The sequence below is a fragment of the Aptenodytes forsteri genome, unplaced genomic scaffold (genome assembly GCF_000699145.1).
Source record: "Aptenodytes forsteri isolate BGI_AS27 unplaced genomic scaffold, ASM69914v1 Scaffold408, whole genome shotgun sequence".
Classification (NCBI taxonomy): domain Eukaryota; kingdom Metazoa; phylum Chordata; class Aves; order Sphenisciformes; family Spheniscidae; genus Aptenodytes; species Aptenodytes forsteri.
In genome coordinates, this window is record NW_008796048.1 from 97,957 (window position 1) to 169,663 (window position 71,707).

Consider the following 71,707-nt stretch of genomic DNA (forward strand, 5'->3'; position numbering starts at 1 on the left):
GCAGGGCAGCCCTCGGGTGTTGGGTGGGACGAAGAAAGGCCCTATCGTTGAGACTCAAATAAAAGTGCGTTTTTGAAGGGTGTAAGAGCTGTACTGCAAAAGGGTCTGCTGTCAACGCGTGGATTAAGGTCGTTGCTAGGCTGAATGCAGCGAGCAGCGTTAGGCTAGTGAGTAACAGGAGCAGGCTTACGTTATACGCTTGTGCAAGGCACTTTAGAATGCCAGAAAACAAACAGCTAGATTTAGTACCAGATTTTCACATGCATAAGAGTATTATTTTAGTCTGTGATAACAAAAAAGAAAAGTTCAAGAGATCACAGTGTAGTTTCTTGCATCTTTTGAAGCATCTTGTTCTAGCTACCATTGGCCAGGGTGCGCTAGGCTGTATGGAATATTTGGTGTGTCCATGCCCAGGTTTCAACTGGCTGAATGTTGCAGAGACAATTCCCTATGGGGTAACAGTTGTAGGTGGAAAAAAATGTCACAAACACCTGAATTGGAAATATGATGAAAAATATGTATTTTTGGCTTCACCTAAAGTTTTTTTCCACTTTGTTTCAAATAGACCAAATATTTAGAAGATTTTAGGGAAAATATGTTGCTAAGGGTTAAGCGTGTTACCACTTATGTATAAACCAGGGAGAAGCACAACTGCTGCAGCAGGGCATCTCCTCAGCTGCGTACTCATGAGGATGGAAAAACATGTCTGCTTTGGTAGCATTAGTTTACTAGTAATCATGCAGTGTGTTTTTTCCATCTTTTATGAGACTCTTGTCCATAGTTATGGACAGCACATTGTATTGCAGAAATCATTAGCTTTGGCCCATAAATTTTTATATTTCTATGCTATTATGTTATTGTCTTATCAGATGTTAAAAATAAGTAAATAAATAAAAAAAAACTAGTCCTTTTTCCCCCTTAAAAATTTTGTGTGTACTATCTCTATATATACCCTATTTATATGTGAGGATTGTAATGGATCCTGAAGCTCTTTCAGTCAAGAGGTTATTGTTATCAACCATTCATAGCTTTCTTTGTCTAAGTTTGCAGTTAGTTTCATCATTAATTACTTAATCATGATTGTTTTCAAAATATGTTTGCTTCATCCTTTCAGCTTTTTGTGCTATGGACTGTACAAATGTGGGTTTGTTGTGGTTTGGGGTTTTTTTTTCTGAATTGTAACCAAGACATTTTTTTAAGGTTACTTTTTACTCATGATTTGATATTTCTGTGATAATAAAATGTCTTTCACTTAAGACACAAAAATTAAGACAACAAAATTCATGAAGGCTATTAAGCATTATTAGTTATTAAGCAGTATTTTAGGGACTTGAAGGGCTACAGATGTGTACAAAGAGCACATTCAAAGAATACGTTGGACTCGTAATTCACTAGAGTTCATAATAAAACACCTCGTGCACTTACTTGTTCCTGTGCTAAAAATGCGTGCATATTTAAGTGTCCTTACTTGTAGAGGCCAACAGTGCTTTTGGGGGTTGGTTTGCCAGATGTCTTGTTTCTATTCAGATACAAGGCAGTGTGTATATCTTCATTGGTTTTTTTTAGTTAAAACTTAAATGTTAACGTATTAAAAGTTTTCTTCATTATGTCGTCTGGGAAACACTGCAGAAATTGCTTTAAACTAAGACCACCTTGTTATCACTTTCAGGATTTTCATTGACTTGTTAGGCCCTTTACCTTACACTTAGTTAGGATAGCATGACTTATTGTTTGTTCTGATATACTTTGTTTTATCTGAATAACATGGCTTCCCTTCATTTTTTAAAAGACATTTAAATTGTGTTTCTTCTTAGTCTCCTACTATTTAGTGTTCCTACTATGCTATTGGGAAGCCTGTCTTGCATCTGAGGCGAACTCATTTTGAAGTAGCTAGCTTCCTTCAGTACATACTTTCAAGTTCTCTTTAGAAAGTTTTTTCCTTGAAATTTGGCAGATAACAATGAGCACACCAAATAAAGCGCTAGAACTACAGCTGCAAATGAAGCAAAATGCTGAAGAGCTGCAGGATTTTATGAGAGAGTTGGAGAGCTGGGAAAAAGATATCAAAGAAGTGGATTCTGAACTAAGGAAACAGAGTGGTGTCCCAGAAGAGGTAAAAATCACAAGTCCGGTGTCAATATTAACTCAGCTATTCATAATGTTTTATAGTGTTTATAATAATTGCTTTTTGCTTCAGCAAAATTGCATGTGTTGACTTAAAAGATCTGAATAGAAGGTATGAGCTAACCCAGCTGACTTGTTCCTCATCTGAAGTAGACCAAAGATTCCTCTGTAAACTGTTTCACCAGCAGACTTACGGGGCAGTAGCCTCTGGAGGTGATGGGGCCAGTAAAGTTTTACTTGGTTCCAGGTAGATCGAGGAGAATATTTCTGTCTGCAGTGCCAGTATGTCTTATTTATTGCTCACTTTTAATGGATTGATGTTATTCTTCAGTGATGCTCTGCAGAGAGTTGTCTTTTGAAACTTAACTTTGTATCATACATGTAATATCTGCTATTATTATGTATTGGAAGATTTATACTTGCTGTCCTTAGTGGTTTTGTAGAGTTCCTAAGAACAGCTTCCTTGAGGAATTTCTAAAATAAAACTAGCCAGTAGATAGTACCTATATCTAGATATAGTATCTATAGATTCTTCAATACAAGTGACTTTCAGGCATTCATTTTATAATAAGTTACTTATTTCAATTTAGAATTTGCCACCAATTCGAAACAAGGCTTTTAAGAAAAAGAAGAAAAGCAAAAATAAAGTCCCTTCAAAGATAACCACTGAGGAAAACAAGAAAAACAAGATCAAGTCTTACGATTATGAAGCATGGGGGAAGCTTGATGTGGTGAGTCAGAATACTTGCTTGTTAACTTAGTCTTGTCCCCAGTTGATTCTGCTTTTAAATAAGATTTTGTCATAGTGCTGAGAGTTCAGTTTACAAGTCAGTATCTTACTGTGCTGGGTACTGTGTGAACACAGAAAGTAGCTTTCTCCCAGAAAGGTTGTGTTTAAAATTTGGATTATTGAGAAATGCTTGTGTTTTCTATTGACTGTGCTCTCATCCAGCAGATTGAAATATGACTTTAAGGAAGAAAAAGTGGTTTAACGATAGGTCTAATAAAAGGCCACAATTCTTGTAGAATATAAGACTAAATACAGCTGGCAGTATTAGAGGATAGATCTCTCACTTCTGAAGTATGGAATACTCCTTAGTAAAGAGGACTTAAGCAGTAGAGATTTTTAAAAACACACTACTAATTCTTCTAAGGTCTTAACTTGATTTGGTTTGTATTGTTAAATTATAATGAAGATAATAGTTTATTTTTATCTGATTTCAGGATAAAATACTTGAAGAACTTGATAAAGAAGATAGTACTCATGATTCTGTATCTCCAGAATCAGACTCTGAAGAAGATGGAATTCGTATAGATGCAGAAAAGGCTCTTGCAGAGAAGGAGAAGGTTATAGCATAAATGTTTGTTATTTGCAAAGTAGCAATTTAGGCATAGGAGCATTTGTAGTTTCTTTGAAAAGATTGTCCACGGAGACTGGTGGAAGAAGTGCCTGTTTGGAACTTACATCTGTTTTCCTGCCTGTTATTCCAACATACAAAATTCTTAATGCATTTCTGTTTCTTCTCATCACTGATTGCAGCAAAGCCTGTCAGACTCTGCTTAATGTACACTTACGATGATTAATGTATTGGTGGCTTTTTGCTTTGAGAAGTTGGATTGCTGTATAGAATTGTCATACGGATCAAACTGGTGTTTACCTGAACACAAGGTCTGAATGCCCCAAACTAAATCCCCAAGAATTTAAGATTAGTCCCTTTGCGAGGCTGCTACCTCTGGGAATGATGGGCGAACCGATATGTCTTCCCTGCCTTGGTAATGGCAAGTTGGTACCAGTTCAGTTTTACCTTATTTTGCAAGTAGAATACGGCAAGACCTGTCTCATGCTTCGGTGCCGTATGAGATGGATAGGCTAAGTTGTATAGCCCCTTCTGTGGTTCTGAGAAACTTCTTTGTTTACAAACAAATCACCTAACACCATCTCTCAGTTTGTACTTTTCTTCAGTAGAGTTTCTTAGGGGTTTTTTTATTGTCTGTATGGGTGACATCTGCCTTCTTTCCCTGCTGCTGTGGAAATTCCCTGATGTATAATCTGCAGTCTACACTGAGAAATTGACGTGTCTTTGACCATTATCATCTTGGCTGCAGGGAAGCAATTGAGGGCACACGAGATAAAAGTTGTGTGCCAAAGGAGGCAGGAAGGAGAATATTTACCTTGGAAAGCAAAGATGCCAAATGTAGTTACTAAAAACTCAGAAAAAGCTTCAGTAACTCTCTATAGCAATTTAAGCAGCTATGTATGTGCTTGTTATACGTTTCTGGAAATGACCTATAGATATTGAAAATCAGTATATAATAAAACGCTCTTATTGCGTAAATCATGAGAAATATTTAATATGGGATACTTAGAATATTTTGGTTAAATGTTTCACAGTAAAGCAGTACTTTGAGAGATGTTAAACAAAAATGTTTGAGCATTCTAAAATACAAGCTTTGAATTTTTTCACTAATTCAAAAATTAGTAATGTGTCTATCAATGTACAGTACCTTGCTAATAAGACTTTCTTCTATTCACAGGGTAATAACTATTTCAAACAAGGGAACTTTGATGAAGCTATAAAATGCTACACTAGAGGGATGCATTCTGATCCATACAATCCAGTATTGCCCACAAACAGAGCATCGGCTTTCTATAGAATGAAAAAGTAAGACTTGTATTGTTAAATCCTTAATATTTTCTTCTTTGAAATGCTACCTTCAGATTCTTTTTGTTTGGTTTTAAGTCTTGATTATGTTATTTATCATGCTGTAATACAATCTGTGTAAGACCGCTGTTGCAACCTGCTTTGCAGTTCCAAAGTAAAATAGGAATTGCCAGGATAAGGAATCTGGTAGTCTCTCTCATCTTTTTTTCTCTCTGCTTTCATGCTGGAAGTTCACCATCTTCTGTGTTAGTGTAAGACTTCAAAAAAAGGAAAAAGAGAGAGAAAGTTCACTATCTAATTTGCCTTTCAGATTCAGTGAGCTCTATTTCTAGGGCTTTAATTTGTTTTTGGGGAAGAAAGGGTATAGGAGAGTTGGTTATTCTTTCTGTTGCAGTAGAGATTGTTGACCTTTGTTTTCCTTTCCTGTTTTAATGTGTTCTGAATTGAGAGATGTTTAAATACTTGTTCTGTGCCCCTTCTGAAGCACGTAAGATTTCCACTTTAGAGAGAACCTGTAAAGCTTCAGAGTAAGCTAACTTGCTGAAGTTTTGGGTTTTGTTACCTAGATGTGTCCAAACTAACTCATTCATATTTTTGAAAGGTTCTCTGTGGCAGAATCTGACTGCAATTTAGCACTTGCTTTAGACAAAAATTACACAAAGGCTTATGCCAGAAGAGGCGCCGCTCGCTTTGCTTTGAAAAATCTTCAGGGTGCTAAAGAAGGTGGGTCTTTTTAAAATTCTCTCCTTAAAATACATATAAAATGTTCATCTGTCTGCTTGATTAAAGTTTGTGTGATTTGCTTATTTGGTGTAGGAATTTAATTTTCTTTTCCTGTAAACAAAGAAATGAAATGGCACATCGCATATTCTTCTGGCAAGGTGAAATTCAAGCAGCAAGTCTAAATGATTACTGTAGATACTAGTAGTTCTAGAATAATTCAGCTTTAAATGTCTTAGAATAATGTGTTCTTTGTAATATCTCAGGCTTTTTAGGTAACTACAGAAAAGGGTTATCTCAAAAGAATGCTCTTGTTTTATACTCTGGTTACTACCCTGTAGATCCTACCTGAAACATTGTTTTCTGATGTTCTGATAGATTATGAAAAAGTTTTAGAGCTGGATGCAAACAACTTTGAAGCAAAAACTGAACTGAAGAAAATTGATCAGGTAATAAGATTAATAGGCCCTAACATAAATTAATGCACCCTGTTCAGTTTATAGCTGTATCAACTTATATTTATAACAAGAACTGAATTCAACAAAATCTCATGTGCTTTTTCTGGCATTTGAAGTTCACTGAGGTCAAAATTTGTAATTGAGTTTCTTCTGGCTGAGCTAGCATGTATGCAAACATCAGTGTCATGGTGGACTGGTAGACTAAGACTGGGTGTGTGCACCAACAACGGGGGGGAGGGGTGTTTTTTGTTTGTTTGTTTTTTAAATCTGCCCTCAGATGTTTTTTCTACCTCCTGCGTTAATGGTTTTTTCAGTCATGCTTAGTATTTTGGTACAAGGTAGCACTACATATGAGAGAACCTGTGTGTTCTCTTGGACGTAAAGCTGAACTGCTAGCCTGCTTATAGTCCCACTGATTTTTGTGGTCTGCTAAACCAGAAAGTAGGTTTAAGCCTAGCAGAGCATAATACTCTACTGCAAGTCTGATCCCTTTCATGATAGGGAGAGAATGTTGATTATGGTGACCTTAGTAAATATAAGCTCACCTGTCATTACTGTATGAATATGCATATACCTCTTCAACTGTAGTTTTGAAAGTGCTTGAAAAATTTATTTTCAGAATGAAGACCCAAAGTCTCCAGTAATTGAAGAAATAAATGATTTGTGAATTGGAATATATGTAGACAGGTTCCATGGGTCATTTTACATTGTGCTTCAGAAATTACATACTTTTTATTTACCAAGTAATATTTTCACTCGCAGTCCCTCGTAGATATACATTTCCAAGAACAGTTTAGAATGATCTCTTCAATTTACATTCAACTTACAACACAGGCACTTCTGTTAAAATGCTTGGCAGATTTTTGCATCTTAAATTTAGAATTTATCATGATCTGTGTTCTGAAAATGTGTAAATGGGGGAAATACTTCTTGAGGAAAAAAATTACATCTTTGCAGGCTCTGTCATCAAGAGAGAGTTCAGAACAGAAAGAGTTTGAAGATGTGGTCAGACGAGAATTAACAGGTGAAGAGAAGCAGCGCATTGAAGACCAGCAGCTCAAGCAGAAGGCTATTACAGAAAAAGATCTGGTAAGTCACAGGTTCTGGTGGAACAGAAGAGAACTAGTAAAGAAAAGTGTTGTGTTGTGCTATTAGCTATGCAGATGTGTAAATTAAACCTGATGCTGTCTTGAACTTCATAAATACAGTGTCCTTGATAGAACCTTGATTGTTTTCCATTTTGGGCTCTATAGGAAGGGGAGGGGGACAGTGAGTTCTGTTTGGACTCTTCTGGAGGAATAATTATACAAGGTAGCTTTTACAGCCCAAATTGTACATGATAAATTTCAAATATGTAGTAAGATAAGTAAAACTCAAACTGTATTTTACAAAGATCCTGTTTCTCCAGTATTCTATGCATCCTGACCCCTGCTTGTCCAAGTGGAGTTGTGGACTATTTCTTGTGTTTTCAAACCTCTGATTACGTGGTGGAAAGTAGTTACAAAAAGGACTTCAGGGAGTGCAGGCAACAATGACAATAAAAATGTATTTCTGGATACATGGTCTTGACTCACAGTTGGCTTATTGATTCTCCCTCTCCCCACTGTTGCAATTAAGAAATAACACTATCAACTAAAACATATTCTTCTTTCTGTTCTCTTACCTAGCTATTTTACTTCTGACTTTTTATCAATATTCAGCTTTCCTATACTGGTTGTAAGACGTAATTAGTAGGAGACGAATGAAAGCATACATTAAGTAGGTAAAAGGAACAAAAGTTTGAAGAGGCCACAGGAAAAGAAATTTCAGTCTAGTACAGTACTTCATTGGTAGCAGAGGTGACTCACTGTGGGCCTGTTCCTGGCAACATGGATCCTGTCAAGTCTGAACTGTGGCCTTCGCTTTTTTTGCCAGGGTGTATAGTAATAGCAGAGAAGATAACACATGGCTTTTTATTAGTACTGAGAAGCAAAAGATAATTTTAGTCTCTTGGAAACAAACAAAAAAATAATGTAATTTTCTTGTATGGAGCATTAGTTAGAAAATAACAGCAACATTTGGGCCCAAGTAATATTTGAGGATAACTGTTTCATGGATGTAGCAGGATAAAGATAGATTTGTGCAGCGCAGAAAGTTGTCTTGAAAGGGGAATTGTGAAGGTTCAGCTTTGTTCAGTTTGTATTTAAATTCAGGAGGTACAGGGTGGCTTATACTGTACATCAGGAGTAAAGAAAAATCCTAAGTTATGCATAGTTTAAATAAGACTTAAAAGTACGTAGCAAAAAATTTTTTACCCTTGAAGCACTAGAAAAAATTAAGATAACTTCTGTGGTCTGCCTCCAAGCTTAGCTATGAAGAAATATGCCATAAATATATGCCCTGATATGGGTATTCTTTGTGATCCATCTTCTTGATATGGTGACCCTGTCTACTAAAAAGGATAAGAAAAACTCATTGCACTAGATATTTCTCAACGCTATTTTTTTCTAACCTAAATATTACAGGGTAATGGTTATTTCAAAGAAGGAAGGTATGAAGCTGCAATAGAATGTTACACCCGTGGTATAGCAGCAGATGGCACCAATGCGCTTCTGCCAGCTAACAGAGCCATGGCCTATCTAAAGATTGAAAAGTAAGTAAGATTGCATGTGCGATACTGTTTCTTTCTTTGTTGTGAACTAGACGGAAGAATGATCTAATGGATGTTCACTCAAGTTCAGTTAATGTCACTCCTTCTAGTCCTTTCTAGAATTCAATATAGAATAAATCATATTGAAAGCAGTAAGGGAGAGAAAACAACTCAATATGTGTGATCTTACAATGCATTTCATAAGAAAAGTTCTGAGAGAATAAAATAGCATCAGTATGAAATTACAGTGTCTAAAGTTTGATTTTCATTCTTTCATGTGTGTAAAATTCTAGGTATTCACTTTTCTCAAAGGACCTGCCCAAAGCTTTGTGTCTTTTTTTGACTATAAAACTCAGTCAGCTACTAAATGTTGCACTGTAAAAAGAAGTGGATTATAACTTCTGACTTCAAAGGGAATGGATAGCAGCTTTTTCTGGAAATTGTCATCTTTTAAAATATTTTTCTTTAACTCCACTAATGGAGACATGTATGCGTAGTTAGTTTATTTTTAATTAAGCTTTATTCCAATAAACCAGTAACAGTAGGAAATGCATGCTTTCTAGCAAATGAGAGAAATTCCATATGACCATTTTTGAAGTCTGATTGGGTTTTTTGGGGGTTTTTTTGACTCCCTGATGGTATGGTAGTAGACCTTTTAAACTGGTAGCATGAGAAGCAGGGAGCTGAGCATTATGTTGGTCATCTGTTCTAACATGACGTGGCTAGGTATCTGTAGAGACAGTACATTGATCTCAAATTATGAGATCATAAAATAGGTTGCACAGGTAGTATTTCTGACACAACATTTGTAATTTAGTACTGAAGCCATAGAGGACATCATAATGCAAATAATGTTCTCAGAGAATCAGAGGAAGTGATACTTTAATTGAATGACCAAGCAAGAAAATCAATTCTGTATGATAAATCAGTATATCATGGGTCTTTATATTTCAAAGAGGACCCAAACATAAAATGCAACAGAAGCTCATTAGTATTCTTATAAACCTCTAGAACTGGTAAGAGCTGAAAAAAAATTACTGTTTCCATAAATTTAATGATAGATTGAAGGAGGAGAAGAGGAATGAATGAAAATACTTTAATAGGCATATAGTGGAATCATGATCTAATGTAACTAAACAGAACCGGGATGAGGAAATTTGATGTTAGAATGAAGCAAATGACTTTAATGCAAGGATATACTGACTTCTCATTCTGAAATAGTTAAGGACAAGTCATAGAAATTCAGATGTAGAGAAATTTATTCTCAAGCTTTCTTCTCCTTTCTTGTTTGTTTGTAATGGTATTGCTGTTTTTCAGAAGTACAAAGCTATGATGCTGACTTTTATTTTAAGGCTATTTAACGTTTAAAGTGGACTCTGCTCTGGCAGGCTTTAAGCATTTATTTTCACAGAGAAAGTGAATTTCTCTGATAAAAAGAGTCAGCAGTGTGTCATGAGATACCAAAAGATTTGGCTGAAATTTCAAGGTGCTGAGAAATCATATGTTTACTTTTATTTTATGTTTTAGCTCAATGGTCTGTATTTATGTGTATATAGGTTGTTAAAGTCTGTCTTCATATTTTAATTGTTTTGGGTAGCTCTGTCTTTTCAGTTGAAACTGCCTCTTTTGAAACTGATTATTAATTTTGTACTACTCTTTTGCTGAGATATGAAGAGGCAGAAAATGACTGTACACAAGCTCTGCTCTTAGATGCCTCCTATTCTAAAGCCTTTGCCAGAAGAGGAGCTGCTAGAGTTGCTCTTGGAAAGCTAAAAGAAGCTATGCAAGGTACTATTTTGAATTAGTCTAAGTGTGATAGGTAAGAGATGAGTATAAGGACATCCTGATTTTTTTTAATCTTCTAAGAGCAATTAAATAAATTGCTAACTAATTGAAGTTATCTGTGCAAAAGTTAGGAATGGTGGGGTTTTGTTGTGTTTCATTGAATATGTATAAAACCTTTTGTGTTGGTATCCACATGATAGGAAGACAGTTTTGTGTGAAATCACAACTATTGTTGCTTATGATAAGTAGTAAGAAATAGTTTGAAAAATGTGTTTAGAACTAGGTCATGATATAAGCATTAGGATGACTTACCTGCCTTTTAATTATTTTAGAGCTGTGAAAAGAAAACAGAAGGTTTAAAAATTTGCCAGGAGTACTTTGTAATTTGAAATGTCTACAGTTTTTGTATGTTGTTTTTCACTCAGATTTTGAAGCTGTTCTGAAGCTAGAACCTGGAAATAAACAAGCAATAAATGAACTCACTAAAATAAGGAATGTATGTATACTTGTGTTTTTGGGGTTTTTTCTTGTAGGCCTATAGTAATAGAATGTTTTCATTCTTTATTACATAATTTTTAACATATCTTATAATTATTCCTCAAACCTTTGATGTTTTGACAACTTACTATTTTTTTTAGGAATTGGCGGAGAAAGAACAGTGGACTCATCAAGAATATCCTGCAGTATTGATAAAAGAAACGGAAATAAAAAATATAGTGAAAATGATTGATAATCCATTACACCTGAAATCAACAGTAAGTTTTTGAGGGTTTTTTTGAGATGCTTTCTATAATGATAGAAAAAGTAGAGCTTAAAGTTAAAATCCACTTCTTGCTTATTTATGCAGACTAACTCCTGATAGATACATCTTGCCTGTGGAAAGCCCAAAATTTACAGACCTACTCTTTTGATATTTTTCAAGAACATAACTTTGGCATTTCCATGTATGTGTAACAGTAGCTATGGTGTAAGCATTCAACGTACAGTACCACACACAGGAAACATGGTCTATGCATATATCTATAATATGAAATGGGGAGGCAATCCCACAACCCTCTCCTGGGTCCATATCTAATGTTGCGGTTGAGAGTAAAGGGGAGGCAGTTGAGTCTCCATGTTTGATTGCAGACTTGAGAAAGCTCTGGGTAAACTTCCCTTCTTTTCATCTACTGTTTACAGTTTCTATAGCAGCTGTAGTGGTAACAAGACTCGTTGCCTACCCATGTCATGCTGGTGTCACCCAGGGCTTGAGCCCTTGTCACCCAAGAGCCTTGAGCCTGCATCTTCATCCATACAAACTGTAGAATAGCTGGGTATTGGTTTTCAAGAAGCAATATTTTTGGACTGTGAATTATCAGTGGTTCTAGTCAGGTTAATGAGTTACATATGACAAAATATGATAATACAGAGAGAAATATCAGCTTTCTTTATGTATTAGGCTTCCCCTTTTAGTACATTTAATCTTTATACATTCAGCAGTGAGTTGTGTAAATACAAAGCATGCTCACACTTTGTATGGAGTACTGTAGTGTTCTGCTTTTGATGATTTTAAAAATGTTTGTTTTCTTCCATTAAATATATAATTTATATTTATCTTTATTGAAAGTATCTTCCATGTGCACCACCACAGATGAAATTGGTTATCATGAGATTATTTAAAATTAAACACAGCTGTTTATCTGGGGCCTGTATATACACTGATGTTGAGGCTACATGCATGACATGAAGTATGTGTTCTGTTCAGAAGCCTTTGCGAAGAATAGCCATTGAAGAAATTGATGATGACACACCAAACAGTGATTTGCCCAGCACTACTTCTTTAGTCAATAACTGGAGGAATTCAATGAGTGTTGAAACAACAGAGAATCTAGATCAGGATGATCAGTTGACTACAATGGACATTCCAAAAGCAAAGCACTTGAAAATAGAAGAAATCAGTGGTACGTCACCATTACAGTAAGTATAAAAATTCTGATCCTCTTTTTAAAGGGTAAATGTAGTTGAAATGTAATCTTCATTTTCAGATTTCTACATGTGCTGAGGTATCGAACGTATTTTGGAAAATTTGAATTAAAAAGAAAATATTGAAAGAAAATGTGGTTCTTACATGCCTGCCTCTTTGATCATGTACTGGTTGAGACAAGTATGATCTATTTAGTGTCAGATGGAAAACTAGTCTTGTTCTTACATTTCGAATAGAAAGAAATTCATAATATTTTCCTGTATGCCATACTCTCTTGTGCACTCCATCTTCCCTAGCTGTGATTTTTATTTGTAATGTTTTAGAGTAGATTCTGAGCGGAGTTCGAACGTTCTTTGCACACCAGTTGTGCAAGAGAAAAGGAGCAGATGAGAGTGTCAGCACTCTTTCCTCTGCTGAGCAGGCAGCTGATAACTTCAGGCTTGCTCAAAGTTCCCAAGTTCCACTGTGTTAGCTAGGCAAACTCAAGTCTGGCTGGCTGAAACTACGCTGAAGTATAGAAGCCACTATCCTAACTTTATCCCTGCTAAGTGTTGGAATTCTACTTGTTTGCTTAGGAAAGCTCTGTATGCATCGGCATCATCTCATTGTGTTAATAGTAAATACTTTCTATGGAATTCTGACTGAAGAATTTCTACAAGAAACACCATCCCGCACCTACCTTTTCCAGCTCAGTCAGATGGATTTACTGTGAAGTGTTGAAGAAAAAAGTATATTTTTTAGCCATTTTATAACTTCTGAAAAATAAACGGACTTAACTGACAAATTATAGGACAAAAAATAGCTCCACTGTAATCAGTGTTGGTTTGTTCATTTGACATGGTTATTGTTTTGCATCGTGAAATTGCGGAAATGTAATATTTTTTTGCAGCTGTGTACGGTAGAAATCTGTACCATAAAATTCAGTTATTTCCGGAAACAAAGTAGAGAAAAGCTGACTATATTTGTAAGTATTTGCAGATGTGGGGTTTTTGTTTGGGTTGTTTTTTGGTTGTGGTTTTTTTTTTTTTTTTAGAAAAGGTGAATCAAGTATAAAGCTTCCATAATTCCATTTTTTAGATATCCACTTGAACTAAAATACATTATTTTTCAGAATTTTGATAGTATTTTAGATTTTTAAGGAATTAAAAGGTCGCCAGTTAGGTCTCAGTGTAGGATTTCCTTAAATGTTTCCTTGATTATGTGTTTCAAAATCTTTTTGCAGGCTTTCTGCTAGTGTGAAAGGAGTTTCATCAACGTTGCATCCACCTTTCCCTGTGAACAAACAGAGAGAAAAAGAAATCAAAAGGTCATTTAGATCTGCTTCTCCAGTCCCCGCCATTCCTGCAAATGCTTTCCAGCTTGAGTCTGACTTCAGGAAGTTGAAAGACTGCCCAGAAAATATGTACTTGTACCTGAAGGTATGAAACAGTATTGATTGACAGTGCTTGGACAGTTTCTTCAACTGACATTGAAGAAACAGCACAAACTTAGGTGGAAAAGGTAGCTATGTTTAGAGTGTCTTAACCGTGTACAGTAGTCCCTTTCTTTAATTGCCTTCACATAATACTAAGTAGTTTGATCCACATTTGAGTGTTTCTCCTCTTGTGCCTGACTTTTCACTTACTTCACTCTGAGTGCAGTCTCTGCATAATCTGTCTCTTCTTTCAAACATAGGCCCTGATTCTGTGAACACTTAAATACATTAGTAACCATGTTAAATTCTAATTTTTCAAATGAATGCTTCTAGAGTAATTAGACATAGCAGCATTCTTATCTCTTTAAACTGAAGAAATGCTTGAAACACATCAGTCTACTTAATGTGTACTTCTGCTTATTTATATTTCGCAAAAAAATTGCTTAGAATCCTTTTTAAAAAGTTAGCAATCATCACAAAGAAACAAACACAAAAACCCCAAATTCATGTTCAACGTCAAATAGTGCAAGTGATTTGTTTTTCTTTTTTTTTGCTTTCATGCACTTCAGCAGTCCAAGACATCCTAAAAACTCATTTCTAATTCTTATGACTCAACTGTATTTTTTTGCCTAAAAATAACACTTTCTTTTAATTTTTCCAAAGCAAATAGAGCCTTCGCTTTATCCAAAACTGTTCCAGAAATCCTTAGATCCAGACTTGTTTAACCAGATACTGAAAATTCTACATGATTTCTACATCGAGTAAGTTTAACTCCTCCTTTGTTTTACATCGCTTATCGCTATTACGTATTTTGGTTTTGGGGTTTTTTTTCTCCCTAGCCCCACCCTTAGGCTTACAAAATTATTTCCAGTATGCAGCATTACATGAGCATGATGCAATAATTTGATTCAATTGTTCCTTCTTAAGAAATTAAACATATCTTGAAAAATCAGATAGAAATGAGGTAAAGAAATAAATAGCCTTTACTGTATGTTGTTGAATTCAGCTCTGCTAAACAGCATTGGAAACTGAATATTAGACTGTATGAAATAATTTTTGTTCATATTACTGTGTATATTCTGTTATCACATATAATTGCACAATACTAGCTTTCTATATTAACTTTCTAAAGCTGAGAAATACAGAGGGTTTCATTTTTGTGCAATGCTTATGTGATGCGTTCTGACTTTTAATTACATGTCAGAGGCGGTGTGCCGCTTCTCTGAATTAGTCTGCCTGAGAGCACACACTCAGAATGTCTTTAGGGTGGTGTTTTATGGAGTAAATGAATGTTATCCTTTCCCTTGGTTTCTTTAAAAGTAAATATCCATCAGGTGGGTGAAACATGACATCTTAAGAGATACAGTCCTACATTTGGTGGTATAGCATATAAAGGCTAGGAAGTTGAAATTGTTACCAGTAAGGTAAGAGACATTTCTTCTGGAGGGAGACAGGACAAGTTACGAAAGAAAAACACTATTTGTCGTTAGTATTTGTAACAAAGACAGCGCCTGTTTTACTGTTGACCAGAAGAATGTAAAATGAACACAATGTAGGAATTTTCTGCATGGATAAAAATGATGGCAACTGTAATGTGGTGCTTTTTGCTGAGTTTCCTATGACCACAGGTGCTGCTTCCCCTCACATACCCTGATACATATAAAAATGGTGAGGTTTTGGCAAGCCGGCTGAACATGAGCCGGCAGTGTGCGGTGAGGTTTTGGCAAGGTGTAAGCATTAAATCATACAATAGCTATTCTGTACGTGAACAGCAGTCAGTTTGCATCAGTCTAGGTTGTTATATTTATTCACTCTTGCTCTGTATCAGAAGGATACTTGTATAAAGATTTCTGGATATTGACTTCGTGCTTTGTAGGTGGAAGAATGAACAAGAAAGATGAGAAAGGCAGGGAATATGAGAGAAACAGAGAAGGGAGGTTTCCATTGGTCCTTTAATTTCTTGGTCCTGAAGTCTTTAATATTGCTTGCAGCTGCTGAATCTTTCTAATCAACACTAGTTATTTTTATATTTCTAATAATCTTCTTCCGGAAAGAGGAGCCATTGCTCATCCTTGAAATCCTCCAGAGGCTATCTGAATTAAAAAGATTTGATATGGCAGTAATGTTTATGTCAGGCCCAGAGAAAAAAAGTAAGTAATTCACTTTATTTGTCCTACTGTAGACTCTAGCAAAAAATACATAAAATTTAGTGCTATTCTTGTTGTTTATTCCGCGTAATAATCAGTTAAGGTTAGTTAGTTGTCTAGCTTTTTGATTGTTTTAGAAGTTAATATGAATGTCATGTAACTTTTCTTAGTCTTTTGATTCCTTATTAGTTGTTAAGATGTGAAAACTACAGCTAAATCCTTTTGTTTTTATCAGTAATACCACTGCATTTTAGTCTGATAAAGTAAGCTTCACTAGCATTTCAGTTTATAGCTGGTAGTGTTACAAATTTATGAATTTGTATGAAATCTTATATCTGACATGCAAGGTATCCAAATCACACATTTTCCACAATTTACGACCATTTCTTTGCGATCCTGACTTTACTGTTGGCAAAAAGAATGCAAACGTCTCTAAACCACTCAGCCTGTTCGTCTCTGTCCTGTTCTTGAGGCATCACTTAGATTAGTTTGCAATTCAGATTGACGTTGGCTTGAGTTCATGGTTTATAAAAGTGTTTTTTGTCTCAGACACTTTCTTTATTTAGCACACCAGACAGACTATGTAACAGTGAGACACTTAAAGCAAAACATTTTTCTGTGACCAAATAATGTCAAATTTACTATCTACAGCTGAGTTTCACTAATAACCATTATACTTTCAAAATTTTGATATGTGAATCTCCTTAAAATTGCTTGTTTGACTTACTGAAGTGCAGGTAAATACCACTTAAAAATCACATTCACGCCTTTCAACCTGATGTAAGCTTTGTCTGCCATCTGGCATTAACTTTTATCTTCTGCATTTAATGGCATAGTGCCAGGATAGTAAACAAAATAAAAGCTGTCTGTTTATGCTGTCAGGATTATATACCTGTTTAAGGAAATGTTGTTAGGCAGCTCTTAGGCATCAAAACAAAGTGAGAGCTTCCCTTTGCTACTTTTTTCATCCTCTCAGTAGTTCTAAAAATTTACTTGTATTTAGGCTATGTAATCCAACCCTTACTCTCACTGAGGAAGGAGCTGTACTGATTTACCTTAAGAGTGTGAATCATAAAAATAGTTTATGATGGGATTTTCTTTTACAGTTACACAGGTATTGTTCAATCATGTGAACCACATGGGATTGAAAGATGCTTCTGTTGAAGAATTGGAGAAGAAATACGGCATTTTCTCTTAGTGAGATGACTGACATGTAAATTTCTGTTTCCGCACTACTTTCATGTGGAAATCAGCTGAAGAAGCCTATAAAGACTGGAATTTTGTTGCTTTTGTATAAGTGATGAAACTCTTAAACTTGGTTTAGCCAAATGGCAAGTGCCTGAAGAGATAATTATCTAGTTCTGCAGGTACATTTGCTTTCTAGTACCTGAAACAATACAGATCTACATTGTCTTCAGTGGAATCTGTTTGCCTAAAAAACAATTGGGCAGATTGGCATTCAGGATTTGGACTGTAGATAGAGATCTTTATAAAAAGGAAAAAAAAGTATTTATAAACATGTCTTTGGTAAGAATCAAATGATGTATATTACAAATGTGCATGGTTTTTATTTTAGAAAATAAACTGAATGTTGAATTGAAGATACTAAATTTTTAAGGAATTTTTTTTTATTAAGGTGCCTACATCATTCTTCTCTAAGGATACAGCACATCAGAACATGTAATGTGCAAAGCGAACCTGAGGTATGATGGCCAAAAAATTCCAGAATTCTTTTATTTGAGTTTACCCAAAAGCTGAGTTTTAGCATTGACAGCTGATATATTCCTGTGAACCTGAACTGTAATTGCAGAATAGAAGGAAGCCAAATACTGTAGGATTAAACTAAAAGTGTAGGGAAAGACACTTTTTGTCTTCTTTGGAGAGTACTTTTAAAATAATCTGAGGAAATTTATCTTTTGCGTCAGTTGTTCCTAACCAGGTAAAGCCCTTAAGAAGCCTCAGGAAGCTAAGCAGAATACCCTTCCAGTATGAAGAAGACAAAGGCATGAAATCACCTGAATAATCTGAAAATTTATCTTTTGCGTCAGTTGTTCCTAACCAGGTAAAGCCCTTAAGAAGCCTCAGGAAAAGCAGAATACCCTTCCAGTATGAAGAAGAAGAAGGCATGAAATCACCTGAAATTCTTAGATGAGATAAGAAACAGCGTTAGGCATAATAAACTATTCATACTCTTCATATGACCAGAAGAAGGAAATAACAGCACTTGTCAAGTATACTGTAAGATTTAACTGTAGTATCCGAGTAGTGGCGTATAATCTTTTGCGTCAGTTGTTCCTAACCAGGTAAAGCCCTTAAGAAGCCTCAGGAAGCTAAGCAGAATACCCTTCCAGTATGAAGAAGACAAAGGCATGAAATCACCTGAAATTCTTAGATGAGATAAGAAACAGCGTTAGGCATAATAAACTATTCATACTCTTCATATGACCAGAAGAAGGAAATAACAGCACTTGTCAAGTATACTGTAAGATTTAACTGTAGTATCCGAGTAGTGGCGTATAAAATTTGCCTGTGTCTCTAGGCTTGACCGCTATATCTTTCATCCTGCTGATACTGATATTCTGTCAGTTTGCTTTCATCCTGATTCAGCCCTTGTGCTTTACTGATGCTTCTCTGACTATGGAAGCCTTCTGACATTAATGTTTTTGTTTTGGTAGTTGTGCTCTTTTTCAGAGGAATGATTAAACAGCTATAGTGTTCAGAAAGACTTCAAACTTCCAAGATGGATTAATAGGAAAAGGTATGAGTGTTATCTTCTATGTAGTCAATATTAGAAAACTAATTTTAAAACATTTGCAGCTGTGTAATGTCCTAGTTCAGATATAATCCGGTTAAAAGAAAAAAGTAACTGAGCTACTTCCTTGGGCTGGGTAGCAACTGACATGAATGGAGCACTAGATCCCTGAGGTAGCTTCCAATTAGCCCTGGAACTGAGCGCTAGGAGAAGAGCCAGTGTTACTGGGGAAATAGAAAAGCCTTTAACACTGCTTGCAGCTTACCTAAGATATGAACTGTTATTACTAGGTGTGTCCCAAGTTACGTGATAACTTTTCTTCCCCTTGTTGTAAAGCACTTCTGATAACCTATCAGGGATACTGCTGTAACTAAGAGAAGCTGGGGTGGGGCGGGGGGAGTAGTTACTGAAGTAATTTTATACACCTTTGTAGATGCAGCGTAACTTCTTATGCACTGTTATAAGTTGTTCAGTGTAGAGCAGAGGTGTATGCCTGACTAGGTTATACTGATAGAGCATTTGGTACGTTCTCAGAAGCTGCTTTTTGAAGGCTGTTGGATGAAAACAGGTGATTGTAATATGGATCCTTGACAGTAGTAAAAGCAAGACAATAGCACAAAGATTTGAAAACTGTAGGCCAGGAGTCACGTAGAACTCCACTTCGAGTCTGCTATGCTTTTAATGAGAATAAGATGTATATTTGGTTTCTGGTCCCACTGCTGCTTTTATGGAGACTTCTGTTCAGGATTTGTACGTGGTCAGGAGGGCTGGTTGAAGGGAAGCTGTTCAAGCATGTGAATTTGGTGCGGTGGATGGGTGCACCTAATGCATGTTGCTACTGAACTTAGGCTGTCAAGATACATCTTGCAAGTGGTACGCTACTGTAGCCTTTTGCTTGTATTTCTAAATGCGACATCTGATGGTGACTTGCTAAGTCGCTGAGGTTACTTTTCAGTGCTTAGAAAACTGCAAGATGGAGAGCAGAGCACAGGCATTCAGGGAACTGCTAGCTTCACTTGCTCCAGGAGATGGCGGTGGTTTTCCCCTCTAAATTGTTAAAGATTGCCGAATCTCTGAATTGAAGAGTTTAATGAAACATGGAGAAGATTCATAGATCTGAAGTAAGTCAAGAATTCTTTTTGGGCAGAAAAGGGGGATTTTTTTTTTCTTTTTTTCAAATCCAACACCCTCTCAATGGTTCTATCCCTATTGTGTCAGGGAAAAAAAGTCTAAGGTAAATATTGTGAGGCAATTAAACAGTGTGGAATACTTTATAGCCCTTAGCTATGTTATGGCATTCAAGGTGTCAAAAATCTGAGGTCATGTTTGCTGCAGTGACTGATTCAGACTTCAGTTTTTAATGATTCCTTTACTTAATCAGTATTAAATGTTTTATTTTTCTAGACAACTTTTGAACTTGTCAAGATCATTTTTTAAATTGAATATTGTCCTCCAGTAGATCTGGGAGACACTCAAACTCCATATTATCTATTGATTTCATCTAGGTTGTTAGAATATCGATGGAACTGATCCTAGCACATACTTCTGCAGAACATCCTTACAGCTTTGTGTTTTGACAGTAGACTGTGATTTTATTTTGTTCCTTTCTGATAGCTCTAGCTAGGTCTGCATTCATACAGTAATAGTTTCATCTGAGCTGTGTTTGTCTTGCTTATAAGAATGCCCTGTGATGGTCAGATGTCAGGATAAAGATACTTCATCTACTGCTTTTTTATTACACTACGGTGGAAGAAAGGATTTTAACATAACTTGTTCTTGGCCGACTTGTGTTAGTTACTGTGGAAAGCATAAATGAGTATAGTTTGAGTACATGTTCCAAAATATTTTTTAAAATTAAAAATTAATGGTCTTCGCTCTGGTCAAGAAGCTTTTACTGCTTCTCTTCTTCCCTGTCTTTCTGTTTAAAAATAGGCATTTCAGCTTGCCAATTCTCAAATATAACTACTACTACTGTTTTTGAGGCTACTTTTTTAACATATCATATTAATATAAGATTAACGTACCAATTTTTAACATATCTTATAGAGAAGTCTTTGGGGCCCAGAGAACCTGTGAACATTGAACTTCAGGAAACTTATGTTCTAACGCATTCTTTTCTTTTGCTAGGCAGAGATCTTTCTTTGTCGATGATGTGAATACAGTTGCTTGTAGTTGCCATTACTAGGGAATACTGAAGTGAAAACAGCTATCGAACAGTTAATTTCTAATGTCATCAGCTGTCAGTTGTTTTTTTTCCATCTTGCGTAACTAAGGTCCCTTTTTTTTCTTTTAATGCAGGTGCACTTACAGAGCAATCTCTTCTTATTCAGGTCAACTGCCACTTATTTTGTTTTCCTCTTTTGGTTCTGATAATGGTCCTTGTGTTCTCTTGTTGCTCCTACTTAATAATTCTTAAATAATCTGTCCTTGTTTCCATTACTTATGTGCTTTTTTCTTCTGAGATTGTTGAAGAACTCTTTGTTGGTCAGGTTGGTCCCTTTTTACACTTGCTATCCTTTCTTTCCATTGGCATAATTTAAGCTTATTATCTTGATGTCATTTATTTGGGAACTGCCAGGTCTCCTGTACCCTTTTCCGCCCTTAGATTTTCCTCCCATGAAACCTTACTAAGCAGTGTTAGAACAGAGGAAGAAGTAGAGAGAAGACTAAGTGCATGAAGCTTTCAAAGTTGTGTTTAGGTGCTGTGATGTCTAGACAGCTTGAGATTGCTCTACTGTCAGTATTAGAAACTATAAGAATTTGGGGCATTAAATATACATCCTCTTTTCTCTCCTCCAGCTATGTCCCATCTGATGGCAACTGTAAGCCAAAGAGGCTGTGCCACTCTACTGCCAGTAGGTTTTTTGTTTGTTTTTTTTTTTCTTTCAGTAAATTAGTGCTTTTCTAGGAATAGCAAGAAGGGCCTTAATAAAAGCATAGGGCTGCATATTTGTTGACTCTCACTTCTCCCCAGGTAAGATTCACTCTGTAGCTTTTCTTTTGTAGCAGCTGTCAATCACACTATATTTTTCTTTCTCGGATCTTACAGAGCCAATGGTGTCCTGAACTGCGTTGTATCACTGCTGCCTTTGCATGATGCTTTAGTAACTTCCTTAAGGTGTATTTCTAAGGGTTGTGTTAGTCAGAGGACAAAATTACCCTGCAAAATCCTTTGTTATTGATTATCCTTGAGAGAGCAGGAAACTAGCCTCTCAGGAACACATCCTAAGTTTGAATCTAGTTTTCATTTAATATTGGCAGGTACCAGTCTGCCAAATGACCTGGAATTGCATTAGTGATTGATCTGACCTTATCTGCTTTGCTGGTTAGGCTTAGGGAAAATACAACTTTTGGAATAAAAGGTGAAATTGTATTTTTCACTGTTGTCACATCTCAAGTATGCAGTTCAGCCTGATTGCAGCAGTGAAGTTGTGTGGGTTTTATGCATCTGACTGTTCCTTTGTACTACTTCACATGAACTGTTTGTATCAGATCTCTCTCGACATCTGTCACCATGTGCCAATTCCCTCTCTCTGAATTTCAGTCTTCCTTTTCACTGTGCCCTTTCTGTTTTCCATCAGGTTCAAAACATTGTATTCTCCTCTGCCTTCCCTCTCCTGTCATTAGCTGCAAGCAGCTCAGCCTCTAAAAGTGTCATTTAAAGGCTCTTTTTAGTTTTCTAAAAATTTCTGCTCCAGGCTCTTTGTTTCTGAAAGCTCCTTCCAACAGCTCTGTTTCTTCAGGCTCTATTTTGTAGGAATATTCCACTCTAATGTCTGGCTTTATAAACTGAAGCAAGTACAACATAGAAACTAAGGGAATTCCTTTTTTTTTCTTTTTTTTTCCCTCCTTGCTTCCTATTCAAGTGGTTGCTGAGTTCAGTTGTGGTTGGTTACACTGGAATCTTTTGCTTTCTTAATAGTAGCAGAAAGTAGTGTTTGCTTTCCAGACTTCATCTTCAAACTTCAGACCTTCCAGTCTCTCTTCCGACAGTTGTTGCATTAATAAAGTTTAAGGTGACAGGGTAAAAAATAAATTTGATTCCTTGTTCCTTCATACCAAATAAGTCTACCTGGGTTTTAAAGCAAGAAATGTACCATTAGGCACTAATACCAATTACGTTAACCAACAATGGAGTATACAAAAGTCTTCCTTGTCCTGATTCCTGATGAGATAGGACAGATTAATGTTCTGTATAAACTATTAATTTAAAGTCCTGTTTCGTGGCTACATACTTGGACAGGTCTGCCACAATGAGCTGAGCAGCAGATCGGAGTCTGTGAGGAAATGCCCAAAAAACCCCAAATAAACCAAAACCAAACAAAAAAATCCAGATTTTTTGCTTTTATATGTATTACAGGAATGACTACTTGTACTTCAGGTTGTAAGGGCATATGCTCAGGTGCAGCTTCCTCCCTAAAGAATCAGCAGTCTGTATGAATATCACCAAAAAGCAGAGAAGGATTAAATGGTTGATTTGCCCAGCTGTGATTATGATGGGAGAATAGTATCTGACTCCTCAAGTTGAAATCTGGTGTCTTTCTGGCTACACCAGGCTGAGTAATCAGTTTGACAAGTGGTGCTTGGACTTGGTTTGTAATGAGTTACTATCACCTTTGGAAAAATCAGGAACACTTTGCTGACTTCAGAAAAGTGTACTCCAGAGTCTTTGTTGGGAAGTGGAAATGCTGCCAACTTCTTCTAAAATAGCCTGAAGTTCAGATTGTTGAAATAAGAGGTAATGAGCTACTGCTGTACGCTGAAGCCTCTGTGTAACACCACGTAGCACATGAGCCTTGAGGATTCCAATTCTGTCCTTGGTGTTATGATTTCTTTGCATTTTGTGATTGGATTCTGGTGGTTGTGAAAATTAGCAAGGCTATTACAGGGCTACATCTTATTAAATGCAGTATTTAAGTGAAAATGTGTGTGTTTCCAACAGATGGGTAAAAACATTTTGGGGAATATTTTCCGTACAATCTGTAACAAAGAAAGGACATGAAATAAATATTTAAGAATTTGCCAGATCTCTGAGATTTTCTTCTGCTTCATGTTTCATTCTTCTGTCGACAAGCTTGTCTGATTGATTGGTAAAGCTGGCATCTCTCACCCAAAAATCCGAAAGCATTAATTGAGCTTAAGGAGAACATCATCTTTGTTTAAATTTTTATCATCCCTAGACTTTAAAGCAAGAGAAAGAAGTAGATTCACTCCTTGCACTGGTTTGCAACTGTCGAGCTTTGGCTTGATCTTCTGACCTTGAGAGAGCCCTTGTCCTGCGTCCCACCCCCAGTTGCACTTGAAATACTCCTGCGAGTGACTCGATGCTGCCTGAGAATGGGTACAGACCACAGCAAGTGGGGTCTTATATGGCTGGAGACTTTTGGAGGAGCTGAGGAGCAACCTCTACTTCATTTCTGTCTTTAATTTCAAAGATGACGTCTGGATAAAACAAATGCTTTGCAGCTTGATTAACTGTTTGCCTGCTGTGTTCAAACTGTAGCTGTATTGTGCAGTTTGAAATACAGAGCCCTAGCAGTTCCTGGGGCTCTCCTTTCTGCTTGTCTTCCTGGCTTTCACAGAGCCCCCGGTGAAGCAGATGCCCTGTGGGTCTTGTGCAGGGACTCGTACCAGCAGCTTGGGGTCACTGGTTTATGGTGGCACAGAGTAAGTCCTTCCTCCAGGGGTTGCAATCTGAATAGACAACGTGTAGCATAGTCTCCCCACTGTTAGAGATGTGGGACTGAATGCCTGGAGAGGCTGAGGAGAGACTTCCCTTTTTGCAGTAAAACCCTTTCTGTAGGTGGTCTGAGCTGACTCGATGATTTTCCCTGAAGGGGAGTGGGAAGGACTCGGCTACCCAGCTGAGAGGGGCGAGAGATGGTACATCTCTCACGACTGTGATGGAGACAGGGCTATCGGCTGACACATCATGTCATCTGGATGCAGAAGAGGATGTGTTTTAGCAGTGTGAGTCCCAGCTCGTTCCCAGTGTAACACAGGAACTCAGTGACTTGGGGGTGAAGAATAGGAGACACAAATTTCTGTTTCACAGGGCTCAAAATCAGCATATTTTTTAAGACTTTCAATATTTCAATCTCAATTTCAATATTCAGTGTTTTCAACATTTCTCTCTACTTCAGTAAAATCTAAACATTAATGAATATATCTAACGAGATTTGGAGAAGCTAGGAACTGAACAAACCTCACCAGCCCTTTTTGAGCCCTAGGTCTGTTTCAGTAACTTCAGCTAGCTTTCCTCTCTCAATTATATTTTGTCCTTGTCTTTGTCCTTTCATGCTTTTGCCTGTCATATACCAGGTTTATGTGAAGCCAGCTGTACTAAGGACAGATTCCTGCGGTCAATGTTCCCATTATCAGATTTTGTCAGAACAGCTCTGCTGGTTCAGAAGCAAAGAAGAAATTTGGCTTGATCAGGATACCCGCATGCTGCATATAAGACACCCAGAGAGTCTTTGGCTCTATTCCTACCTGGTTTGTGCTGATAGAAACAGGACGCCACTGTAGCACACAGCCAGAGCTCTGGTCTCAAGTCATTTCATAAGGCTTCTTTCTCCAATGACAGTAATGCCAATGCAAAATAACATTATAGGGATCAGCTGCTGTATTCAGAGACTGACTAGGGGTCTTGTTTGTTCCTGTTCAGCTACTGGGGGTAACAATATAGGGCTCTTCATCCTAAGACTCAAACCTTAGAGCTTGATGAAGGAAGTTTGTTTATCGTTCCTGGTTGCCTAATGCATAAACCAGAGCTTGTTCTAATCTTCGTTCCCTTCTTCCCCTGCTGATTCCCTCTAGGCTGATACTTGCCATCCTTCAGCCTGCCTGTGCTCTGTGTCATTGCCAGTTCCTGGCTGCATATAGCCCATGCGTTTGTTAGAGCAAGAGGGACATTCTGAATGGGTCAAATTAAATCTCAACAGTAGACCAAAGCAGCATTTTCAGGCATCTCAATGTATTTGACCTCCCTGTGTACAGGACTTCCCCAGGTACAGTACTGCACACTGACAAATTTCAGAACTTAACAAGATGGCTATTTCCAAACTGATGAGCAGCTGTTGGGAGGTTGCCAAAGACACAACTCACAACTAGATGCTCATATGCCTCTGAATCTCGGGAAGAAACAGCTGCATAATACAGCCTATGGGAGCAGTGCTAGGTCCAGCTTTATTGCAGACTGCAGGGACACTTGGACTAATCGGTGCTTGGGAAAGGACGGGAAACCAGGCGATGAAGTGAGTGACAAGAGCAAGCCCCTCTATCATTATCTTCCATGATTATAATGAATCGCCCCGTGTTGAGAATTGCCCCACTTCTGTGCATAGCCCCGTGCCTCAGGCAAGTTCTTTCCTAGAAATTAGTTGTCATCCTGTAAGTTCAAGGTTTGGAATTTTTTTTTTGTTTTCAACTTTCTTGGTAAGATATGGCTGTGCTGTTTTATCCTTCTGCTTAGACTTTTGCTCCTCTAGCCGTTAGGTTCGTGAAGGAGCAAAGCAGGTTTGATTAGTTTGAAAGTCATGTGGAAAATTGAAAAGACGCCATCACAGAAGGTCTCTCTTTCAACAGAAATTGGCTGTGTCACCCTGCTAACTATACAACCTTTCTCAAAGAGCTAATTTGCAAGTACTGATTGTTTGTTATTTTTTTTATTATTGAAAGCATTCTGGGTTTGCCACCCCAGTGTCTCAGGCCAAAAATTATTAGAGGAGCTTCCATATGTCATCTATGACTTGAGACATTTAGAGAGAACTTGATTTCCCTCAGGAAATATTTTTCAGATAATTCTGTCTGAAGATAGACTGGTATATGACTCCTTTGTGGTTTTTTTCTAGATTCTTACAAATACTCTCTTCCCTGGAGAAGAGAATATTAATATTTCCAATAAATACTCTCTTTCTCATAATTGCTCTCTTCTTTTTTAGCCTGTCCCTTCTTTCACCTCCTGTATGCTGCCTTTCTGCGCTGGAGCTCTGCTGTGAGTTTCCTGCTTAGCCAAGCCATCTCCTGTTACACCCACCTGTCTTCCAGAATATCAAGGTGGGCCCCACCTGTGCTTGGAAGGTGCTGTCCTTAAAGGCTTGCTAGCTCTCCTGAGATCCTTTCAGAGCTGCCTCATGGGCTCCCACCTACCAATTCCCTGAACAAGCAGCAGTCTGCTCACCTGGAGTCCAGGGTCTGTGCTGTGCTGCACTCCTTTCTCACTCCTCACAGGATCTTCGATCCTGCTATTGTGTGGTCACTACAGCCGTGGCTGGCACCGACTATCACATTCCAAGCTGGCTTTTCCTTGTCAGTGAATAGCAGATGCTGGAGATCTTGTCCTGCTTGGCCCACCCAGTACCTGTATCAAGAAGTTCTCCCTGACATCTTCAGAAACCTTCTTCAACACTTGTGTCCTGCTGTGTTGCCCTTCCAGCAGATGAAAGGAGGTTAAAGTGCCCCAAAGAACAAGGGTCTGTGGTACAGAGGCTTGAGCTGTTTAAAGAAGACTTCGTGTTTGCCCTCACCCTGATCAGGTGAGGTGGCACCCTCCCACTGTGATGCCACCCTCACCGGTCTCTCCTCTGATAGCGACCCATGAGCCCGCACGCAGCCCATCACCTGTCCCATGGAAATGCTCTGCATCTCTGAGCTGCTCCTTCGCACAGAGGGCATCTCCCCTCCTCTTCCTCACTGCCTGTGTTACCTGCAGAGCTGGTACCCACCTGTGCAGGCGGTCCCAGCATCTCTCCAGTCCTGCAGCAATGCCACAGCCCTGTGACCCCACTGGAGTGCTCATCCCTCCGGATTGTTTCCCAGGCTGTGCAGACGTGTGCACTTGCATGCCAGATGGGGAATGCCTCCTTCCGCCCTTTTCCTGATGTCTCTTGTTCTCATCACCCTGCACACTTATCTTAAGCATGTCAAATTTGACAGCAGGCTTGGTTTTAAAAAAATATAAAATTAGATTCCTTTTACAGACCTCAAGTGCTTGTTTAGCTGCCAGCCCAAATTTAAGTTTTTCTCCAGGTTAAGTTCCTCGCCTAGGTCTATAGCTGCTGGCACTCAGAAAGATAAACATGATCAAAACTTTCCCAAAGTGAGGACTGGGGGGGGGCATCAAGCTGATGTGAAGCTTCTGTCATGTCACCGTACCTGTACCCCTCACTCGTGTGCTGTCACTGCTGCCTAAAAAACAAATTGTCAGTGCATGAAATTGCAGTGCAATGGTGGAGCTGGAGTCTGCCGTACACAGGAGGTGGAGTATCTGAGTCTGTTTCAGAGATAATTAGCAAGACTGTTGCCTGACTAAAAATGCAATTCTCTTCATTGGCAGGAGAAGGTAAAAATGTTTTCTCCTGATGGGAAAGACAGCTCTAGGTCTGCGGGAGAATTGGGGCAGAGGGAGATGTGCTGAACCTCTCAGTGGGGTGGGAGATTCTTGTAGGACCAGATGAAAACTGAGAATTAGGAGGGCAAAATCTCAGAGCAACTTTTGGGCTCATTCTTATAGCTAAGAATGCTACTCATTGAAGATCGTATTTGATGAAATTCGCATGAAATATCCTTTTCCCTTCCTAATTACAGAGCTGGCATAATGATTCAAGAATATCCACAGACTGTTTATGAAATGAATTTTGTGAAGGGGAAGCTATGAACCGCATTTGACTCTCTTAATTTATTTGACAAGCTTTGAGTCTGACCCAGCTTGGGGGCAAAGAAATGCTGTCAGGGAAAGAGAGGACAAGGCCTTTATCTTCACTGAATTATTTCTGCCAGCAAAGAAAACCTTTGGCTCTTCAATTATTTCAGTCCCAGCCTGATGTTTGTTTCCTGTCACCCAGTCCTGGATCATCTGACTTGTCATACAGGATCATGGTTGTTTTTTCCTCGTCAATCTAATGCTAAAAATGAGAAGCTCAATTCTCCTCCTTACCTGACAGCCTAGCAACGAGGCATGTTTTGACAAGAAATTTTGGAACTGCACAGAATTGCCATAAAATCCAATATCGGGGAAAAATGATCATGCCTGGTAGCTAGGGCACAAACTGGAAATAGGTCGTCCAGGCTAACGTGTCTCGGGACATCGCTGTTGCTGTGAAAGAGTAGCACAAGACGGTTAAGCACGCAGGGAGGGTGTGAACGCCAGCATAAACAGATAGATAGAAGGAGACAGTAGAGGCCAACCCTTGGCTCATGGGCAGCTTTTCTTCCCTGAAATGACTCACTGGCACTATTCAGGGTCAAAGGAAATAAAAAAGTTAGAAGAGAGCTGCAGCCTTCCACCCTGATGGGAAGAGCAAAGTTTGCCACAACTCCTTGCTGTTTCTGCCCTGATTTATCCCAGAATCATTGAGATGCTACGATAGCTGATGCAGAGATTTCTTCTGATCACTGATTCATTCTCTTAGAAAATGCAAAGTTTGTGTATTGATTAATGGATAAATAGGATGCATTGGCCGTACTGAGCCTACTGGATCATCCTTGCATACAATCATGGAAACAACGCTCGCTCTTACAGAGTACAAGTAGAATTACAAAGTCAAGCAATCAAAAGATTCAAAGTGTCAATTATGCCCAAAGTGATACTTAGCCTTTATTCAGCCCATTTGTGTATTTTTCATACCATGGTATAATCTTTAATTACATGCCACACCCAATTTCTTACCTTCTGGCAGCAAGGCTCGAAATGTATTTATCCTCCTGTAGTCAGTGGATTCTCTGAAAGACTATAGCTTTTTTCCAGGAAGATTTTTGGTGCCGGTATTTAGCTGTCGATAAGGCAACCTGTCACTTCTGCAGCACAGTTCATGCTTTTAAGCTTTTCATAATACAGTTGTGCAAAAAAATCTAACAATGAGTTGCAGCCCCAGGGAGGAAAGTAAAGTGAGACTAGTGGCCCTTGTTCAGCTGGTTGTTAAAAATTTCATGATAGCATCGATGACACCCACACACACAGTTATTCTATTCTCCCTATTGAAGTACTCTTCTGTTTCCTGGCTGTTTGGCACCAGAGAGGCACCTGTATGACAGACAGACGTACCTGTGTGTGTGCTGGTTCAGCTGGACTTCACGCCACATAGTATTTGCTTTATTTTGGACAGACTGGGAATGAAAAATCACTATAAAACCTACAGCATCGATATTTTTTTTATTAATTTCTTGAGTGCTTTGCTCTTATAGACTTACACTGTTTTTCTTCCAGCTTATTTTTGTTGTTCTTACTCCTCTAATTTTCCTTCCTAGTTTTCTTTTATTCATGAGTGCTAATTAACTGTGCCTACAAGCCGTAACACTTTCCTAATGAACAAGCCACGGGCTTTGTGAAAGTACCTCAAAAGACATGGAAAGAACCGCTTCCAGCTGAGCCAAACCCAGCACATGCCCTCGTGTGAGCCGGACAGGGAGAAAGCAGCTCCATTTAACAGCCTTTTGGAGAGCTGCTGATGCCATGCAATTAAAAGAAAGCCTGCAAGCAGCAAGAGCATCAGTGCTGAGCCATGGCAGCAGCGAGGGGGTGAGTGCCTTGCTGCAAGCTACACAGGTGAGAGCGTGCCAGGAGGAGAGGCGCGTCCCGGGAGCCTGCCGAAGCTGCACCGACTCCGACTCGCGACATTGTCCTCCGACCTTGCCTGAAAATACACCACATTCAAGAAAAATGAAAAATGTCTGAGGACAGAGTGAAAGGAAAATGTTGCAGGGAAGAGCCAGCTCAACAGGAATATGTGGAGTTAGTGTAATTGGAGGTGCATGGGAGTGCCTTCAGATGAAGGAGACTTTAAATGGAGAGGAAGGATTAGTCCTTTCTGGGAAAAGGCAAAATGGGAGAAATGGGTTGATTTACTGCCTCCACACTAACAGCAAATGAGATGGGTCTGTATTTCCATCCCTTCTTTTGCAGGCAGAGTCAAAAACAAAATAGCTCTTCAGAGCTTTTACATTCTGCAACATAATAGCCAGAAAATGGCACTGGGAAGAAATCATCTAATTCACACTGTTTCCTTATTTTTTATGCATTTTTGATGAAAGGCCCCATGTTGGATTGTCTTTACAGTGTTAGCATAAATACAAGCAATGGGAAAGAGAACAGAAATAGACTTCCATTTGGAGAAATTAAAATCTTTTAATATCATACCAAATGAAATTGTTGTTATGAATCATTGTGTAACAGAGAAAAAAAGAAAGGATGTTTGATTTGCAGAAGTTCCTGCTTATCATTCATGGCAAATGAAGCAAATTCAGTTTTATTGCATGAAGGAAAAATCTTCAACTGCCTTGAACTATTACGCACTCCATTTAGCCCAGAGGCTAAATGAGACATGCAGCAAGAATGAATGTTACCTAAAATAGGCATAGGTTGAGGGAAAGCTGCAAGAATGAAGCTGCATGGGGCTGCAAAATGCCTTTCCTAAATTCCTCCGTTTCTTCCACTGTGCCCACAGAACAGGACCTGGAAGAAACCCAGAAACAGCATTGCTCAGGCTGAGCTCGCTCTTCTGTATGGGGAGTAGCAGCTGTGCCATGCAGCAGCAAGGAGGGAAGAGGAGAGCTGGTGGGGCATAAAGGAGCACCAGGACCCCCTCTTTGGCTGTCAGACCAGTGTCTGACTTTTTGTACCCCTGCACTTGTTGAAATCACAGCAATTCTTCCTGTGGAAAGGCGAGTTTGCTAAACACAAAGAATGAATGAAAAACACTGCTTTCAGGCATAGAGCTGTATGTCACACATTACCCGCACCAGCTGAGAGTATCCGATAGCATATGCAACACACATATTTCCCTTCTGTGGTTTCAAAATCGCTTTTCCTCAGTTAAATCCACCTTGTGAAAACATGACAAATATGAATCTTTCATGATTCTTCGGTGCTTTTTTGAACTTCACACTACAGTCTTGTTCACGACACGAAGAAAACAAGTTTAGAGCAACACTGATTTTTCCTCATGATGCTCTTTTATCTGTGAACATAAATGGAAGAAAAGCAAAGCAATAAATAGCTTTATAGAATAGCTTTGACCAAAGGGGTCTTTATGCCAAATTAAAAAAGAAAGTTGAGGTTAAGAGTGTGTGGTCGCACCAAAAAGTACACTGTGACTTTTGGTTTGATTGGTAGGCTGTGCTGCAAAAGCCAACATTAAACCTGATTTAGAAAAGAAACACACAGGGCAGAATATCTAGTCAGAATAACCTGACTGCCAGCCTCATGATTACATTTGTAGCCTGTAATTTTTTTCTAAATCATCTTTAAGAACAAGAAATACACAAAAAGTATTATTAAAAAAAAAAAAGGAAAAAACTGTCCACAGAAATACTGACATAATGAAAACAGCAACAAAAATAATAAAAGTAAATCAGGCTGAGCACAGTGCAGTGTGCCCAAAAGCCCAGGCTTTGAAAGTAAATTAGGATAAAAACAAAGTCTGGCTTTTTCCTCTTCAAACCGTTCTACACTCAGCCTTCTCGACATCTACAACTTGCACTTGTGAGCACAACTATTGCTGTTTTACATTCTTATTTAAGAGGGCTTTTTATCCTAAGGCATTAAAATTCCAATATTCCTGCTGGAGTCTCTCAAGTCGTTTAATAATTCTGCAGTTTAATTATTGGAATGATTGCAATCTACATTCAGTAAGTGCAGCAGCATGTTGGTGATTTGAAGGGTATGATATACGTGTATTCTCAGCGGTAGAGGAAACAGTCATGTTGGCTCCTCCACATAAAACAATGATGGGGAGAAAGGTTTTTGGGAGATCTAACAACCCCAAAGGATTTGGGACCCAAATTACTGTATCAGATCCTCTTCTTCTCTTTCCCCCCACGAGGTAAAATTTCTTCAGCATATCAATTTCTGCTACTGAATTTTCACAATCATCTCGAGTTCCTCACGGTGGGTACATGCAGTCCCCCAAAACCTGGACAGGATAGAGTTGCACAACAGTTACCTGATGCTGAAACCAGTTTGGGATATTTCTTTATCTCCCCTACCAATAGGGCCTGATCCTTTATTTTAACCATACCTCAAGGGAAAAATTGATGCCCCTATGCACTCCCTAAGATCACAGTGGATGAATATCGAAATGGGAAATCCTGGTTCAAATTCCTTTCTCCATCCTTACAGCACAAGTCGGTGCCCTACAACATTGTGGGACAGTGGATCCTAAATCCCTCTGAAAATTCCACTTTGCATGATGTAATTAGAGGTCATGTTTTACATCAAAATTCCTGGTTTATGTTAAAATAGTAATTGAAATGCCCCAAATCTCCTCTTTACCATTTGGTAAAAGGAATTTCTCTTACTCCCATTTTTGCATGCAAGGGGCAGCACCTTCAATAGGCAATACTGTTGGAGCCACATTTCTCCTCCTGCCACCTGAAGATTACTGTACAGTCTGGTGGGGTACAGCAGAAAGTGTAAACCTGGGCAAATGGAAAACCTGAATTCAGCTTTATACCATCCCCAGTATGTTTGCCCCGATTATTTGCTTATTTACTATGTCAAACAGAAGATATCCTACCCTGATATCTTTTTAGAATGAGAAAGAACCCCTAGAAAGGTGTTTTAAAGTCACTGAGCGTTAGCAGGAAACTCATGATTGTAAATCCCAGGCAGAGACAGGAATCTCAACCAAGTGAAGTGTTAGGTGGTGCTGTCTTCAAGGAAGTGGAGCTTAAGATGTGCCTCTTTCTACACTTTTTAAAAATTGTTTGAGAGGTTTCTCTTCTCTTGCTGCCCAGACAGGACACAGACTGGTATATACTAATCTAATAGACAACACAGAAAATACTGTCTGCATAGGGAAGTTGTGCATTACAATTAAGATTTACAAGAAGATGGGACTACCAGTCACCTCAAGCACTTGCAGGGCATGGATCACTGCCTATTTTGAAAAGATGTGGAAGAACATGGTAGAATACAAAGATATAAAACTTGATCTCTTTCCAGCTGCTGAGAACAAGTTTCGTAACTAGTTAATAACTGCATGAATACTGGATTGATTGCTACAGCAGCAGTCTCCAGCATGTGGGCCACATATCATGTGTAAAGTCCTGTGCTAACACTGAGGCTGCTGATGGAAAACAAAACATGATGTTATCTGCAGAACATCCCCTTGCCCAATATTAGCTGTACCTGCAGCAGTCGATCTTGGTGTGCGTGCTGGCTTTCTGGCTTGGGTGTGTATCACACTCTCTTTCTCTCCCATCTCACTCCTTCTTCCTTCTGTGGAAATAAAACCCAGATTCGGGGGAAAAGGAACATACAAGGTCAAACCCCAAACTACCAGGTTGTGGTGGTCCTCTGCTGGAGAGCCTGTTAAAATAAATAATTTTCTTAGGGAAATCACTGAGGTCTCCACTCGTGTTGTAGCACAAGGTCCACATTCCCAGGGTAGATTCCCACATCTATCTCTGATAACAGAGAAGGAAGAGGGTTGATGGAAAACCGACAATGTGCTGGGGACAAGAGTATGTGTTGCCAATGTGTTTTTAGGCACAGTAGGAATCCACGCACAGACATAAATTATCAGAGAGAGAAAATGCCTCGGCATCAAAGCCACGTTCAATGCGTGGGAAAGCCTCAATGCCAGCTCAAATATAGCACAGCGAGCAGATGTCTTTACTACAGAAGGCATACTTAGACCTCCCTGGATTCACAGCAACAACATAGAATTTTCATTCAAAAATTATAGCAAAAATCTGTGTTGCCACTCACCTTTTATATAAGCATGGGAGGCTACAACACTCACCCACAGTGAGAGATCTGCAGTAAAGACAGAAAGGAACAGGAGACATTAAAGGAGGAAGGAAGCAATTTCCATTCTTCCTCTTGAAGCCAGGCTTCCTTATGTGGAAGGATGCAAAATTCCTTGTAGCCAAACTCGAGGTGTACACTGGATGGGGAGGCTACAAGGTGGGTGAATAACTGGATGGGCCTTCAGGTTTCAGAAGCAGTGATAAATCACTTTAAGTCTACCGAGCGGCTGGTAATGACTGATGTTCCTCATGGCATGAAATGGGGATAGCAGTTGACACACAGAAGGGCAAAGCTGCTATTTGAAGAGGCCTCAACAAGCTGGAAGAATGGACTGGCAGAAGCCTCATGAAGTTCAGCAATGACAAATGTAAAGCCCCTGGAATGGAATAAGCCTATGCAACAGCACAGACTCTGCGTTGGCTGGCTAGAAAGCACTTTACAGAAATAGACCTGTGAATTGTTGCCCTGATGAACAACAAGTTGAACCTTGAGTCGGCAGTGTGCCCTTGTGGTGAAGAAGGCCAGCCTCATAAGGTATTAGCAAGAATGCAGCCAGCAGGTCGAGGGGATGACTCTTCATCTCTTTTTAGCAGTTATGGGGTTGCATCTGTCCTACTGCGTTCATTTGTGGGCTGTAAAGTACAAGAAACATCAACAAACTAGAGCAAGCTCATCAGAAGACCCCCAGGCTGGTTGGGGCTGGAGCACTTGACCTGTGAGGAGAGGCTGAGGGACCTGGGCTGGTTCAGCCTGGAGGAGAGGTGGCTTCGGGGGCACCTAATTGCTGCCTTCAGCTGCCTAAAAGGTAGTTGTAGAGAAGGTAGAGCCATTTGCCCAAAGCCAGTTGCCCAGAGAGGTTGTGAAAGCTCCATCCTAAAAGATACTCAAAAGCTGACCAGACATGGCCTTAAGCAACCTGACCTAGCTTAAAAGCTGGCCTGGCTTTGAGACTTCCAGAGCTCCCTTACAACCTGATTTTTTTCCTATGATTTTATGATTCATAGAACCCAAGAGAGAAAGTAGGCAACAGAAAACCTGAATTCTTCATGTAATGCTCAAAACTTTCCCTGAAAGAGGCAGCCTCTGGGAGGTGGAGAGCCCTGGTGTCTGTTTCCACACCTGATGGCAGAAAGGTCCATGCCTGAACCTCACGAGTTTAATACCAGCCCTACATATTCAGAGATAATTCCTGTTCACAGCCTTTGAGTGATAGTCTCCTGCCCATAAAAATCTCACAATTATGGATGTTGTTTCTGCAAATAGCTACTAGGAAAAGCTTTGGGTAAGTATGAGGGTGACTGACAGTTACCCCCACCTTATCAGATACGTAAGGATATGTTAAAATGCTTGCTCCCTTTTTACCGGAGAGATTTTCACAGCCCATTTCACAATGTTTGTTTCTTTAAGCTATGAACTACAAACATCATGTCAAGTTTCTGGAAGATACTGCTCCACACCTACCCCTCTGGCTTGGAAACAGCTCACCAGAGAGAGACACAGAAAATTGGTAGGTAAAGGAATCAATAAATACATAGCAACAACAATTACTATGAATACAAAACAGGGCAGCAGGAGAAGTAACTATCATGTTTAATCCCTCCTAGCACTCTTCCTCTCATAGACATTGTAGGAGAAGCTGTTTAAAACTGGTGGCTGGCATCAAGTTCTGTTGAAAATATTATAAAAAACCTCACTGAGTATGGCTACTGTGGGCACAATGGGTTTTTTTTATTATAAAAAACCTCACTGAGTATGGCCTACTGTGGGACATTGGGTTTTTTTCACTTTGTCTCAATTCAGTGGAATACAGGATGGACAGCCTTTATGGAAAACTTAATTTCAAATAAAACCCATTGGTGATTTAACATGAGGAGCTACTATTAATGAACTCTTAAGAACAGGACACTAATATAAAATCTTTATTGGGATGTTGTCATTAAAAACAACTCTCCTTCCTATTTTAAAGCTGAATTACTGGAAAACAATATTGAGGTATGAAATGTTCCTGTTTTATGATGATTCTGAAGGTATAGAATTAGAGTTTTCTGAGAGATTTACTGTTTTTAATTAGAATCAAAGGTGCAGACTAAAGTCATAGTTATAACAAAATCTTAAATTTGCATTAATATTTTAATAAAGGCACCTGAAGCAGTCATTTTGCCCAGAATAACAGGTCAACTCTCTGAATATTTGATTTCAAAAGCTAAGTAGAACTAAAAATACTGACTTTATACATAAAGTGTTAAGTGTATCAACCAGGTACTACCTTGAAGAAAGAGACTGGTGTGGGACAGCAGCAAAACAAAAGAAGCAATTTTTATCTTTTTATTAGACTGTTAGCAACAAATATATAGAATTCTAACTGAGTGCCTGAAGTCAGGCCTCTCAGATAATTTCTTTTTGTAATGTAAATGAAAATCAATGATTAATGTAGCATTTCCTGAATGGATACTAAAACTACTTCATCTTTTTGATTAATTTCTTAGGCATACAGTGCAGTTTGCATTAAAAAGAAAATCAGATATGAATTTACTGAGCCAAGAATACAGCCCTCTCCTAGTTAAAATGCATGCTCGGTGTGCATCCATTGCCTGTATCACATTGTGAAGAGAGGAGAACGGTTCTGAGCTGCACTGGTAGCAAAAGCCTCCTGCCTCTTTCTCCCTTTGCCCGTCATTATTTGTCCCACTTCTAAAAATGCATATACAGTTATGGGTGAAATTCACTCTGTCAACTGAATATGAAAAATAATCAGAGGACTTTCACTTATTCCTGCATGAATTGGTTTTCCAGTCTCTATTTACATGTCATAAACAATATAAATTCAAGCTTAGTTTTACCCATTTTTTAAAAAAAAGTATAAGGGCAATTTGAAGACCCTTCTAAAGAAGCCGGTCACCAGGTACGTGAGTGCAGCACAGCCCAAAAGTACTACCTTGACCCCTGAAGCAATGCAAGTATGGCACTGTGACCCAGGCAGCCAGAAGCAGCTGCCAACTTTCTCTCAGCAAGGTTGAGTGTTGGCTCAAGCATCTCTGCGTTGTGCACCGTTACATAGCCATGCCCATCATCACACCTGACTGGAACTGGGTTGTCATGCTTTCCTCCCAAGGTTGTGCCTCACTCCAGACACCCGAAACCTTGGAGGCTACAGCTATGTGGCTCAGGACCACTGTTTTTTTCCATCGTCCCATGAGATATCCCATGTAACTAGATTTCTTTTTCTTGTCCCTGTATTGAGACCAATAATTGTATTCAGACAGAGCAGATCACAGGAAGGCATCTGGATGCGATCTGGAGATGGCAGGAGAAGGAGAACTGCATGCCTTTTGGTCATGGTTTCTAAATTCCAGTTCATCACTGAAAGGGGCAGTACCTAAGTTCTAGCTGGATTTGGGCTTAACTTCCAGACATTAGTTTTTGTTCTGGTGGGTTAACGAGCTCTTTAGTACCTCTGATTGTCTTCTCCCCAAAATGCTCATTGGTAATGTTTAAACTGCCTTGGCAAGTTTGATGAGCTTGACAGACTTCTATAGTGTCTCCCAGTACGACATCTTTTCCACCACAACCTTTTGATATTTAAAATATAGATCTAATTATTAGGGAACATCATAGAATCATAGAATCATTTAAGTTGGAAAAGACCTTTAAGATCATCGAGTCCAACCATAAATGATAAATGAGAATATAACATGAGAATTAAAGTAAGGTGTAAAGTTTAAAGCATCTTGCATTCAGTCTTAAAAGCTTCAGTATTAGTGTGAATCTTACCTTCTAAACACCTCTCTCTGTCCTGACAGCATGCACATCAGCATAATGATGATAATGACAGAGAACATGGGACAGCGTGCCTTTCATCTAAGCTGCATGTTGAGCTTGTCTCCCACACCAAGAACCATCACTGTGTTTCTTCAGGTCGGGTTAGCTCCCAGCACCCCCCTCTGGCAGGCGCCCACAGTAAGTTGCAGGGCAGGACAGCGAGTCCTGTGTTAGCAGGGACCAAGCAAACACCAGAACTGTGTTGTGCTGGCTCTGCATCCCGGACCATCATCTTCACTGGCAAGACCGGACAGCTGGCATGGACACAGCTTTCCAACTGAAATCTATCTGACTGCACAGTGCCACGTCGATGTGGATGTGTTGAGCTGGGCTGGTGCTGGCTGGGGTGTTCCTGAATAGATGCTCCTGGGTTTAGGAGATGGTCCAAGAAGGAGCAGCTGTGCTCACTCAACAGCTCGGTTTGGAGTGCTCTTGACAAGTGGAAGTGTAAGTTGCTACAGGTAATCCATTATCATCCTTGACTTGTTTGGCTTCTTTCCGTATCTTCCTTGGGAGCACTGCAAAAACCAAAGTTGTGTTTACATAGCTCTGTTCCTCCTTGGCAATCTCCTTATCCTTTTGGAAACTAAGTGAGGCACAAAAACTGCACGCTGCAGGCACGTTTCTAGTAACCCTAACTTTGCCTATCCATAAAACAAGCAGTATAACAAGTGGCAGTTCTGCCTTCAGCCTCTGTTTTTGAAAACAGTACTGGAAAGGCACACACATTCTGTATCAATTAAACAACGTACAGATGCCATGAACCAACCCAGAAAAAGACAGCACTTTACTGGGGTCTGTGCTAGCATCAGAAAAACCTACAGCCTATTTCTAATCAGGACTTACTGTGCAGTGCCTGGAAAAGGACGGATGGGACAGACAGGGTTGGTAGGGAGCCTCATGAACCACAGAAAAGACCAAGAAGACTTTTCCCTTCTGAACCCCTCTCCTCCATTCAAAGGTTTGGGTTCATCACCCTGAGCCTCTTTCAGACCCGGATGCCTATGGCAGTTTTCCCACAGGACGTGCCAAAGGCAAACACACAATCTTTTAATGGCTGGAGCAGCTTAACAAGGAGTAGAGAAGTTCAAATCTTTCCTTTGGCCTGGGAGGCAGGGATTGAAAGTCATATCTCATACTTCTCGGGCCAATGTCCTAGTTGCTGTCTAACTGTTCTCTCTTCCTTTCATTTGATAAAGCTTCAATTAGTCTGTTCAAAATGGGATGCAGTTAACAAGAGAGACTAGGAGACTCTTTCTCTGCCCACTTTGTCAGGGTGGCTCATAGTTTAGTGATCGGGTGAGATATGGAGACTGAATTTCCTCAGAGAAAAGAGGGAGTAGTCTAGAGATTTCATGTGCTGAGTGACTCCTCTCATTACAGAGCTATTGAATACAAAAAAGATAAGGTGCATTTTTGCATAGTTCCCAGCCTGGCTGGAGCGTTTCTCCAGTCAGATGTTCCACTACACCCTGACGAGACGTGAACGCTGAATATGTTTGCTCAAGTCTTCTTCACAAGAGCAAATTTCTTACTAAGACATCTCCATATGGTTAGTGCTATAATATAGTAATGACCAAAAAAATCTCACTGAAGGAAAATCATTCATGAGAGTATTTTCAAAAACCATCCTGCTATCCTCAATTATTTTAGGTCTGATGTTTGTGAGAAAGGCTGAGGACCCTCTACTTTCTGGCAGAACCACTCTGCTTAATTAAAAGAACATAATTTGGAACTGCAGACACAGACCAAGCAATAAATGGTACAAAAATAAACCAGATCACAAAACAAGAGAACAGACTCATATTTGTCACCAAATCTGATTCTTACCTCTTTCCCTTCACCAATGACATGTAGTTTACCCATTTTAAGTTTTTGCATTCTGTTATATGTGATGATATCTAGATCACTTCATGAGCAATTTTCACATTGCACAGTGGATAAACAGCTCCCAAAACATATCAGAGAGACACCTCCTCTGTATAATATTTTCATGGCAAAATTAATTCTTGCAAAAATAAATTGTGAAGGGAACCTTACAGAAATTATTCTGAAATAGTGTGCTGTGAAAACTGAAAACTTGTTATATAATTCCTTAAACTATCTGCAAGGTTTTGAAAAAATCAGTATGTTTTCTAGATGGAAAATCTGCAATATTGGCCAAAACACCTGAGCAATGCCATAGTCATTTCTTTGACTTTGTGAAAGTTATTTGCATCCCTCTTATTGCAATTTCTTTAATCTATTATTGAAGGAGTAAATGTTATTCCTGAGTTATTCACCACACCTCAGAATTTTTAATGGTCTCAGGGGGAACAGGTTTGCTCTCAAGTAATGTACAGCTGTGCCAACACAAAATATATTTGGATATCACTCCTGCAAAGTGTGAGAAATGAGACCAAAAAACTTTATATGAGATACCAAACTTCTTCCAGTTGGATCACCAGACCTGTCAAACTACTAAACTCTTGGTTCAAATGAAGAGAAGGCTCTGGAGAGACCTTATAGCAGCCTTCCAGTACCTGAAGGGGGCCTACAAGAAAGCTGGAGAGGGACTTTTTACAAGGGCATGTAGTGATAGGACAAGGAGTAATGGCTTTAAACTGAAAAAGGGTAGATTTAGATTAGATATAAGGAAGAAATTCTTCCCTATGAGAGTGGTGAGGTGCTGGAACAGGTTGCCCAGAGAAGTTGTGGATGCCCCATCCCTGGAAGTGTTCAAGGCCAGGTTGGACGGGGCTTTGAGCAACCTGGTCTAGTGGAAGATATCCCTGCCCATGGCAGGAGGTTGGAACTAGATGATCTTTAAGATCCCTTCCAACCCAAACCATTCTATGATTCTATACGATTTTATGAATGCAGACAACATTTGTGACACCTTTGTGACTATCAATAATGATAGGATGGAGAACTTATTTCTAAAGGCCTTCAGATAATGATGGGAGGCTTGAATCTGTCCAGAAGCTATTGGACTAAGTTGTCTTGCAGCAGAAACATTTCATAATACACAAAGCAGCTCCTGAATCTCTTCAGCATGGCATGTTCATACAGCCCAGAAGAAGCTTTGATTTAGTTGTGTGGGCTGACAGGAGCTACACACGGTTCGCTTGTTGCCACAGAGGGGGTGGCATGACCATGAGAGGGGGTGGTGTGTAAACAGGCACAGTACACAGCCATCTTGTTTTAATCTGCTTGTGTGTGTGCAAATTGCCACCCACAGCCACATAGTGAAGGGAAAAAGAAGAAGAAAATTGCACTTTTAGAGTGAGATCCTCGGTTATTTCCCATCTGGTAGGACATGCCTAGCACCATGCAAGACCTGATGGCAACAGAGGAGGAGAAAGCCCTCCATCAATCCTGTGCAACTTGCCGGTTGTTCTTACAGTGATTTAAATCAGTATGCGGGCTGGATTGCATTTATTCTGGTATGTCATGACATAAACTTACTGAAAAAAGCAATTGAGAGCCATTATTTAATAGAAGGATTGATCTAATGGAAGAGTTTTTGCCTAAAATTGTGATTATTCATTCTTGTACTCCCACTATGTGTATCAGCTCTGCAAGATGTGTCTTCATTCAAAATCCCAGCCCTGTCCAGCCAGAGATATGCTCATCTCTTCTGCTGTGATTTATTTTTACTGCTTTGTGTCAATATTAAACAAGCTCCTTAACACTTTTGGAGCAAATGAAGATATGATAAAGAGAATGGCAGTTTTCCCCTAATAGGCTGTCATTACCTAAATGTAAATGTTGTGCTATTGTTTTCATACAATTTAAGATACTGCAATACAGACATTATTTTGCTATGTGGTTTTTAAATCTTCCTCTAGCTTTCATAAGGGCATCTGTCAGGTTACAATTTACAAATTCTATTTACTGTGAAGAAAACCAATTCAATACTCTTCACTGAAATCTTACTCTTCACTGAAATCTTTAAATTAATGGAGTCACTTCTCTGAAACTTTGCTAATTTACAAGTTATTTGTCTTTATTCATGAAGCCTGTGGATACCCAGGTAATTTTATTTTTTAAACCTTCAAACTCTGAAAATGAGTCATTTCATACACCCTCTTCTGTCTCGTGTAACATCTATTAGCTTCTTAAGAGAATCATCCTGATAAGAATATCTCATTATAGCACCCAGAATACATTTCGTACATTTGTTTATGCCAGTGTTGGGGGAATTAAATTTTTAACATATGAATATATGTCTAGACTAAACATGACTAAGAAATTTCACACATTTACATAGCCACAAGATATATAAGGCATTTCCTCTTTGACACAAGAAATATCCCTGAGAAAATAATTCCATGAAATACTAAATACAAACTTACAGACCCAAAACTTAGATGGCTACATTACTATTTTGAAAGAGTGAGTTAAGTTAGCCATCAATGAAAAGTTACCCTTGTGCTGACAGCTGCAAGTCAGTACAAAACTAACATTATTTTTCCTTTTTTTTTTTTTTTTTTAAGAAAAGAGACAAGGCTAAGCTCTTTCTTTTGCTCTCTGGACCCTTAGAAACAGCAGCTGCTATATGAGCTGGCTTCACAATAATACTTCTGCTGTTAGAGCTCCCATTAGGGACTTCTAGCACTCAAAGAGAAAGCAACTTACCTTCCATCTACCTTCCTGCATGTCCAGGGAGGGTAATCAAGTACAGCATTTCCCAAGTTGGGGTTTTTTCCTTTACAGATTTTGCTTTGTCCTTTGAGAATCGGATACCTCTTCAGGTTAAAATAAAACAAAATTCACTTTGCTGTGCCTGAGGGGTGGTAAAGTACAGGAAAAGTCTGTTTATGTTGAGTAGAATTCAGAAGCCTGAACGGGAGCTGGACAGAGCCTATCGGTTGAAAACTAGAGGCATGTGCCAGCGGTGAAAGTTACAGCTACATTACTAAATAATATAGGCTGGAAACTGTTCTCTGCAATGCAGCCAGATGATGCTGGAACTTGACGGCTAAGTTCCCTTCCTCTCCCCAACAGACTGGCTACACGCAGGCTGCCATTGCCAGCTCTATTCGGTGCTGTCTTGGGACAACGTGAGTTACCATGTCTGCACAAAAACCACGCCAGGAGCAATGCCTGCTGTCTAACAGTGCCTACTCCTTGCTGCTATTTTACTAAAGCAGATTTATAGATCTAGTCCTACAGACCCAAGCTACAGGACAGGCCCTAAACTCTTCTCGTGGAAATTAAACCCCCCCCGCCATAAATGAACATAACATCTTTCCGGGGATTTTACTAGGTGATAGGATGGGTAAATGTCAAGTAACCAGGGGGGTTGTCAGACTTTTTTGTTTTGTTTTCTTTTAATTTATCTTTCAACTAAAATTCTTATCTCTTGACAAAAAATCACCTATCCTGCCTAATATGCATAAGAATCACTCAGCAAAAGAAGGATGGGGTGTGTCTGGAAAAGTTATTTCTGCTTTGAACCATTAGAATTTGGAGCGGGCCGGCTTATTTAGAAGCTTAGGTTTTTTCCTCTTTTTTTATTTCCTGTCTCAGTCCATAATTCCAGTTGCTAGCAAAAGCTGCATCAATGATATTGCACCAAAAAAGGAAGATTGACTTTCAATTTCCGTTTCTTTTGTGGCTTACAAACAATGTGTTTCTTTTAAAAGAAGCTTATTTTCACTTGAGTTTCTTCAATTACATAAATTGCTTTCTCATAAAGGAAACCACAGCACTATTGATCATGAAAGGTGGTTATTTGTGTGAAGATCTATATAAACTCAAAGGTTACATTTTGAGATGTCCAAGTTATGACCATTGTTGGCAGTCTGCTGTCAGCAATTTGGGTAAGTGCAGAAAATGTTTCTACACGCTTACTGGAGAGGTGATGCTGTGTGGCATTCTGAAAGGGCGCTGCTAGGAGAATGACAGACGTGAGAATTAGCTATTCTGAAAAGTGTTGCAGATTATGAACTGGCAATATGCGCTGGACAAACAGCTTGCTTGGTACAATACAGTCTACATCAAAATTTCATAGAATTGAGTTGAGTTCTATTAATGGGTAGGAAAAAAAGTGATCTTTTTTTTAAATTCAAAACATTTTGTTCAATATTTTTGATGCTGCATTTTACAAACAAGTTTAATTGAATTTAATTAAATACAACTATGAAAAAAATCAAAAGGTATTTCAATTATTCCACCATGGACAATTTGTTTTCAACCTGATCATTATTTTCCAGGGGGCAGGGAGAAGAGAGAAGATGTGTTATAAGAAAAAGAGAAAAAGTCTCTTTATGTTAAAGGATTTTTCTTTCTTCTGTTTTGCCATTGATTAAAAAAAAAATATTTTCACAATACTAGCACTGATAATGAGCCTAAGTCTGTCACCCATAGTCATGCTATTTTCCAGATTAATGAAGGAGAGCAACATCTGGTCCTTAATCAAGACATACCTTGTTTTGCTCCTGCAAATCTGTATTGAGTTGTGCTATGATCTGTGACAAAAATAATTAAAAATCACATCCTGGGGTATATTCTTAATATCACTTATTTTGAAGTGAGTGTAAACAAACCTTTAATTTTTATTTATGTATGTGTTTAGTATATCCATGTACTTACTTATTTAAATCATACAGTCATTATTAGAGTCTCTTAAAAAGGAAAGAAGTAAGATCTTCTGATCATGAATAGAAGTTGCAAAATAAACCAAGAGGGTATCAGTAAATAAATTAGTATCTGGATAAACTTCTTGATTAAATGAATCTTGCTAAAAGCACCAGATGTGAAAAAGACAAAAGACTAATTGTCAGCATCAGTGATGTTAAGTAAATGTTTGACTTACTGATTATAATGAAACACTGCTGTTAGTGGGAGTTTTGTGAAAATTGTTTGTTCTTGAATTATTCTTCCATGGTGAAAATGCTGTTTCAGTGGCATATTTTATATGCAATTATTTTGTCTATTGATATAGAGCTCATTTGCCACAGGAAAATGTCTTGTATCGTAAGTTGGTTTTTTTGTAGTATGCTAGTCATTTTTCTATAAACAATATTGATTAGACTAATGTTGGTGGGTTTTAATTTTAAAGCTCTACACAACGTCTAATTTGTCTCCATTGGTCATAATTTTTGATATACGACCTTTCTTCTAATTGCCACTGAATGTCATTTGCAACCTCATAGGCCTTTATAAATAATAAGTCTGAAAAATCAGAAGCTCTTCAGCTAGTGGAAGTCACGAAATGTTCAAGACACAGCAGAGATTCACAAAACGGCATATGACTAAATACTCATAACAAAAAAAACCCAAAACCCTCTAATAAGACCTAGCTGATCTGTGTGAATATAATCAACAAGCTCCCATTGCTAAAAATATTTAGTTCAAAAGACCTTCCAATATATATCTTTGGCATGTCATGCATTTTAATTCATGTAATTGGAACAGAAAAGAAAATATAAATAACTATCGGGACTTACTGGACGTGGCTGTCGTTTTCTTAATGGTACTAAAAACCATAAAATTAAAAGCCATGAATATATTCAATATTTAGAAAACAACATGACTTTGGCTGAAGATTTTGGCTTGTCATCTGTGTTAGTGCTGTGCAAATACCTAGGAGTACTCCTGAAGAGAAAGAGAGGGGAAGACTGCTCTTTTAGTGGCTCTGTGCTTCTGATATCCATTTTGTTACATCTTAGTATATAAGGATTTTTGTTCTCCATCAAGCTCATACTGCCAGGTGTCTCCTGGGTAAGGACTAGCTGCATGATCAGCAGGAGACTAAACTCCCTACAGACCCAGTCAAAGCAGTAGCAGACCCATACCTGACACTTTGGCCTGGAGTATTTTTACACATGAACCACAGTAACAAGAGGTTCTAGTGGGTCAACGGTTGGACTCGATGATCTTAGAGGTCTTTTTCAACCTTAATGATTCTATGATTCTCCAACCTAAATTACCCTGTTACTGACTGTCATAGCTTAACTCCTCCTTATGGACCTCTGGGGTGAGAAAAAGGTTTTACCCAGGCATTTGTGAGGGTCAGTCAATGAAAAGGGGTGAATCATGATAAAGAAGAGGCAAGGATTAATGGCAGAAACCTGAAGCAACCTGTTCTTCCAAAAATATTTGTCTCCTCTTCCTTTGCTGGTCAGAAGGTGCCAGTCAGGAAGGAAAGAGCTGGCCCCTGCCCCTGGATTGGATCCTCCATGCTGATGAGTTGTTGTCTGCTGACTCCACCTTTCTCCCTTTAGGGTTTTATTCCTTTCTATGTTGGTATTTTTCCTTTTGAATCTGTCAGCTGCCAATAAACACCGTTTCCCCTATCTCTATCTGCAATTTTACCCTTCTTATTTTGCATAGTTCTCTCTACAGGCTTTCCTATGGCCTTTTTCAGAGCTTAGTTACTTGCTCAGAAGTCTGGGACAAGTTTTTACAATGGGGACATGTCAGAAATAGGCCTGAGCCATAGGAAGGCAGACAGCTGAACCCATGGTGGGGGCGGTCACAGAGCAAGGGAGTTACGTTTCTTTTGCAGTGTGTCAAGCTCATAGAGGATTCAAAAGCTCTTCCTCTGTTGAACAAGATATCTTGCTTTATTAGCAAATGTCTTGCAGGAAGATTACATCTGTGCCCTGTTTTTGTTTCTGAGTGTAACTGAGGATAAATTTTATCTATAAAATTCATGGTGCAGTTAGGCCCTAACTATACAGCAGATATTTAGATAGATGCGCTCCTGCTATCACCCTGACCCTAGAATTTGGAAACCATCTCATGGTTGTACTATGCTCGTGACTGGTTCCCCATTTTCCAGTTCCGGATATATTTCAAGACAGTGCCCCAATCTTTTTGTTCCAAACTGACACCGTGACCCTCTCATGTGACAGTTTTTACAGAGGCTTAGTTTTTACAGAGGCTTCCCTGCCTCTCAAACACAAACTTCCCTGCCTCAAAAACACATGTTGTTGAAATCTCTAGGGGGGAAAAAAATTACCCTGGAGAAATAGTGGCTGCTTGTTTTATAACCATACAGGTGCTTGGGGTGACATATGCATTTTCTCATTCAGAGTCTAATCACAGCACTTTGTGTCAGTCATGGAAGACTGCTTGGGGTGGATTCAAAATGCCACCTGCCCACCTATTCAGCATGTAAGTTTACTGTGTGCTGTGCATGGGAGTACAAAATAAACGGGTATTAAGTTAGGTTTTAATGACTCTGGGATCTCTAACAGGCACAGAAAGCAAAGGAATCCCTCACTGCCTTTGCATGTGGTGTCACGCATGTGTTGAACAGAAACACTATGGAGGATGTGTGATGGGGGTCACCAAAATGTTCTTTCCTTTTTGTGCAACTGAATGTGCTGAGGTGATTTCCTCAAAAGTATTTTTTAGGAGAAGTTGTTCATTGTTATGTGGAAATGTAAAAGCTGAAACATTATGCAAAACTGTTGATTTAATATCCACAGTATTCATCACTCACAAAGGGTCTGATGAAAAGTTTACTGACATGAATAGAAAGATTCCCATTGTCTTCAAGCACTAAGCATCAATATTACTAAGCTAATGACCACTTTGAGGCAATGGCTACCAATGACAGCTGGAGGATTTCTGAAGCTGACGTCTGTTCTCGGCAGAAATCAATTACTTGTATATCCATTATGGTAAATAAAAAATACTGAGTTCAGAAAATGGAGATGTTGTTAGCCTGACGTGGCCCACACAACTGGAACATTTTATTTGAGGAAGTAATACACAATAAAAGAAATTACCCTTCTGTGAATCAGTTGTTATTATGTGTACAGTTTCTACAGTGCTAATCAATTGTTAAGAAATTAAATGGGAAACATTACGCCTTTTACAAGTGACACCTTCATCAGTATTCAAGCAGCGACTTTCTGGAAATAATTAGTTATTTCTAGGTGGGTCTGAATTAAAGCCTAACTCTGAATATTACCAAAGTTTGGCTGAAGACATTGTGAATATTATCTCTTCTCCTCTGGGAACAATCATGTCTGTCTTTGCATTTTGGAGCTGTCTTCTCTGTTTTCAAATTAGTTTAATTAGCTCCTGCAAACTGAAAATAAAATGGGTTGCACAGCTGTCTCATCAAGAAGCAACTTTGGTCAATTTAGGGCATTAAGACCCTAGCAAAATCTTGCATTACTGCTGTTCTCAGAGGAAAGGATTTTCCCCCCCCCAGCAAAACCTTACAGAGGATAAACAGTGTAGATATTAAGGAGGCAGGAGGAATTGTTTCAACTTTAACTTAGAGAGAAAAAGATAAGGCTGTAAATCAAGGAAATGAGTCCACATGAACAGGAATATAACAACATCACTGTATCGCTCATCATGATATCACTAATTTACTGAAAGAGTGCGTGTGCAAACCAAAGAATATTAAATTAATTCCAGAAAAGCTTTGGATACAAATGCTGGTCTTTCATCATCTGGAGCCTGAAGTGAGGTTCCTAGGCTCCCTGAGCTATCACATAGAGAAAATCAGGGCCCTAAGAATGGATGTCAATGTATTCTTTACAAAGCATTGGAAAAGCCCTACCTAGTTTGTATGTGAGGCTCTTCAGGATATTTTTTGATGTTAGCTTGATCCTTTTCTGCAGAGCATTTTTATTCCAGATTGTGCAGGATCTGGAATAAAAATCTTTAGTCAGATCTTTAGTCAGTTATTTCACAGGACCTGGACACAGAGAAATAACCAGACAAATGTAGAGTAATTTAGATCTAGAAGTAGCAGAGCTGCCATGGTAGGGTGCAGTTAAACTGCATTGCATAGTGTGTGCCATGCATGAAGAACTAGGACTAGTAAAAGTGAGTCTTAAGAAATATTAGACTAGACAGCTGACTTTTAGATGGCTAAAGTTCAAGTAGAATTCATCCCTACTTGGATATCAACTCCAAAATTGCAATCCTAACTTAGATACTAGATCTAAAATTACAGCCCTCAGTGTCAGCATGTACCTCAAGGCACTGGGAACCTCCCCTTGCACCCAAAAGTTCCCTCAGCATCTTGAGGCTATGACTGCTCCCACCGAGCAAATGAGGCACCCCTGATCCACATGAAAGGTCCAGGGCAGTGCACAAGAGTAAGTGCCAGGCACCATACCTCATGTTACAGGTTCTCTGCTTCAGAAATACTGCAGTTCCACCAATAATCACAACAAAAATGATGGTGCTTTGAAAGAAAAATAGCTAACCATGGAAAGCATGCCATGGTTTCCCAGTCTGCTTACAGCTGTGCGAGAGTGTTTTTTATGGGAAATAAATGTCAGGTTTGCCTTTGCCAATTGAAGGCTGAAAAGCACTTGTCAGTGACAGAATATGCTCTGTATTATTTTATTTTCTTAGTATAATCAAAAAGTAGAAAGGGAAAGTTAATGCAGGAAGTGTGTGCTGGCAGCTAGACGTATTCATGGGAGAGAGGAAAGATGCAGATGCAGCCTCTTTCTAGAAGTCATCTACCTGGCAGTGCTACATCAGTGAAACATGAGGAGGTTTTAAAATTTGAAACCCCTATAGTGCTGAATGTTTGGACTTTACTGCGGTGTTTCAGAACATGGCCTACATTTTGTTTCACAAGCTAATACAACTGCTGTATTACCGCAATTTCCCTTCCCCTGTCCACAGTGCGGCTGCATCCAACTCCTGCTTCAAAGGGATTTAGCCATCAGCCAATTCCTCTGATCCTTGGAGGGGATGGAGGAATGATCTTTTCACTGTTTGGGTTTAATTTTGGAGCAGAGGGGATCCTGCTGAACACTGCATGTCATTAAGTCAGCGAGGCAACACATGTGAACCGTCTGAGGGGGATTTGCTCTGAGCATTGTCAAAGCATGGGATTAGTCTTGCAGGCTTGTGGGACTCCATTTACTTTGAATTTTGGTTGTGTTTCATGTTCAGACAAAACATTGGAACAAAGGCATCTCATCTGAAAGAGCTGAAGCTGATCATCTGCCTGTTTTGATCTCAGATTACACCACTGGGCTCACTTGGTTTTCCCTTGCAACAAAAAACAGCCAAGTGCGGCTCAGTCACAACCCTTGGTCAAGGATGAGAGTTGTGAGACTTGACAGATCCTCACTAGACCTGTCCTGAATTTCAATTTCTTTCTGTCCTAGGTATTTCGATACCTTTGGCAGTCTTGTCTTCTCAATGCCCTCATCTCTTCTTTCATCTTGGTAAAAAGCGCATTTGCTCACTCCCTCTCCCTCCCACTGGTGCATGGGGTAGCCCACCCAACTCGTTCACCACTGTAGGGGCCTCCTGTGCATCCCCCTGTCCTGGGTGCCCTGCCAGAGGGCAGCCCCTGCCCACCCAACCCCAGTTCTCCAGACCTTCTCCTCAGCCCACTGCCCCTGCATGCCCCCCAGCTACTCATGCATGCCCCCCAAACTGTCAGTGTCACTTAGAGACCATCCACCCCAAAACTGGGCTCCACAATCACCTCTACATGTCTGTCCTCCAGTTGCTCCATTTTCTCACCCTTACATCCTGCCAGACACCAAGAGATGGGACATCTTGTCATCTGGGGAGGAGGGGAGAGTGGTGGTGTGTGTGAAGAACCCCTCAGAACCAGCCTCCCCTCGGACCTCAGGCCGTGGGTGGCACATACAGGAATTTCCTTCATAGGTTAGTGGGTATGGGCACATCCCTCTCACCATGGGTACCCTGGCTCATGACCTTTCTGTGGCAAAAGGTAGACCCTAGCACGCAGGTACCCCAAGTGCTTCAGGTCATTGTCATGCTGCCAGCTCCTCCAGATCCTCTTGCTGAGGCTTTGGCTGCACGTCTCCTCACCTCTTCCTCTGTCTGAGGCCCAACCGACTCACTCCACCTTCTCATCCTGGCCCTCTCCATGCTGTCCATTCCCACCACCTGGAGGAGGAAATTCAATGGGGAAGGGGCGTTCCTGACGACTTCTGCTCCCTCATCAGTCATGCCTCCAAGCAGTACTGTGTCCCCAGCTCCACGGATGCCTCCTAGAACAAGTGGGCGCTCTCAGAAGCGTTCTGCTGAGTGTCACTCGCCAGCTCCAATGCCACCCATGTCTGAGCCCCCAACCCTCACACTCCTCTTTTTTCATTCATTGTCCCCCATCACCAGCTATCTGTCTTCCTTGTGTTTCATTTTTCATTGTTCTCTCCCTCTCATGCACAAGGCACAGCATCACCTGCAGGACTTACACAGCTCTTTGTCCACCAGTGTTCACCATGCTCCAAACACCCCTTTACTTTTCCTACTACAAACACCCCTTTTTTGGCATTTCTGCTTGTCTTCAACAGAAAAGGCTATGACAGTGCATTCAGGAAATATATGAGAAATAATTTAATCTCAGAGTGAAATTCTGTAACTGCAATAATAGTTTATTGAGAAACTGCACTTTCTCCCAAACCAAGGCAAAACCCTCCACAAACGAATATGCAGGAAAGTCCTTTGTCTGTGCATGCCTTTGGTTTGAACAACAACATACACGTCTGTGTTTTGGATGAATGTTTCTTTTAATTTAATTTCATAAAGAAACATAACTGGTTTTAATGTAACACAACGTTGCACAAATGATATTAAACATAGTGACTTTACTGAGGTTACTTTAATCTGTAGTTTCTTAATAAGTACAAAAAAAGTTTTAAAATCATGTTATTATTTTAAAATGGAGGCTTCACACAGCTCAGATAAAATTTTATCATTCCCATATCTCCTTTTCTTTCTTCTTCCTTTTTTCAGTTTGAAAGTCAAATATTTTAATTACTCACAAGGCAAAATACATAAAATTTCTAATATAATTTAGGAATCTATTGTGAAATAACAGAAAAGAATTACACCTATTATTAATTTGTCTTTTAAAAAATATTATCCCGTATTTCATATCCAGTATATTCTTAAGTCTAAAGTACCTTATAAACATTTCAAAGTTAAGATTAAGCTGTTGCTTTGTGCTTTAATAATACTTCATGTCTGAAAGCATTAGAACTTTCTAAAGTGATACACTTAAACAGCTAGGAAAGTAAGGAAGTAAAACCCAAGAATTTCTGATCTTTGGCTTGTTCACTTTGTGCTACAATTTTCATTTTGGTGCACTAGAATTACATTTGAATTGTGCCTTGTTGTTCATGAAAATCTCATCTGTTCTGAGTTCCTGAATGCATGAACATCTGCCATCTCCCATTTTTGAACTTCCCATCATGATATTTTGCACAAGTAGGAGCTACAAAAATTTGACACAAAGCTTTAGTTTGAAGTTTGGTTTTAAGGAATTCTGAAAGTAAAGTTGCAAAAACACAAGTGCGGCTTGAATCCTAACAGTGGCTTGATTTTTACTTTTTAATTTCATTTTGCATGAATTAAGCACAAGATGAAAATTTGACACAGGTTATAGAGACCAGCTTAGCAGAAATTTGGCTTTGCAGATGGTCCTGTCCCACATGTAAGCTCTTCTGTATTCCTGAAAGGTGCTCCATTAAAAATGACAGCCCATCCAGGTGGGAGGTAGATGCCAAGAGCAGACAGCAGATCATTGCAGTAAAAGAATAGGAACTGAAGTATGAAAACACAAAATAATTGTCTATGTGAGAGAGTACCTGGATTTATGAGTCTGAGAAAAGGAGAGTTTGGAGAGAGTAGGGAAGAAAGGGAAGTATCTTAATGAGTAAAGGCCATCCACGAGGCAGACCAGGCAGATCTCTGGTAATGAGGACTGCAGGTGGAGGCGCCACAGGCAGACGACGGTGTTTGTCAGGACAGGGTGGAAGCCGATCACGGGTCCAACTCACACAGCAGCAGCAATGAACATGGATGCACCAGGTACCTTTTCACAAAGCCAGACACTAAAGCCCACAATCACTAAGCTGATGAGCCAGACACTCTGGAGGGAGAGGAAGGCAGACCTCAGGCAGGACAATTGTCAATGTTTCTATTGTTTTATTACAACAGGAACTTCATTTAATGAAATTATATTGACAAGAAATTTAACCAAGGTTAAATTACATTCCTAATCTTACTTTTCTTCCCTTTTTCCAACAACCTTTTATTAAAATCGAACACTGAGAAGCTGATTTGTATGTGATTCATGCAGATCCTTTCTTCTTTGCCTCTGATTTTGATTCCCACACAGACAGACAGAACACTGCTTATATTGATATAATTGGAAACACTGTCATTGATTTCAGTATGAGCAGCATCCAGCGTAGCATAGGTGGGTTACTGAGTTTCCATGGGATGTCCATTGTCACTATTCACTTCCAGTATCATGCAGGCCTATTACAGGAGCACAAAGTACCATATGACAATTATATCGTTAAAGATCAGTACATTGCAATCGCATCCAAATTGTCAGCTTTAGTGTAGAGCAGTGCTTAAAGGGAAAACTGCTCTGTTGCAGATAAATGCTTAAAGAACAGAAGTAGCTGGATGACTTTATTGTACAATAATGTATGCAATGTCTGATTTTCTACAGGAGACCATCAGGAATTATCTAAATCATCATGTTCACTCTAGTTAGGGCTTCATGTAGTTCAAATTCATATAATTCTTCTTTGAAGCTACCACGTGAGTTCCATAAACTCACATGGCAACAATGCTTGGCTTTCAAAGCACTTTCATAAAACAGCTGTACAGAGTCCATTTCAAGCCATGGAAATGAATAGTTATTTTGACAGCCAAGGCAGTGATGCTGAGATACTAAGAACTACTTTCCACATCATTAACTGCAGCCTTTCCCCCTTGCTAGAGTAGCTGGCAAAAAAGGGCAGGCTACTTTTTGTCATGACAGCTTCTCAACAGCTCCTTTTGTAGGGTATTAATCATGAATGTCTTTTCACCTTTCAAAAAAATGATTTTTGTGCATAATGGGCCAGGTATAATGTTCACCAAATTGGCATACTATGATAGACAACTGGATTACTGAAGTTTATTGCATTTGAGATTAGGCATTCTAATGTTCCAAAAACTTCAGCCAGTCCAAAATGTAACCACCTTCTCAAACACAGCCTCAGTGTAACACTACCCAGCAGTCGGTGCGCACTCCCCGGCATACCTCTTCTTAATAGGAAAGGTCGGTTTAACAGTCCTCGTGGACTATTTGCCTTCAGTGGGATCACTGAAATTATGATGAGAGCTCATGAGAGCTTTCCAAGTAGCTGAATCAAACCTGGAGTGTTTTATGAAGAATGACAATCAATCTCTGAATCTAAGGATTGAAGAGCAAAATTCCCTTCTTTGGCCCTGTCACAATAGAGGGAGGAGTGTTGAATGTGAAGAGCTTTATGTGCAGACATGTTTTGAGGCACTGACTGCACTCACAAATTGGCCTTGTCTGCACAAAATTAAAAGCAGGCATGAGAGTGGAGCACCGTCTTCCAGTCGTTTTCCATCTGTATTATTACCTGTTCGCTTGAATTGATTTTCAGCTCAAAATACATATATCGGGCTTAGGAAAACCCAAGGACAGGATAGGTGCTCCGGGATAAATCTGTTCATGCTTTGCCCCATTTGTACGTGACCTGATCAGAATGACCTGCTCCATGAACAGGCACTTTGGACCTACACTGGGACTCCAAGGGCAATCCAGAGCTAAGACTGAATCCGCACCTTGTACATCTATAATAAGGATGGAGCGTGAGGAAAAAATATTTTGACAGCAGACTTTGGCTTGCCGTTCAAGTCCTTAGAGCTCTTTTTCTTTGGAGGAAGGGGCATACTTGTCTATGGAGCTCAGCACTAGATAACAATAAAGACAGACAAGGAATGCAATAGGAACCAAAGGTCCGGTATGCAAGCTGCACAATGTGCTCAGAAAAACAATTGTATTATAAAAGCACTGACATGAAACAAATGCATTTTGCTCTATTTATTAATTTAAGAACTTGGTTGCCAGAAAGAGATCTCAGGGGATGATAAATAGGTTATCTTCTTTTTTTTTATTGAGTATGGTAAAGTTAGTATTGTAGGCTTAGAAGATGAACATAGGAGATGTGAATTCCATTAATTTCCTGGCTATTGTAATGGTACAAATAAACAGAATTTTCTACAGCAGGGAACCAACTTGACAGAAGGGTTGAATCCATTGGGATATGAGGGTACCGATTAAGAAGATATTGGAAACGCTGTTTATCTACATCCTGGCTGAAAAAGAAATGGATAGAAAAGAACATTTGGTACCATTTGAAACATTAACTTTTAAGGGTCCCACAAAGTGCTGCTGTTCTTAAGGAGTATAAAATAAAGACTTACTGTTATAAGGCATTTGGGATTTATTTCAGTGAAACGTTTTACATCTGCAGAAATTCACAATTTTCTCATCTGGAAGATTTTTTTTTCCTTTTTAACAAAAATTTGGAAATGGGTGAAATTTAAACTGACAATCTAGCAATTCAGAATTTTCATTAAGAACTTTCTATTTAGAATTACATGACATAAGACTGTAGGAGCATAACTATAAGTTAATTATGATAACATTTTTAAAATATAGAAAAAATATTAATTCTCAAAGTGTTTGAAACAAAATATCTAAGTTAAATTAAATTCTATTTCCCCAGGATTTTGGGTTATAAAAAATGTCAAAATTAATTTCCATACTTTTCAGAGAGGTCAAATAAATACAAACTACCAAAAATATACAGGATAGAAAAGCATTTTCCACCCAGCTGCTATCCTAGCAGTATTTCCCAGAGCTCCTAAATGTCAGATCTCAACTCCAACATACGTTTCTATTTAAAGACAAATCACTTATTTATAGTATTTTTAACGATGATAAGTATGCACTAAACGGAAACAAAACAAAAAATACTGAAATGCTTACTTACAGCATCGGTATTTGGATATCCAGGACAGAAACCTCATCCAGCCACGGGCTGATCCTCTGAATTCTGAAGCACAAACTGCTATTGTCTTCTGTTACAACTACTATGGCATTATCTGACTAAGCAACACTTACTAACAGGGTTATCATCTGAGACAATGCCTCAGTGCTGTGCTGTGTCCATGTGTGTTCTTGGCCTGCTGGTAGGAAACGGTATCTTGTGGTCTTTGCATGGTTGACTGACTGCAGAGGTGCCAGGGCTGATGACTTCACCTTGGAGTGGCAGCACAAAATTCAAGTTGGCAGAGTGCAACTGGATATATTTGAAAACAAATTATTTAGATTGTTCTTCAGAATTTTTATGCAAGTGAAAACCCATCAAAATTTAGGGAATCATCTAAATGAAAAAAATAACTAATGTGTTCAATCTGGAGTTGCAAGCTTCAACATGTTGTGAACGTTTTTGGAGCTATGAACCATCCCTCTGTCAATAAAAGATGAAGGGTGGGAATGCAAACATTTTCTTATTCCCTGCCACCATAATCCATTCACAAGCACAATGCTAGCAAGGTCATAGCTCCCGCAGCCCGGTCACAAATCTGTCCTGCCTTTTTCTATGATACAACTAGACAAAGAATGATCCCATTCCATCTGTCTACTGCAAAGTGGGGCAAGAAGACTGAAGCAGTTGAGACACAGGGAGAGGCACAAAATATTCCTTTCCTTTTGTTTCCTGACTGCATGGATAGGTAAAATATTTGAGGCAGATGGGAACCCTCCTGACTGGCAACTTTTTAAACCGCTGTTCATATGAACAGCAGGATAAAGAGTTGCCTGATTTTGTACAGTATACGTTGCAAGACTTCTTATTCAAAGGAAGTGGATTAATATCATGAAACATCTACCACTCAAATACAGATTATAATGCATGCTGCATATGCATTATGCATATCAGTGGTATGTCAGTGAAATACAGAAATCTGAACAGAAGTGTTTATTCATTCAACTCTAGGAAAAAATAAACAACACTTTATTAGTAATTACAGAGAGACCACATGACAGAACAAAATTGCATACATCTTTTTCACTTACATCTTAAGTGATAGAGGACCACTGTCTCAGAACGTATTGGGTATCTTTGAATATATGGTTTATCCAGACAAGCAATAATAAAGGATAATATGTTGTGATTTTTACGCAGTAGCATGCCTGGATCAACCTGGAATATGTATTTCATTTGTCACTGAAGATTATGAAAATATCCTATACAGCTTTACATCAGAAAATAGTTTTTGAGCTATACCTTCGAATTCAACAAAAACAATGTCTTTCTAATGGAATCCCATAAGGAGGTAAAATATCCCATAACAGTCTTGGTTTAATTCCATAATTTTAAAGCAATTTTAATGTACCTCAATTGTAGTTTCACAAGTGCAAATCAATTTGTCCATCTAGTTCTATAACCTTCTCTAGCACCAGTACCAATAGCTAAATACTGGTTGCCTTCAGACACAGAAAGTAGCTGTGGCATAGAAAATGTTGTGCCATGAACAACCGGAGAACCTTCTGAAAGGTCCTTCAGAGTTTTCTCCTATATTCATTAATCAAGAGAGATGTGTCCCACCTTTCAGGATTTGGGGGATGGTGGGATTTCCTTAACACAGTTGGTGTGGGACAAATCTTGTGGAAAAGGGCCAAATCTAGGAATGGAGCTTGACGTCTCCACAAAAACATTTGATTAGGAACTGAAATTTCATGTCAGTGCAACTGAAATAATTCAGTTCTGGACAGAAAACTTTCCGTGGTGTGAAGAGTAGAAAAACAGATGGTTTGCAGGGTTGATAAGGTAACAGTGTACCTTCAATTTTAGGTTTAAGAGGGTGAAAGAATAAAATTGATGGTGCATTTCTTTGACTTTGATCCATCTCTTACCTTCTTCTTATAGTTGTGGGTTTTTTTCTTCAAGTCCTCTTTTTGACTTTCAGTGCATCATTTGTAATCACCCAAGGTCTCCTGAGAGACCCTTGCACCTACATGTACCTCATTCCACGTCTTCATTCGGAGTAGCCTAATATGTGACTCTTGCAGTCAGTATTTTCCAACAATATTCATCAAACTCTATAGACAGTAGAGATGAAAACAAATTGCTTTCAAATTATCCTTGATCCTCATGAAATTGTAAGCTGCATGTTCTCTACCAGAAGTATTTGGGAACCCCCTCTCCTTTCTCCTAGTATTTTGACTTTATTATTGTGGCCAGCAAATGTCAACTTCCATTCATCCACTATATCCTCTAGGTTTATTTTCTTTAAAAAGTATGTTGATACCAGAGCTAGGTTGGACCTAGTGAACTATAACAGATGACAGCAGGTTCCTATTGCAGCATTCTCTAAAGTGGTTATAAAACCCACACAAAGAAAATGTTCTCTCCACAAGTCCTTGTGTTTCAGAGTAATTTCTAATAGAACCTTATTTCATTTCCACAAAAGCTGAGAAGCTTTTTCTAGCCAATGCTACTAATGCTCTCTAAATGAGATATAATATTGACTGCATTCTTAATATGGAAGCTTGACTCAAGTTCCTTTACGGCAGAAACAAAGGCCAGATAACATTGAATGGATGAGTTGTTTGGGTGGGTCTAAATAGAAGCCAAAGTAAGAAGGAGAAAGATGAGGTTTAAAACAGCCCCAGTGATGCTCCCCCTTGCGACAACTGCAACAGCTCCCACCCAGGGACTCCCCTTCTCTTTCCAACTCCCTGCCCTGAGGTATGCTAAGAGCACGGGGCACCTCAGCTGGCCAGGTGCACTCCTTCCTGTTCCTGCACTGGCACCCGTTCTCCTGCACCCTGCAGCTTGTGCAGAGAACTTGGTGGCCTTTCTTCACCACTGGGAGATATAAGCATATCAGTCCAGGAATGGGTGATCTACCAGCTGCCCTTTCCTTGGAGGTGTCCTCCTTCCGTAATCCTACCTTTGGGGATAAAGCAGGGACAAGCATGTTTATTGAAAAAACAGAATGAAATACATTTTTCCATCTAACAGGGTAAAACAAATGTTTTAAAGATATTTCTTATTAGGCTCCATGCCACCTGAACTCTTCTTGTCTTGAAATGATAGTCAGTTTACATACCACTTTGACAAATTCATCCAACACACCTTGTACGTTCAGATAACAGCTATGCTTCCACTACTGAGGAATATGCATATTTCAAGGTTGAGGATCAAATTACTCTACATTCATGCTTATTTGAAAATAGTTGATAATTAATTAGGGCTTAAGGAAATGGCTCAGATCTATTCCTGTCCCTTGTGTCCAAATTTTACGAGGACAAACCTATCAAAGCTAGGCACAGCCTGAGCCTGTTAACCCCACAGGTCACACAGTGTAAATAATGACTGCTGTAAGAGAATGACCCTCATAGTTTTCTGTCATTGCTTTCTCTGGCCCTGTCTCCTGCTGTCCTGACATGCTGACTGGACTTCCTAGATGGACCTGGACCTGACTTGTTACCTCACCTTGTCTGATGATCACTGAATTGTTGATGGATTGTGTCCCTACCACCACCCTGGGCCTGCCTGGGTGCTGTGGGACTGCCTTCTCAGGGTGTCTCTGCCTGCCTGTGCTGGGGTCACCCTCTCTTCCTAGCTCATCTTCCTTCCTGGAGCAGCTTTGCTTTTGCTGGTCCCTGACATATGCATCTACTGTAAGCACCTGCCCCAAAAGTACCTATTTCTTTCCACTGACTATTAATGGATTATGAGATGCATATTTCAAATCCAGCTAGTCCACTGTAGACATGGGAAGGAATCCCACCAAAGGTAATAATTTACTACCCAACACCTCCTAGAAATTACTGTGTGTGGTTTAATTAATACTAATTCTCTGGAAATCTTTTCTATTTTTCAGTAATTTTCTTAAAATGCAGTTGTATATCCTTATATTCTCATCTGCACAGCTATGAGATTCCTAAGGTCAATCGGTTGGTTTTTAAATTGACGGTCTTTGATAGGATACATTGATTAGCTCCTCTCTCTTCTTGCAGTATTCTGTGGTTGTAGCTACCGCTCTACCCAAAGGGCCTTGAGTAATATTGTGAGACACCCACTTGTGCTTTCCCATAAAACCACTCTTCAGTGATCGCCCCATCCTATCCCAGGATTTGTTAGTGCTACAACAGAAAATTTGGCCTTTCCTAGCTTTCCTTTAAACACAGATTTCTCTTTTCTATACCCCATCTTGTAGGAATAAAGCTCCAAGTATTTTGGGTTTTTTCCCTCTTCTCTGTCTTCTGCTGATATCTCTAAACTTCTAATGCAGCTCTTGACCTTGAATACAGTTTACTATGAATCGGGAGGGAGCAAAATTTTCTTCCTGCTGGAAGTCTACTGGAGGAATTAATCAGAAATTCTTTCAAGGTTTTCAACAGAGAAAATCAAAATGTTGAAACTTCAAAAGCTAAAGTCTTTACTGGCAAATTCCACTGCGGCACAATCAATTACATTGACAAAAAGAGAAGGAGGAAATATGGAAACCATGCACAAGCTTATATGTTTTTTTAAAAAAGGAGACAAGTTCCATAGCTATAGAAACTGGGAGGACGTGGGGAATGGTCCATAAGTGATTGTGTAATTTATTCCCCTGCTGAATCTTTTTACTCGCTTATCAGGAATACCGTTCTTTCCAAGGTTTATTCATATTCACTGACTATTCAGTTCTGCCCAGTTTTATCATTCTTGTTTATACAGCACATTGTGTAAGAATTACAGATACTGCATGGTCCAACAGTTTATATCACATGTATTAGCATGACTGACTTAATAGTTTCCTGTGCTTGAAATGTGATGCTCATTTTGACTATAATAGTCCAAAATAAGCATATCTATAAGATCTGTATGATTAAGAATGTCTCAAGCCCATTGTTGTTGTCACTGGTATTGCTCCTATTTATGGGCTTACAGGATTTGATCAAGGATGGGAGAGGCATCCTTTCAGTATTTTAGATTCTACTATGAATTGTACAAATGAAAGTAAGTATATGTTTATTTTATGTGCATAAAGCATAAGACGATCAAATAATTGGATGATATATATATCAGTATCACTGCAACTGAGCATCTGCTTGAAGATCTTAAACACACATGCCATGCTTAAAACACCTTGTGATGCTACTGGGTAGATCATTTGCTAATAATAAATCAAGTTCTGCTACCCTTTCTCATACTGAACCCTCATTCTCTGTATATAGGTGTCTTGCACTGACTCATGGATCTTTCTACCTCTAACATGCCTACAGTTAGCAAAATCTTCCCAGAAGATTAGGCTATACAACACATCAAAACTCACACAGCAAGAAACAGTGGGAGTAAAGATAATTTTATATAGTTAGATTTAGTTGTAAATTGTAATGAGAGTTTAAGATGTAATAAAAGACTTGGATTAATAGGAATGAGTTGTGCAAGAGAAGCTCTGATGATTTTATTACTAATGAAAACATTTGCAAACATGGGAATCATGCAGCATACTGCAGAAGGAAGATAATCAAAATTCCGTTATAACCCCAAATGCACTTCCTTTCAATGAGTTTACAGAGCATCACACTTCAAAATGTGTCATTTCTGTTTACAACAAATCACTGCTAGGTTGCAAATTTGAGGAAGCAGTAAATATTTATTTCATATTATGTAAGAGGGCATTTAGCAGATGGGACTTTATGGGATGATAAGGATGTAGGTAGCCACATCCAAGGAAAAAAAACCCACAAATGAATTGCTGATTTTTTTTTATTTATTAATTTTTGTTTGTTGATTTTTGACTGTCAAATGTTATGGTATCATTCCAGGAAGATAGCACTTTTTAACTATACAAGATGAGAATAAGATGTTCTTTTAGCTGCCAGATGATAAGTTTGACTAAAAACATTCTCATAGAAACCAAAGACACTTAACTTTTCATTACATTCAAATCACTAATCTGCAACGTTCATACAATTGCCAAGATAACAGAGACTACAGCAAGAAAGTAATTGGTATCTTTGCAGGCTGACAAGGAATACCAAAATTATGAGGAAGACAGGAGATGCTAAGTGAGATCAGCACCAGCGCTGATGTTCATTAGCTGTGTTATAATCCAGCATGCATTTAAAATGTGTATTCTTTTAGAAGATCAAATCAAAAAATGTAAAAGACAGATTTGTCTTGTAAAAGATCTTAGGATCTTTACAAGCCATTTACAAATGGCTTCTTTGTTTAAGCTTGTGTTTAGATACTATAGAAATAAGCTAATGACACCTACTTTGGTGACACCTACTTTGAACTCTCTAAGATTTGTTACAACTGAACTGCAAGTCCCCATCATTGGGGGAAGGTAAAGATGCAGTTACATATGGGCATCAGCTCATATCTACCAGCGCTACGGTATGGCAGTCAAGAACATTAGCTGCTGAGGAATAACACTTATCACCTTCTCAAAGTTTGTGAAACTTTCTGATATTCAAAAATAATGTGATGATGTCCAGAGAACAGACATATTTTTTGTGCAGACAGAAGGCAATAAATCATTTTACAATACTCATTCAGAGCCGTTTAAAATGATTTTGTACACTCAAAATAACCAGTAGGCAATGTTAACCTTTAAGTTTCTCAAAGAAGATGTCAAAGCCTCTCCTATATTCTTCAGCATACAATGGGAGAACTGGTACAATCAATCCTTCTATCGTTCTAATACAGAAAAATACTTCCATCTAACAGCTTAGCAGCTTAGAGATACTCAGCTGCTGTTTTCTTCCAGGCAAACCAGCAAAAGAGCCTTATAACACTAGAAGGTGTATTGGGTTTACGTGTCCAGGTGTTGGCAGCGGGGTGGGGGGCTGCAGGAGTGGCGTCTGTGAGAAGAGACTAGCTGCCCCTATGTTGGACAGTACCGGTTCCAGGCATCTCCAAGATGGACCCACTGCTGGCCAAAGCTGAGCCCATCAGCAGTGCTGGTGGTACCTCTGTGAGAACATATTTAAGAAAGGGTAAAAATGATATGCAGCAGCTGTGAGAGAGAGGAGTGAGAAAATGTGAGAGAAACAGCCCTGCAGACACCAAGGTCAGAGAAGAAAGAGGGGGAGGAGGTGCTTCAGGTGCCAGAGCAGAGATTCTCCTGCAGCCCATGGAGGACAACAGTGGAGCAGATATCCACACTGCAGCCGATGGAGGACCCTATGCTGCAGAAGGTGGATACGCCCTGAAGGAAGCTGCAGCCCGTGGAGAGGAGGCCACATAGGAGCAGGCTCCTGGCAGGAACTGTGGCCTGTGGGGGACCAACACCGGAGCAGTCCATTCCTGAAGGACTGCAGCCTGTGGAAAGGACCCGTGCTGAAGCAGGTCTTGAAGAACTGCAGCCCGTGAGAAGAACCTATGTTGGAGCAGTTCATGAAGGACTGTATCCCGTGGGAGGGACCCCATGCTGGAGCAGGGGAAGAACATGAGGAGGAAGGAGTGGCAGAGACAAAATGTTATGAACTGACCACAACCCCCACTCCCTGTCCCTCTGCACCCACCGTCAGGGAGGACAAGGTAGAAGAGTTGGGACTGAAGGAATGAAGTTGAGCCTGGGAAGAAGGGGAGGTGGGGGGAAGGTGTTTTTAATTTTATTTTTATTTCTCACTATCCTACTGTGTCATTAATTGGCAATTAATTTAATTAACCTTACCCACGTCAAGTCTGTTTTGCCTGTGACAATAACTGGTGAGCAATCTCCCTGTCTTTATTGCGGCCTGCGAGTTTTTTAATCTCATTTTCTCCCTCTGTCTTTTTGAGGAGGGGGAGTGAGAAAGCAGCTTGGTGGGTGCCTGGCAACCAGCCAAGCTTAACCCACCACTGAAGGCAACTTAAATTATTTGTAAAAATGATAGAGAATAAAGATATAAATGAAAGAGGTTTCTCAAATAAATGTTTGAGATTTGAAAAATGTCACATCATCAAGCTACAAAATCAAGAATCTAAAAGTTTTGGCAGAGCAATATAATTTCCTTGTTTTCTAAAATAAGTAGTTAGAGTCCAATGAAATATACCTCTATATTTGAACAACTTTTAACATTTGTTTACTGACTTAACTTTGAATTAACTTGCATTTTGACCCAGTTTTGAACTGCTGCCACAGATTTTGTTTATCTTGACACTCTCTAAAGGTAAAGAAAAAAGTAAACACGATGCTGACCATTTCCTGCTAAGAATAGTTTCAGTGACTCGACCCTTTATCATGAGAAACTATTGAGATTAAAAACTCTCTGAATTCTCATTTATCCTTTTTGTAGGATGGAGCTTTTCTAGAATCTCCGTGCTTCATATCTGTCTGTATTGGGTCTGGCTGAGATGGAGTTAATTTTCCCCACAGCAGCTCTCATAGTGCTGTGCTTTGTATTGGTAGCTAGAAAAGGTGCTGATAACACACCAGTGTTTTGGCTACTGCTGAGCAGTGCTCGCACAGTGTAAGGCTGTCTCTCCAACATTCCCCCCGCCTCACCCAGTAGGCTGGGGGTGGGGAAGATCTTGGGAGGGGACATAGCCAGGACAGCTGACCCAGACTGACCAAAGGGGTATTCCATACCATATAATGTCAGCTCAGTAATAAAAGCTAAGAGAAAGGAGGAAGGAGGGCGGGGCATTCGTTATTATAACATCTGTCTTCCGGAGCAACCGCTATACGTATTGAAGCCCTGCTTTCCGGGAAGTGGGTGGACATTGTCTGCTGTTTATTTTCCTTTGCTTCCATGCACGGCCTTTGCTTTTGCTTTATTAAACTGCCTTTATCTTGACCCACAAGTTTTTTTCCGTCTTATTTTCTTCCCCCTCTGTCCTGCTGAGGAGGGGAGTGGCAGAGTGGCTTGGTGGGCACCTGGCATCCAGCCAAGGTCAACCTACCACACTGTCATATATAATTTTAATGATTTTGGCAGGCAGTATTAAATTACAGGGAATTAACAAAATAGTTGTATAAATCAAATGAACACTACATTCAGTTCATGCATTGTATTCTTGCTGTTATTAACGGGAATTACACATACATATCAAAAGAAACAAAGAGTGCAACCAACCTGTTCAACTTCAGTAACTTAAGTTCAAATCCCATCATATGTTCCTCTAGGGACTTATTCATTCTACCATCCCAAATGGGATTAAACATTATAAGGAAGGCTTTGCCCATTAGAAGGAGTCAACAAGCATTAAGATAGGTAACGAACTTTAAGATGAACAAAATAGGTGTGATGAACCCTGAACTTAGTTTTAAATCTTGAAGCTGTTCATATAGCAGTAGCTAAAAGCAATATAAATGAACCATGAGAATTTTTTCTGCCTTCAGATTAACACTATGTACCAATATGCTCTGGTTTAGCTTAACCTTTTGAGTACAAAGCAGGATAACTGAAGTTTTGCTAAAACTGGCCAGAGAAGCAGCAAATTAGAACTCAAAAATATGGGAGTTTTTTTAATGGCTTTGAAATCATACTGAAATTGCTAAAACACCTCTGTTTCCTTCATTTACCTGTGACTGCAGATGGTGACAGAAAACAACTAGAGTCTTGTAGGCAGAGGAGAAAAATAACTTTCTTTTGAAAAACCTCAGCCAAAAATATAATTTGAGAAAGATGTAGTTTTCACAGGGAAACAATGGAAGCAAGCATATATTAAAGATAAGTAGATTCTAAAGGACAGATTTAATATATTACCACTTCCTGAACAGGAATAGGCTCATACGAATTTTTTTCTCAAACTTGACTAAATTTTTTTAAGAGAACTCTGTCTTGGGTGTTAATAAATAGCAATGAATCATGTCCATTTGTTTCCAAGCAACTGTGGTGCCCAGGAGTACTCTGATACAGATTTATTAAATTCTGTGTAAATGGGAACCCTGCCTTTCAAAATGTTTATTCTGGCTTTTCCTAGAAGAGAAAGCTAACGATACTAGTATAAGCAGCTGATTAAAGGGTTTCAGTAATCCAAAATCTATTTTGCTATTGAACACCTCTTTCATCTCTCTGAAAAATAAACACAGGCTTTTAATGCAAGACATTAGAAAAGAAAAAGTAAGATCCTTCATCTGAGCTGTCTGTGTAATTTAACTTAGTTGCTCAGTTTACGTGGATGTTTCCTGGAGTGCACACTTTCCAAAAGATAAGCAGTTCACATAAGAATCCCTTTTTATTCGGTTTGATATTGTCAAGAAAAATAAAAACATTTTTAAATGAAAAAAATGGAAAAATCTCAGAACTGAAATGAACTCTTCCCAATGATTGCCAAATAGAAAATCAGTCTTTCATTAATCACTGAATTCATATAACTGAAAGAATTATTCTCAAGGAATAGTCACCTGTTTGAGCAGCTCCAGAGGAGGGCCACAAAGATGATCAGGGGGCTGGAGCACCTCCCATATGAGGACAGGCTGAGAGAGTTGGGGTTGTTTAGCCTAGAGAAGAGAAGCCTCCGAGAGGACCTTATAGCAGCCTTCCAGTACTTAAAGGGGGCCTACAGGAAAGATGGGTAGGGACTCTTTATCAGGGAGTGTAGAGATAGGACGAGGGGTAACAGTTTTAAACTGAAAGAGGGTAGATTTAGATTAGATATGAGGAAGAAATTCTTTACTGTGAGGCTGGTGAGACACCGGAACAGGTTGCCCAGAGAAGTTGTAGATGTCCCCTCCCTGGAAGTGTTCAAGGCCAGGTTGGATGATGTTTTGAGCAACCTGATCTAGTGGAAGGTATTCCTGCCCATGGCACGGGGGTTAGAACTAGATGATCTTTAAGGTCCCTTCCAACAAACCGTTCTATGTTTCTATGATTCTATGATTCTATGATTCTAAGTCACCATCATGATAACAAAGTACAATTAGGTCTACTGATCTTCTAAACCTGTTCAAAAACCCATTGAAAGTGATAGGAACTTTTAAATCAGATTCAGAAATCAAAAGACTAAGCAGATGCTCCGGGTCTGACAGGTATTGCTCAGCATCCCGATGGACAGGACCCCTCATCATGGAAATTACAGTATTTTGGAACATGTTGGATGTTCCAGTGTGGACCGATGGACTAGAACAGGATAAGCTGAAACACCATAATCCCTACATTTCTCCACAGTCTTCCTACTGAAAAGGTTCCCAGAACCTGTGACAGTCTTGCTAGGGAGACTGGCTGCACAGAAACGACCTGACTCCCCACCCTTCCAGGCTTATATCCTAAAGATTGTAACTGTATGGAATTTTTCTTCAGCATCAGGATGGGGAAAAGCAGAGCTGAGGAGAGATGTGCTTGTTCACATCTAGTCTGGCATAACTCATATGCAGAGATTTTAGCACTAAGCATCACAGTTAGCTTTGCTGTGAAGAGATAACACAACTATAAAGCTGTTCTGCTGACTTTGCTTCCATGGCAAGAATGCTATGGCTCCTATTCCAGCAATGACCAACATGCCAATAAAGGCACGTTTTCAGTGGCTGCCCAGCAATGTTGCAGTGACTTCTCTGGTGTTGGTGTCTAATCTAGACAGATTTAGCTCAGTTAGCTGTAAAAATGCCTTCACCTGCAGGTGGAATACTTCTGCTCATCTTGCTTTTTCCTACTACAAAAATAATCCCAAATGAACCCCACAAAGCTGTTGTCAGAGCCCTTAGATGAAGATCTTTCCAACTGATCAAAAGGGAAGCTGATCCAAAGGATTATAGGGCTTCTCATGACAAATGTCTCAATGATACAATGCTAAAGAGGAAATTAAATTATCTGTGGCAAGACTGGAATCAATCAGATTATTTCTCTGTTTCAAAATTATTTCTTACATTTTGACTGTGTGGTGCACACAATAGAAGAAAATGTATACTTCAAATAGAAAATAGAGGTAAATCAGTAAGTAGTTCTTTGGGGATAGCTTGCAATTCAAAACAAGCTGGAGCTGCTCGGCTCCATCTCTAAGTAGATACTTCTTTCAAATATGAGGCCCCATTTATCTCATTATAGGTGGAAAGACAATAACCCTAGACTGAAAAATCACATGAAAAATAAACCTCAGTTTTGGTGAAACTCCATGTTGACCTCATTGTCTTGGCAATAGTAACTAGATAAGAAGCACTGTTACAATCAATCCTTACCTTAACCCATTTTTTCCTAAACTATCACTAAAAAGCTAGTTATTTCTGATATTTTTCCATCTAGAATTTTAGGTATCTGTAAACACACTCAGGCACGCACAGGAAAGCAGTTAGCAATGAGTTAAATAACCAGAAAGGTTACTTAGATTCTTCTGCATTCCAGGTAAATAAATGTCTCCTCTATCAGGCTAGGAAATACTGTAATTACTTGTATCTACTAAAGGAGTATTTAAATCTTGTGATGAAATGACTTAGTATTTTTCAAGTGGTAAGACAAGCACCGCTGTATTTTGAAACCAAAGATTGTATGAGATTTGCAGTATTTGGAGACATTTTTTCTCATTTAAAAAATCTCACACTTACTGAGTAACTAAATCAATACTTTCCAACATTTTTCCAATGTTTGTAATTGTTTTTTCAGATTTATAAGATCACCTGGTATTCATTCTGATACAATGGGCTGATTTGGGGAAACCAGTTATCTTTGATGCATGAATGTTTTATGAAATTGCAATATCATTGATGGACTCAATATGCAGTGAGTCAGCCCCAGGCTGAAAACATTTGAGAAAAAAAGAAAATAAGTCATTACCATTGACAGCGGAGCTGTGCCAGGCCTTTTGGAATATTGGACAGGAATGCCTGTTCTACCAAAAAAATAAAAGAAAACGATTTCACCAACTTCATCTGCAAAGACAAGTCAATATAAACTGAGAAAAATACAAAATGGAAAAGTCTGGATCAAGATGACAATAAAAAAGGGAGCTTGAGAGAAAAGTGGGAAACAAGTGCGCAAACTTTTTGAAATAGAGAAACTCTGTTGGATCATGGGACAAAGGTCAAAGCAAGTTGGTTGAAAGATAAGGTGGTAACACCTCAACTTTCAGAGGAGTTGCTATGAGGGAAGAGACCCAAAAGAAATGGTTTTGAAACCTGAATGGACACTAGCACATGCCAGGAGAAGCAGTCCACAACAGTAAAGAAAGCAGTAGGTGCTGACGTGAATTTGCTTGTATCTCTTTATTTAACCATGTATATCCCATAACACTGAAGCTCTGAGAAAATCTGAATTTAAGCTATGAGGAAGACTGAAGGAATCAGTTTGAAGTTTAGTGCCTCAACAGTTCTGGTGACCCACTTTTCAGCCTGTTGACTTTCACGCAAGTCATGGATCTGGAAACAAGTGGGGTTATCCTGCCTAATGCTATACTTCTAAAATTGAGTGTTCTAGGCTAAGACAGTCATATAGGTTCTGGACAGTCACCAATAGAGAGAGACAGGCATCTCTTGAATGAAACTCAGCCCCTCTATATTGGCCCCCTGGGTTAGGATGTGATGAGTTGCCTTCTGGAAGTGTCTGTCTCTCCCCATTAACTACAGAAGGCAAGCAACTACATAAGGTTAGACACCTACCCATTAAATAAGTTTATTTAGGCAAGGTGAATCCTAGACTGAAAGGCAGTATTTGGAATTGCTGAGACTTGGAAAATTTGAAAAAGCAGTGGTTTCCCATATGTGACCCAAAGCACTGTGTGACCAACAGTCTAGTGAGCAACCAATGCATTACCTAAACTATAAACTGCAAAATGTTATCACAATGGTAGTAATGTTTTCTTACTTGTCTTCTGATTATATTTCTCACACGTGATTCTCCTTGTCCCTCTCTTCTCATTACTGAACAATGTATTTGAACACAGGCAAAGTTTCTGCCCTCTTCCAGTCTTTCAAAATTGATTTCACACAGAGAAACTCCCTACACAAGAATGGGCAAAATTATCTGAAGTATCTATTCAGATTTGGTGTGGCAGAAAGAGAGGAGAGTCCTGGCATGGGTCCACCACATAATTAAGTAACGGTCATGCCAAAACCAAATAGAAAGTAACTTGAATATCAGAGATGCAGCCACTTTTTACATGTGTGCGTATCACATTTTACAGATGTCTATTATCAGCCTTAAAGGGCACACTAAATCATTCTTTCACACACTCATCAGTTTTAAAGAATGCAGAATTACTAAATTTTCTACACTGTGGACTCAGATTGCTATTATTCGATGAAACTTCGGATCATTAATTACATGTTAGCTTTAAAAAGCTGCTTTCTGATTGTCATAGAGTGAATCAGATGTCAAAGTGGTTTAAATTTGACTCAGATTCAGAAGAACTAAGCCAGTAGGCACGTGGAAAAATTATTGCATCCAATGTGCACATATACAGTAGGTACCTGAAAGTCCCTGAAACCGAATCTCCCACATCTGCTTTTTTTGTTCAAACTCTCAAAAATGTTTATGGAATTGAACCTTTTTGGTCTTTACAGTTCTTCTCTTTCCTTGAAGTTGGTTCAGGGGAAGGCCATTGTCCTCCATTTATAATTAATCTCTGGTGTACCAAAGTCTGAATTAGCCTGTTCCAGCTCGAGGGAAAGAAAATATAGGAGCAAAATATCTTAGTTGTTAGATAGTCTTTATGTAAGAATGTCACCAAGTCACACTTGATGTTTCTTTCTGGACTGCTGCCTTTTCCCTGGGGAGACATGAAACAGGACATTGACTTAAACAGATGGTTGTTGCCTCTGAATTATTTAACAGCTAAATCAATGAGAAGCTTCTGCTGCCATGAGAGGAAAGAGTCTGCTGGAAGCATTCCTCCTCCTCCTCCTTCTCCTCCTCCTCCTCCTTCTCCTGTTAGAAGTGGCCAGGAACACAGTCTGCTATTGGCAGCATCAAAGCCTGCAGGGGTGGAAGTGGAGGATGCAAAAGCGAAACCTGGATTCTAGAGCTACCAAAGGAGAGCTTCTCTTACATAAGAAATATGTTTATCCTCTTCAAATGGTATTGCATCCAGTTTGGTACACATCTATGGTTACTAGATGGGGTTAATGGGATAGGAGGATTAAAAAAAAAAAAAAGGCAAAAAGGCAAAAAAGCTAGATAGCCTGTATAGCCTGTAGCTTTGCAGTCTACATAAGATATGCTCATATCTCATTTTTAAAATGCTGTGAGACCACAGGCTAATTACTTTGAGCTATGAACTCTGCACTGGGTTACAGACTGAGATACAGACAATATCTCAGGAGGAACACTGGAAGGCCAAATTTCTCCATGTACTCGCTGTTATTTTGAGATGCAAGTGTATAACCCATTTCAATGCCTAAGTATCTTCCTACTGTCACAGGAAGGAACACTCCTTGCTGTCAGTGCCATCAGACTTGTAAAAGCCTGGTCTTTCCTTGATAAATAGAATCTGCATGCCAACTTCCAATGTCCCTCAACCCCAAATTTCCAACCTTCCTTGAGATGCATGTATAACCCATTTCAATGCCTAAGTATCTTCCTACTGTCACAGGAAGGAACACTCCTTGTGTCAGTGCCATCAGACTTCTAAAAGCCTGGTCTTTCCTTGATAAATAGAATCTGCATGCCAACTTCCAATGTCCCTCAACCCCAAATTTCCAACCTTCCAATTTTGAAAACAAACGTGAAGCCTTGGTCAGAGGCAGAGAGATGGGAGCTTCTCCTCACTCCTCCAAATGTGTTTTTTTGGTCGAAGCCATGAATTAGAGCCGATAGTGATGATCACAGCTGGCAGTGG

The 71,707-nt window shown here is 39.2% G+C and overlaps 1 protein-coding gene and 1 long non-coding RNA gene across 3 annotated transcripts; one reads left to right on the plus strand and one right to left on the minus strand.

The window, feature by feature from the left end:
• The first annotated feature begins 1,954 nt into the window (after positions 1–1,954).
• Positions 1,955–17,507, plus strand: RPAP3 (RNA polymerase II associated protein 3). Of its 2 annotated transcripts, none has more exons than XM_019473910.1 (16): positions 1,955–2,113; positions 2,715–2,855; positions 3,349–3,471; positions 4,660–4,787; positions 5,389–5,510; positions 5,886–5,956; positions 6,923–7,054; positions 8,470–8,597; positions 10,261–10,382; positions 10,805–10,875; positions 11,018–11,134; positions 12,124–12,335; positions 13,565–13,760; positions 14,420–14,517; positions 15,806–15,906; positions 17,010–17,507. In XM_019473910.1, exons 1-16 carry the CDS (start codon positions 1,961–1,963, stop codon positions 17,099–17,101), a joined length of 2,007 nt encoding a protein of 668 aa, XP_019329455.1. In that variant the 5' UTR covers positions 1,955–1,960; the 3' UTR covers positions 17,102–17,507. The 2 variants fall into 2 exon arrangements, with proteins under 2 accessions (XP_019329455.1, XP_019329454.1); XM_019473909.1 differs by having other exon boundaries at positions 1,957–2,113; positions 15,806–15,910.
• On the minus strand, positions 17,131–23,745 carry LOC103904702. The gene is made up of 2 exons (XR_657910.2): positions 18,283–23,745; positions 17,131–17,918 (listed from the first exon to the last, which is right to left on the minus strand). It is a non-coding gene; the product is annotated as an uncharacterized LOC103904702 (long non-coding RNA).
• Between the last annotated feature and the right edge of the window lie 47,962 nt (positions 23,746–71,707).

Coding starts and splice junctions, on each gene's coding strand:
- RPAP3 (XM_019473910.1), top strand. CDS start 1,961: ATGAGCACACCAAATAAAGCGCTAGAACTACAGCTGCAAATGAAGCAA. Junction 10,383..10,804: donor GCTAAAAGAAGCTATGCAAG/GTACTATTTTGA, acceptor TTTTTCACTCAG/ATTTTGAAGCTGTTCTGAAG. Junction 11,135..12,123: donor CATTACACCTGAAATCAACA/GTAAGTTTTTGA, acceptor TGTTCTGTTCAG/AAGCCTTTGCGAAGAATAGC.